The sequence below is a fragment of the Carettochelys insculpta genome, chromosome 21 (genome assembly GCF_033958435.1).
Source record: "Carettochelys insculpta isolate YL-2023 chromosome 21, ASM3395843v1, whole genome shotgun sequence".
NCBI classification, from domain to species: domain Eukaryota; kingdom Metazoa; phylum Chordata; order Testudines; family Carettochelyidae; genus Carettochelys; species Carettochelys insculpta.
The window spans coordinates 6,136,816-6,208,904 of record NC_134157.1 but is presented as its reverse complement, the minus strand read 5'-3'; positions in this window follow the sequence as shown (position 1 = coordinate 6,208,904).

Below are 72,089 nucleotides of genomic sequence, written 5' to 3'. Positions count from 1 at the left end.
AGAGAAGACCGGGTAGGAGTGTAAGGAGGGCAGTGGAAAAGGTAGCAAGGTAGGAGAGGGAGAAGGGAATGAATGGGGTTCAGAGGTTGGCGGCTGAAGTGTGGGTGTAGAAATGTGCAGCCAATCCAGGTCCTCCACAAGTGCAGTGCTGGGAATTAAGCCCAAGAACTTCGTGGATAAATCATGGGCTTCCCCCACTTGAGCTAAAGGAATGTCCCTTATTTGCTTGATGGTAGAATTAGGCCTCCATCTTCACACACACTAAGCCAGCATGTGATGTGCAAGAGGCCAAGTCAGAGGTAAGAGCAGCAACAAAGAGGAAGTGAATGGGCACAGCTGTGTGACCACACGTGTGAAACTGACTCATTATTCATGAATGCCACATCAATCTGGTATCACCACTATTGTGCTAGGGCTTCTTTTCAAACCCAGCCCAGTGCTGCTCTCTGTTGGGCTGATGTGCTTACTTCAGCCACCAGGCTCATCTGTATGGCACTGTGCTGAGATCCATTTGGAAGACACCTCTCCTCACTTTGTACAGACACAAGTTCAGATGCCTGCCAAAACCAGCTCAAGGGCCCGTGGATTGGGTGCTAGTCACATGGTCTTGTTTGTCTTTTGTGATTGGCTGAGTTAACCTTTACATTCTACTTCCACGCTCAACCTAAACATGTTTTACTGCTGCACAAAACATGTTTCTTTGTTAAAAGAATATTGGCTGCAGGCCCCTGATTAGCTGTTTGCTAATGATGATGAAAACAACACTCCTGTTGCTCCGAAGTTCACTCCAAACAGATAACCATGGTGTGCCCGAGTGGGAGGAGGGAAACAAACAGGCTGTATCAAAACCCAGTTTTTTATTGTCACACAGTTTGGCTATGTCTGCAGTAGAGAGTTGTGTTAACAAAACCCACGGTGTATCTAAACGCAAAATGAATTTTGTCGACGGTCTGTGACAAAACTTGGCACTTCCGCCCACAGTGTTCTGCCTTTCTGCAATGAGGAATAACACCTTGTCGACAGTTTTGGTTGCCGAAAAAACCATGTAGATGCTCCTGGGGGCCCTCAGTTGAGAGACAGGGCTTCCGGTTCACCAGGCAGCCCTGTCTGCTGTGCTTCTGGTTGGCTGTTCTGTCAAGAGAGTGGCTGGGCAGTCTGGCTGCTCTCTGTCGACAGAGCAAATTGCTCTTTCGATCTACTTGTATGTGTGGATGTGATCTGTCGACAGAGGTTCTGCAGGAAGGTCAATTCCAAAAGTAACTTCTCTTGACGGATTGCTGTAGTGGAGACGTAGCTTTCATGAACAGGCTTTTGCTCCATTCAAACATGGTTCTCTCTCACTCTCTGAATAGAACCATGTAGCTGCATTATATTTTCCTCAGTCCAAAAACAATCTGGCTGCGCAGAAGTGACTTAGAATCATTAATAACCTGGTATCGTTACACATCAGGGATGTAGGTATGTTTGTGTGTGTGTTTGCATATGTACCAGCTGGAGTGATGGTAATAAAGATAAGGGACTTACAACATGTCTCGGAACAGAATAAAGGGTTAACCCTTTGAGAGCAGGTCTTACTCAGTACATACTTGAGAACCACACAGTTTTCATCACCACAAGCTGCACCTGCAGTATCGACTGATTTTACTTAGCAGCCAGCCTGGTTTGTTTGACGCAGCCAACAGGGGTTTGAAAAATGTTCCATTCTGGTATAAAAATGCTATTTTTAAAACCGAACATGAAGTTAGCCCTTAAATTGACTTTCAATTTCCTTCCACTTATGTTTCCATGGCAACCCTGGCCATTTATTTCTGCGTTTAAGTTTTCCCTGTTGTATTGTTTCAAGTGGAAGTGAGTGGCATGAAAGGGTTAAGCCCGTCTCTAGAAATTAGAATTTTAAAGCTGTGGTTTGAATTTCTTTTTAAGGCTCAGGTGGATTGTGGTGTATTGAAAACTGTCTGCAGAGTATTTGCCCTGAAGGATTCTTCAGGGGAAAACAAGGCCAAGTCACCCCCTACTGCTAGTATGGCAGTTCTTGTAACTCTTGGATACCATCTAAACTGGCAGCTGTGGTGGCAATGCAACAAAATAGGCAGGTGGCAGGTGAGACTTTGCCTTGGTAACACTGGCGTTTAATGCACGTGTGGTCACCCCAATAAAAGTGATCACTCTTCACCTTCCACACATTTGCAGAAGGCAATCCCTGCAGCCTGGGCAGGGACCCAGGAGAGCACTAGGATCTCTCTGAGGTCATGTGGTGGGGGATGAGGCATCATCCATCAGGACGAAGTAGATATCTTCCCCCTTCTTCTGCTTCTCTCCACCCTGTGAACCGCCCCAAGGGTGTGAGGATTTATTCCCATGGTTAGGTTGAATGTGTTTCCTGATGCCCTGTAGCAGCACCAGCTTGGTGCCTCAGTTTCCCTAAGTTTTCCTAGGCACAGCAACAACACATAGTGGTCATGGGAGTTTCAGTGTGATGAGTTCTCACACATACAAAAGAAAAGCAGCAGAAATGTAGCACTTTAAAGACTAACAAAATGATTTGTTTGGTGATGAGCTTTCGTCATCTGAAAAAGCGAAGAAGTGGGTCTGTCCCACGAAGGCTCATCACCGAATAAATCATTTTGTTAGTCTTTAAAGTGCTACATTTCTGCTGCTTTGTTTTGCTGGAGTACAGACTAACACGACTACCTCTCTGTTACTGTTCTCACACATAGACAATGGACATCCTGACCTTTGCCACCAGGTGACACCTTTGTTCGCAGGGAAACAGGACAAGGCAGGGAAGAGTGGCCTGGCTGGTTTGAATTGGAACTGGGCAGCTGGGACACAGTCAGTCTTGTTTGGCTGGAGAGAGAGAGGAGGAAGAGCCAGGGCCCTGGCTCGGGAGCCCCAGTCTGGGCCCACTCTCCCCAAAATGGATTGTACTGAAGGCTCCTAGTTTCTGTGCTGGCAAGTCTGTGTGCCCATCAACTAATAAACCTCTGATACCTGCAGAATGAGAGGTATGTCTGCTTGCAGCTGGGGGGCAGGGTCTGGTGGGCCCCACACTCCATGACACCCTGACACCCTGACCCTGGCTGGGTACTCCGCGCCCTGCAGGGAGCACAGTCGAGCAGTTTCTGTTCACAGCCCTTCTCCTAACTTTAAAGTTGAGCTATCTCACACTGCTGCCCAGTTGCAGCACCGCTCTCTATAGCAGGGATGGCCAAGCAGTTAGGGACTAAGAACCATGGACAGCGTGCAAAGAGCACGTGTAATATATTCATTTTTATCTATTGATCTAGATTTATAGATATAGAAATATATGACATGGCTCAACACCCTACCATTTCCCCAGGGCCAGGCACCTCCAGCTTCCTGGTCTAACACGATCCCTCTCCCCTTCCCCGGAGACAGGCATGCCCAGTTCCATAACCTATTCCCCCATGCCTCCCCCAGAACCAGGCACCCTGGACCCAATGCCCTCCCTCAAAGCCAGGGACCCCCAAATTCCACGCTCAAACTTGATGCTGGCAACACACCAAAGTCGCCGCCACCACAGCCTGTGTGGCCACCATGTGCTTCTCCCACCAAGCGCTACCTCACATGCGCAGAGCAGGGAAGGGCACGCCCTGCGTGTGGTTCTGAGCAGGAGCCACATTTAATTGCTCAACAAGCCCCATGCACTTGGAGAACTGTGTGTTAGCCACCCCTGCCATATAGTTTCAATTCAGCTGATTGTTTTGCAAGAGCTAGCGACGTACCATGTACCCAGGGGGTGCCATAACCAGGGGTCAGCAACCAAAATAGCAAGAGGAGCCATTTTTTTCCCAATTCAGTAAGAAATTCAGTAATTCGTGAACTGCAGCACATGTGAATATGAGACAGGCCTTAAAAAAATAATGTCAAACCAGACTTTTTGTATCCCCTATTTTAAGAACAGCAGGCACACAATGTTTACTGCAGGATGGTCACAAACTTTTGACGTGTTCTGTTTCCTCACACTTTACATGAGTATATTTGTACCACTGTCTTCCTGACTTTCACTGTCTTTCTGGAAGACACTGGGGTTGGGGGGATTAGCCAACAATTCGAGATCACATATCGTTTCCTATTTTAGCTATGAGTTTTTCATTTTGGGCTTTTAGACACTCACTGTTTATTGAAAATAATCAGGAGTTTTTTTGTTTTTTTTTTAAGTTTGCAATTACAGGCTTTGGGAGCTACAAAGAAGTCCTTAAAGAGCTATACATGTATACCCCTGTGTATACCTCACTAGAGGTCCTGGAGAATCACAGTAATATGCTGATGACTTGCACTGGCTGGGAAACTGTTTTCCCATTCCATAAATATTTGCAGATTTAAAAAAAAAATACATGGAAACTCGTGGAACTCTCACGTTCAAGTCTAATTCAGTGGAGGGATTTGAATCGGATTTGGTCTTCTACCTGATTGCTTCCGACAACAAGACAGTTGTCCTTCACGATGGCTGCCTACAATGGGAAGAGCCTGGTGTCTCCAGCTGATCCTTAAAAGGGAGACACTCTAAACCAATGGACACACCTGACTGAGGGCTATTGTCTAGTATCTCTCGCTCTCTGGGTTGCACCAGAAGTGCCATCCCAGACCTTTCTGAAGGAGACTTTTCTGACAAACATTGCATTGACACGGATACCTTCCTGACAAAAGGTTTGGGTTTGGAGGCCTTGGCGTTTTCTGACAAATGGACATTTTTCAGTCATTTGCTGATCAACCCTCCTCATGCACCACTGGAATAACCTTGTGATCTTATTTCTAGACCTTTATACTCACTGCCTCCCCTCACTTGTTTTCCTTACTCATCCACTGTATCGCCTGCCCACACACAAGCTTTGGGGACGTTCAGGTCCAGTCCTAGCATATATTGTGTCAGAAACTAGACTCTGAGCTCCTCTGGGCAGGGACTGTCTCTCTCTGGACTTGAGAGCGAGGGACCATTACTCTCGTTCTGCTAGAGTGGCAGCAGGAGCGCTGGGGAGCGGCTGTGTCTACACGTGCCCCAAACTTCGAAATGGCCATGCAAATGGCCATTTCGAAGTTTACTAATGAAGTGCTGAAATGCATATTCAGCGCTTCATTAGCATGCGGGCGGCAGCGGCGCTTCGAAATTGACGAGCCTTGCCTCCGCGCGGCGCGTCCAGACTGGGCTCCTTTTCGAAAGGGCCCCGCCTACTTCGAAGTCCCCTTATTCCCATGAGCTCATGGGAATAAGGGGACTTCGAAGAAGGTGGCGTCCTTTCGAAAAAGGAGCCCCGTCTGGACGCGCGGCGCGGCTGCAAGGCTCGTCAATTTCGAAGCGCCGCTGCCGCCCACATGCTAATGAAGCGCTGAATATGCATTTCAGCGCTTCATTAGTAAACTTCGAAATGGCCATTTGCATGGCCATTTCGAAGTTTGGGGCACGTGTAGACACAGCCATAGACTGCCCGCCAGAGCAGAGGGTGGCGTGCAGTGTAGCCCCACTCTGCATGTTCTAGCCAGCTCTGAGAGCCAGTGACAGACCCTTCCAAACACTTTGCCTGGGGCCTGGTGATCCTGTTGTTCCCCCCTGCTGAGGGGTGAGAAAAGAGCATCTCTTTGAGCAACATTGTCTGAGAGAAACACCAGTGTGGACATGTGAAGTTAGCGGGACATGTTCTCCTGCCAGCGTAGCTACTGGTGTTCAGGGGGTGTGGTTTAATGTGAGCAGAAGAGCTCTCTCCCACCGATACAGAGCAGCTATCTGAGTGAGATTTACAGCGCACAGAGGCATTGGTACAGGTATAAGCTCACTAACATAGACTTGTCCTTTTAGACCCAATTTGCAGCGTGGACAGAGATTAACCACCCTAAAGCTGATAGTCCTCTAGCGCATTCCCTGAATCCCTCACCATCGGGCCAGAGGGACAGACAAATTCTCCCATAATCCACTGGGAAAGCATCACAGAGTGGCTCATCTTAATGCAGCCCAAAGAACTATGAGATATATCCCTGGAAATCTTGGGAAGACATATAGATGAGCGCAGCCCCAGGCAGTAGCTCTGCCCTGGCTTTGCACTGAGCGAGGCTAAACTCAGTGTTCAGAGCCAGGTGCTGATCACTCAATAAGCCCCATTTTAAGAAGTGATTTAGGCACTTAGGACTCTAACTCTCGTCTTTCAAATTGATGGCAAGAATGAATCTATTATTAATAATATCTGGACAAGGCAGGGTTGTTTCCTACAAGATGTTGCCAAGTGCATCAACCACTCTGCTTTTTAAATAACTCCAGTGTCCTGCTCCCTCCCTTGCAATCCAATTCAGAAACTTTTTCACACCTTACAGGAGATTTTAAAGAGTCCTATGGCCAGATTTTCAAAGTCACTTTGTGCAATGATGGCGACTGGTTGGGAACCACACTTCTAGTGAAATCTGGCACCCAATCTGCTCAGGCAGTGTTTTCAGCCTGTGGTCTGTAGACTCCTGAGGACTGTCTACAGGTATGTCAGCACAGCAGTGTTATTCCGAGCTATAGCTTATTTTGAAATAACACTGCTACACACAAAATGCATTTAGAAATAGCACTTTGCTGTTTCGAAATAGAGCATCTACGCACAATAGAGCCTATTTCAAAATGGAGCCATGGGGGACACTGGCTGTGTCTGCACCTACATGCCTCTTTTGAAAGAGGCATGCAAATGAGGGAAATGGAAAATGCAAATGCGGTGCAGATTTACATATTTGGCACCACATCTGCATATTTTTATTTCAAAAGACCGTCTTTCGAAAGAAGAAAAGCTGTGTAAATGTGGCTCTTTCGAAAATAATCCCCATCTTCAAAAGCCCCCTTCTTCCTAATTTTTTTTCCTGGAAAGAAGGGTTCTTCTGAGGGTGGGGTTTATTTTCAAAAGAGCCGCATCTAGACCACTTTTCTTCTTTCGAAAGAAGAATGTGCAACACGGCGCTCAAAGTGTAAAGCAATACCTCATTTGCATTTTTGATTTCCCTCATTTGCACTGGTCTTTCAAAAGAGGAATGCAAGTGTAGACATAGCCACTACAGCTTATTTCAAAACAGGCGCTATTCCTCATCCAATAGCATTTCCCTATTTCAAAATAAGCCAACTGCTGTTATTATTATTGTTGTTATTATTATTATTATTGTATTGTGTAGACCTGCAAAAGGTTGTCATTGTCATAGAAATAAGCCAACTGCAAAATAAGCCAACTGCTGTTATTATTGTTGTTATTATTATTATTATTGTATTGTGTAGACCTGCAAAAGGTTGTCATTGTCATAGAAAAGGGGGGTTTGTACCTATGATAACTCCGTCTTTTCCAATGAAATCAGTACCTCCATTTGAACTATTTTAGGGAGCTAAAAATGAAAAAAAACGTTGAAAACCACCATGCTAGCACATTTTTAGCAGCTCCTTCAGATACATGTCTGCACTGCTAGGTGCCTAAATACCTCTGTAAATCAGGCTGGAAGTGACTTATGATCATAAATCTTGTGGCATGTGAACTCTTTTGCAAAGTCCATCCCTTATTGTCAGGCCATTTTTGCCTAACACTGATTTGCTTTCCCATTTGCTCAGCTCCATCTCATCACCTCTCTTTAGTCATCATTGAACCACCCAAACATTTTCCCCACCCGCTTCCTTCATGTTGACACCCTCCCAATATTTGAAGACTTTTATTAAATCACCTCCATACTCATCCTTTATTGGAGCTGGACATAATTAGTTCCTTTAATCTTTCCTGGTAGGTCAATCTTCTGAACCTTTAATCATCTTTATCTCCTTTCCTTGGATCCCCTCCAATTTGCTGAGTTGTTTTTTTTTTAAGCACACAGGAATATAGTGTCATCTATAGTTCATTCCAGATCTGCCCATACTTGCCACCCATATTTCCTATAGGCAGAGTGCTTGGGCAGCTGCCCAGAAGAGCTTCAGGTGCTGCCCAGCTGATTAGCAGAGTGCCCACAGCTGGCAGCATGTCTTTCTATTGGTGGTGCACATCCCCAGATGCCTTGGTGCAAATAACAATATTTATTCCACTCATGGATAGGAAAAAAAAGAGAGAGAGTACTGAATGCTGCTGTTATTCATTTTGGGACTGCTGGAGCCAGAGAGAAGCTCTGAGATTCCACTGATGTATTTTGATTGCAGCAGAGCCATTCTGGGTTACATCCACAGCGAATTTGGCCCTCGGTCTGTGTCTGAGCAGCTGTGGATTCATTGCAGTGCTGTCCCACTTGTTCACTCTGTGAGAATGATGAAGACTGCCCTGCACATAGTACTCCAAAAGCATTTGCATTAAGCCGTTACCCTGCCCAGCTCTCTGACGCGAAAGCCTTTGCATACAGAGCCCAGACTACCACATGCTTTCCATAGTCCTGACGTTGCTCACAACCCTGGTATTGCTGTGCTCTCCTCTTGCCAGCTGAAGTTGAATCAGGCTATGGCAGAGCATGCAGAACCTGTAATGCTCCATAATGTCATGTGTGGAAGTGGGGTTGGAATTTTTCCTACTGGAAGGTGTCGTGTGCTGTAACTAACTAATTTGGCACCTAAGGCAAGAATATAAAATTGCACCCCTTCATGTTTATAAATTCATTGTAGTTCTTTCATAGAAAAAAGGGAAAATAATAAATCATCCATAAATAATAAACGTTAAATAATAAATGATAACAAAACACATTTATTTATTACAGCTATGAGGGCCTCGTGCCTGCCTGAAGACACCAGCTGTATTGAAAACTAAAATCTGTTGGGAGGTTAAAGAGTAAGTCCACAACATGCCAAGACAGACGCAGTTGAGGCGAGTCTTTGCCTGCCCAGGAGAAACGGGTTGGGCAGGAGGCACATTAAGCAACAAGGGTGTGTCTGCACTTGCATTCCTCTTTTGAAAAATGTATGCAAATGAGGTAAATCTAAAATGCAAATGAGATGCAATTTGAATGTGCAGCACCTCATTTGCATATTCTATTTTCTTTTGAAATAAAAAAGCCAGTGCAGATGCTGCTCTTTCGAAAGTAAACCCCTTCTTTGAAAGACTCGTTCTTCCCTTTATTTAGTGATTCTTTCGAAGATGGGTTACTTTCGAAAGCTCAGAGTCCACACTGGAGCTGGGGGCTACACGTGCCCCTTCTTTTCGAAAGGGGCATGTTAATGAGCAGCTTTGAAATATGCTAATGAGGCACTGCAGTAAATATGCAGCACCTTAGCAGCATAATGGCAGCCGTGGCGATTCGAAAGTACGGCTTTTCGAATAGCACGCCGCCCATGGAGACGGAACCTTCTGAAAATACCCCCACCAGTTCTCGAAAGCCCTTCTTCCGATCACCAGGTAGGCAGAAGGGCTTTCAAAAACTGGTGTGTGTGTGTGTGTGTGTTCCTTTCACAAGGTCCTGTCACCACGGGTGGTGCGTGATTCGAAAAGCCACACTTTCGAATCACTGCAGCCACCGTTATGCTAATGAGGCACTGCATATTCATTGCAGTGCCTCATTAGCATATTTCAAACCTTCTCATTAACATGCCCCTTTCGAAAGGAAGGGGCACGTGTAGACCCAGCCTGGCTATCTTTGGAAAGAAGTTATTTCACAATTAGAATATGCAAATTTGGTGCAGAATATGCAAATTTATACCTCATTTGCATTTTAAATTAACTTCATTTGCATATATCTTTCGAAAGAGGAATGCAAGTGTAGACACACCCCCGCAAGGGTGTGTCTACACAGGCACAAATCTTCAAAATAGCCATGGTAATGGCCATTTCGAAGATTACTAATGAGGCGCTGAATTGAATATTCAGCACCTCATTAGCATTAGGACGCTTCCGACTACAGCACTTTGAAAGCGCCACTTTTGAAAGCGTGTGGCTTGGTGCAGATATATGGGGCGGTCTTTTTCAAAAGGACCCCACACCTTTTGAAATCCCCTTATTCTGCTTGTTGAGCGGAATAAGGGGATTTTGAAAAGTGTGGGGTCCTTTCGAAAAGGACCCCGTGTAGCCATGCCGAGCTGCGCACTTTCAAAAGCGGTGGTTTCTAAGTGCTGCGGCCGAAAGCGTCCTAATGCTAATGAGGTGCTGAATATTCAATTCAGCACCTCATTAGTAATCTTCAAAATATGGCCATTTGAGCTGGCTGGCATGGATTACAATTGCAGAGAAAGTGCATTCCAGGTGGGGAGACAGCAAATTGGCCACCCGACCCATCAGAATGACCCTGCCATGATTAGTTACTGGGACAGATAATTGTTTGAGGGATTCAGGCAAGGAAGGGATTGAGCTCTATTTCCCAGTGGCTCTCTGGGAGGCGTGTAAGAATGTTATCCGCCTGTTGGCTCTAGTGAGGGGGGCTTATGGCAGGGGTCTGCAGCCAAAATAGCGAGAAGAGCCATTTTGCACAGTCACTTACAAAATCAATACTTCAAGAGCTGCAATGCATGGGAATACGAGACAGTCCCGAATAACTAACGTCAAACTGTACTTTTGTCAGTATCTCCTTTTTTAGGGGAGGATGTGCTGGTAGCTCAGCCATCCAGATCTTGCCACATCCTCCCTCACTCCCAAAGAAAAATCTGTCAAGGAGACACACACATCTCACAGACCTGGAAGGGACCATGAAAGATCATCAAGTCCAGTCCCTTGCACTCATAGCAGGACCTATCACCATCCTGACACACTTTTTTTAATCTAACCTTCCCCAGATCCTTGAAAGGCCTCTCCAGGATTGAATTCACACATCTGGGTTTACAAGGCCACTGCACTATGTTGTATGTGGAGAAGCAGAGAACAGGTATGACACCATGAGGCTTTTTCTCTTTGTAGCTCTCTGCAAACCACTTGCAAGACCCCAGGGAATAAGTATTCAGCCCTGGGGTGTAAACATTGGATCATCTCTCTCTCAATAGTACATCAGCATGCCAATGGTGCTCAGCAGTGTTTTTTTTCCTAAGAAAAAAAGTGCTAGAACCCAAATCTGATGCTTCCTCGTAGGCATTAGGGTGTTCAATTTTAATTGACTAATGGCAGGCAGGGGTAACAGAGGGGTAGCCGTGTTCATCTGTACTCGAACAAAACAAAGCAGCTGAAATGCAGCACTTTAACAAAATGATTTATTTGGTGATGAACTTTCGTGGGACAGACCCACTTCATCAGATAAATTTCATTTCCAATACAGACTGACATTTATATGTACAGAGGACCCCCCCAAAAAAATGCAATAAAAACTGACAAATAAAATAGGATTGAAGGAAAGGGGTGAGGGGTGGGGGGGATGTTAAATGTCCTGTCTGAGATAATTACAAGCATCAAAGGAAGGGAAGCAGTCCTTGTAATGCTCGAGGTAGTTGATGTTTCTGTTCATACCAGCTGTGTCTACACGTGCACGCTACTTCGAAGTAGCGGCACTAACTTCGAAATAGCGCCCGTCGCGGCTACGTGGCGTCGGGCGCTATTTCGAAGTTAACTTCGACGTTAGGCGGCGAGACGTCGAAGTCGCTAACCTCATGAGGGGATCGGAATAGCGCCCTACTTCGACGTTCAACGTTGAAGTAGGGACTGTGTAGACGATCTGCGTCCCGCAACGTCGAAATTGCCGGGTCCTCCATGGCGGCCATCAGCTGGGGGGTTGAGAGATGCTCTCTCTCCAGCCCCTGCGGGGCTCTATGGTCACCGTGGGCAGCAGCCCTTAGCCCAGGGCTTCTGGCTGCTGCTGTCTGCAACCAGTTGTCAGCTCTGTGTATCTTGTGTTGTTTAGTGCAACTGTGTCTGGGAGGGGCCCTTTAAGGGAGCGGCTTGCTGTTGAGTCCTCCCTGTGACCCTGTCTGCAGCTGTGCCTGGCACCCTTATTTCGATGTGTGCTACTTTGGCGTGTAGACGTACCCTCGCAGCACCTATTTCGATGTGGTGCCATGCAACGTCGAAGTTGAACATCGACGTTGCCAGCCCTGGAGGACGTGTAGATGTTATTCATCGAAATAGCCTATTTCGATGTTGGCTTCACGTGTAGACATAGGCTACGTCTACACGTGCAGCCAACATCGAAATAGACTATTTCGATGAATAACGTCTACACGTCCTCCAGGGCCGGCAACGTCGATGTTCAACTTCGACGTTGCTCAGCCCAACATCGAAATAGGCGCAGCGAGGGAACGTCTACACGTCAAAGTAGCACACATCGAAATAAGGGTGCCAGGCACAGCTGCAGACAGGGTCACAGGGCGGACTCAACAGCAACCCGCTCCCTTAAAGGGCCCCTCCCAGACACAGTTGCACTAAACAACACAAGATACACAGAGCTGACAACTGGTTGCAGACCCTGTGCCTGCAGCATAGATCCCCAGCTGCCGCAGAAGCAGCCAGAAGCCCTGGGCTAAGGGCTGCTGCCCACGGTGACCATAGAGCCCCGCAGGGGCTGGAGAGAGAGCATCTCTCAACCCCTCAGCTGATGGCCACCATGGCGGACCCAGCAATTTCGACGTTGCGGGACGCGGATCGTCTACACGGTCCCTACTTCGACGTTGAACGTCGAAGTAGGGCGCTATTCCTATCCACTCATGGGGTTAGCGACTTCGACGTCTCGCCGCCTAACATCGATTTCAACTTCGAAATAGCGCCCGACGCGTGTAGACGTGACGGGCGCTATTTCGAAGTTAGTGCAGCTACTTTGAAGTAGCGTGCACGTGTAGACGCAGCTTTAATGTGTCAAATTTGAATAGGAACTCTAACCCACAAATCTCTCACTCTAATCTGTTGTTAAATTCTTTTCTTTACAGGACACAGATTCTCAGGTCTTTAACAGAATAGCCCACTCCATTGAAGTGTTCACTGACTGGCTTATGTGTGTTGAGTTTCTTGATGTCTGCTCTGTGTGCATTTACTCTTTGGCGAAGGTTTTGCCCATTCTGTCTAATGCACATAGTGTCAGGGCATTGTTGGTACATAATAGCATATATAATGTTCCTGGAAGTGCACAAGAATGTGCCTTTGAACTAAAGCCACAGGTCCATTAAATAGAGGGTTTACTGCCCACCCACTCCTGCCAGGCGCTCCCAGCCTGTTTCCTCCCCCCAGAATGCCTGCGACTCACCAAAGGAGCCACCACTGCTGGATGAGCCGCCGGAGCCCATCGCTGCCCAGCTGGGTGACCCCTGCCATGGCGGGGACCACACCTCAGCTGGGGAGACCCCACCACGTGTGGCTGGAGCTGCCCTGTTCTGGTGCATTCCACCTGGAAAGAAGCCCTGCTGCTCTGTGTGTTCTCTGTTTACCAGCCAGCCGGAGCAGCAGGGTGTATATGTGCCTAGGCCTTACGTGTGAGACACAGCGAATAAACAGTTACTTGAACCCCCCTGTGCCGGTGTGTTTCCTTCACAGGCAGGAGTCCCGACTGATCTGTTGTACAGATAAGGAAATCGGCAGGGAGGTAAACTGAGTCACAGGAAGAGGCATCAGCCACTCCCAGCAGAAGGCAGCTCAGGCGACACTGGTGCCTGCTTCCTCCTCAAGCCTGCTACACAGACTGGCACCCAGGCAGCCGGGCTGTAGCCGGGAGGGCTGGCTGAGTAGGCTGCACCCTCCATGGACCAGGGTGGGAAGGAGCAGCCAGGGCAACAGGTAGCAGAGATAAAGGGGAGAGAGTGATGGGGCAGACTGACCTCTATGTGCACCCAGCCCCCCCAAACCCAGCTTCTCCCCAGAGCCCCATTCACCCACCACCCCCAATCTCAGCTTCTTTCCCAAGCCCCACTCACTCAGCAACCCCTGGCACCCCCACACCCAGCTCCTCCCCCAAGCCCCACTCACCTGGCAGCCCCCCAACACTCCTACGAACCCAGCTGGCAAGTTCCCAGGCCAGGAAAGTGGGATGTGGGGTGCTGTGAGCACCCACAGCAGCTGCCGCTGGGGCAGGGTCACCTCAGGGGTGCAGTTAGCCGGCTGGGCAGCTCTCTCTGAGTGGGATTTGCTTCTTTAAGAGCATTTGCGGCTTGTTATACTGTCTGTGGCTGCTGATGAGACAAAGGGAGCAGCAGTTGGAGGCCCCTGCTCAGACTGAACCCCTATGCCCTTCCCAGCTGGGAGCTGCAGCTGCCTTTGTCCCTGCAGCAGCAGCTGCCAGGGGCATGATAATGAGCTGCAAATGGCTCTTAAAGAGCCACATGCAGTTTGGAGGGAGCTGCCCAGCCAGCTAACTGTGCCCCTGAGGTGTGGCGCCTGAAGCGAGGGCCTCAGTTGCCTCACCCTTGTTACGGCCCTGTGTCTCGGGGTGCAATCTGCTGTCCAGGGGGTTGAGAAAACTGGACTAGCCACATATGTGTAACCCACACACCTATGTGTGGTTCACCATCCCATGAAGTGGCACCTAGACCATTCCACAGAGAAAGAATGAGTCCCTGCTACAGCCTTAAGCTGAGAGGAAGTTGATTTTTAGCTCAGTCAGTAGAGGCGCCTGCATTAAGCTCCAGAGGTCCCAGGTTTGAGTCTGTCTGTGGGCAGCTACATATGTGTCTGGTGAGTACATTAAAGAGTAGGAACAGGCCAGAGGAGTGACCTCATAGGAATCCAATGTCACACTAATTCCAGAGGCTGGCCAGTAGGACAGTTCCACATCCGCAGCAAGCTGGCCTAGTTTGCTTCCCTCTTTCTACAATTTCTGGCACTGAACATGTCTCAGTAACAAGCTGACACTGGTTCCTAATCTAACTCCCAGGCAGATTTGGAGAAGGCCTGGCCCAGATCTCTGATTTCTACATGACCCATAGATGCCCTGGCCCCTGGTCCTATAGGACCTATGAGTGGCTGCCAGGGAGGAGTGTCTCTCCTGGCCTTTCCCCTGGGATGTACGCCTGACAGACACCTTTAGGGTCAGTTTCATAGGTCCGGGGAAGCAAATCAGTATCAAAAGACATTACACTGGACTTGACCTGCTAGTAAAAGCTCATCTCTTGTGGGCATATGTGATTGAGCCTCATGCACTGCAGCAGCCAAGACCTGGAGGAGGACTATACATGAATGAGCGAATAGCAGCACTCCCTTGTTAGGGATGGAGAAACTGAGACACACAGAACTTGCCATGACAATGTTCCACAGTGGCCCCTGGGTGTCTCAGTTTTTGGCAGTCCAACTGGCGGTATTTGTGGGCTGCTGTCTCAGCACCAAGACTGAATAAAGTATTTTCTCCTATTGTGGCACCAGGGACAGCAAAGTATTTCACTCCACAGCTTACGCGAGGGGAATGTTCAGCGTACCCTGCTAGTGCCAGAGTGAACCATCCCTCTCTTCTGGAGACAGCAGCCTCCCTGTGACTGCGCTGTTGGCAGCAGCTACACCCAGTGACTAAGACAACAGGGGACACCTTGTGAGATGCATTGCAACTAGAGGCTGAAGAAGAAGGTTGGGGTTTTTAAATGGCCCTGCAACAAGAAAAGCTTTGGAACTTGGTCTGTGAAAGGATTTTTCTCTTTAGGAAGTGGTCTTTGGAGGGAAGGAATTCAGGAAAACAGCCACTGACTCCAGTAAACACTGATCCCTGAAGGGCATGGGGGGTACCAAGTCTTGTGCCAAGTAGGAGCCAGGGGTGGAGGGGGAGGATTTCTAGCTGGATGCATTGCTCTTGTGTTTTGTAAGCAGGCTCTTGTAAGGGGTTTGATGTTCTTTTAGGTGGAGCTACAATGGTCTCTTTTTGTCTTGCATAAATGGGTGCAGTTTGTGGGCTGGGAAGTACATTAAGCTCTCTCTGCTGGGCACACAAGGTAGGCTCTTCCTACCTTTCTTGTCTACCAGTAAAGGCAAAAAAAAAAAAAAAAGTCCCTCCAAACCATTAATCAGTTCTAGGCAGTGGACTGTCTGGCACAACTGCAGCATAAAATAAAAAACCAGATCTGGAAGAAGGATATTTTTCAGCATGAACCTGGCTGGCTGGTTCACCTGGAACCCATGAATATCTTTGCCCAGTCCATCACAACACAAAGACACAAATGAATGCAGCTAATGAGACTGCTGCTGGCAGCACAATGCTCTGTCTTCCCCAGGTAGTGCTGCTACTCTGTGTGAAGTGGATTGTTCCAGCTCTCAGAAGACGGGAATCTTGCCAAGAGCACCTGGGTCTCAACTTTTATTGTTCTCAACACACTGCATTTGGACTTGAATCTGCAGTCCCTGCAGAGATGACGAAATCCACACATGGGCCCAATTCTTTTTCAGGTCCTGTGATTTTTTTTCCTCCTCCAGCAGCTCTAGGAAATGGGCTGAAGCAGCCAGCTGACCATTCCTGGAAATGCTACCAAGAGGTTTCATATCAGTACCAGCAAATTGCAATAAATTGACCAGAGATTCTGTTGTGGAAGTAGCCTCCACTCCTTGGGAGAGGAATGCAAAATTGGAATGACTCTTTTGCACCTTTCCATCCACACACAATAAATTGTTAGAGATCGGCCTGAACTTGCATCCGGTTCTAAACACATTTGCACACTGGGGAAGTTCAGAGGACAATTTGGTGGTGATGTAGTAGGATGTGCCTGTAGGAAACCCAAAACCATACTCCAGCCAAAGGTCAATCGTCCTGGAAGAATGCAACATGAACCAGCTGGTTGCTACTTGCAAATAAGAGAGGGAGACACCAGTTGGGAATGTTAGCATCCTAACAAGAGTACTCTAGAGGGGAACACTAGGTACACAGGGAAGGTGACAGAGTTTGGCAGCTGAGCATGTTGCTACGCCAAAGAAGTAGACAGATACATCTGAAGATGTCTTAGAGGGGTCACCGTGTTAATCTGTAGCTTCACCAAAAACAAGCATTCCTGTAGCACCTTGAAGGCTGACAAATTTATGTATTAGATCACGACCTTTTGTGGGTAAAACCTACCTCTTCAGATTTGAGTAGAAAATAAGAATCAAAAGTTGGCAGGGGAGGGGGGGGTGAGATGGAGGAGGAGAATGAAAAAAAGGGCGGGGTTCTCTAGTAGAAGAAGCAAATTAAGTGGGATCGGTGTGATTCTTGCTTATATCAAAGGTGGGGAAATTGCCCTTGTAATGTGTAACATCTGTTAAGAGCTGAGTAAGAGGCAGCTCGAAAGCTTGTCTCTTTCGTTGACAGGACTGGCTCAAGAAAAAGATAATAGCTCAACCAACCTTTCTGTGTTGTATCCTGAGACCAACATGACTGCAAATGACCAGTTAGCTAGATCTGCAGCCCCTCTAAATTATGGGAAATCCAGATTTTAACTTTAATCCTAATAGAAACGCTACAAAAGATCTCCTTGGTAACTTGAGACATTGTTAATTATCACCAAGCAGTCAGGTGTTTGTGACCTTTGCACGGCATGTTGTGGTGTGCTCTTGTTCCAATGTGACTATGTGTGTATACATTCGTGTGTATGAGCATACACTGCTCAGTATTGGTGTGTGTACGCATTATGCAGTGTAAGTACACATCCTGGCTGTATGATTGTGTGTGTATTTCTGCATGTGATGTGTGAGTACCAGAGTGCAGAGAAGATTATGTAGGTGTCTGTACAGTTTCGTGAACGTAGGCTGGTGTAGTGTTTTGTGTCTGCATGCTTACAAGAGCAAGCTGGGGCCAGAGCCCAGCTGTTGCAAATCAACAGAATTCTGCTAATTTCAAATGGAACTATGCTGAGTCACACCAGCTGAGATGCTGGCCCTTTGTGTCTGCAAGTGCACACGCAATTCCATTCTGAATCGGTGATGGGGAAGGCTTCCTGTATGTGTTGCTAACCCTGGAGGTTAGGGGGCTGATTTTGAGAAGCTCTCCAATCTTAGAGAGACTTGAAATGCTTGATCAGCGAAGCAGACGAGATTTTGAGCATAAGAAAAAGCCAGCTGGAAGTAACTTGATATTAAAAAGGATCATGGAAAAAACCCCGCTACCATTATTTCTTACCAATTGGATGGGTCTGTCCCTGTAGCCAAAGGAATTGCTTTAAGTACTGATGATCCCAAACTGGGAACTTCTTAGCCACCCCTTTCCCTTGAACATAGGTGGCTTAGAGCTTGAGTTGGAATCTCTCCTGGAAAATCCAAACCAGTCCCACCTCCAGGTGCAATTGTAGTGGAGAGTTCTTGGATGTGAGTGCCCTCTCTCATGAGAATCCAAGGGTATGGGTAAGGAAATGAGGGTGGCCAAATAAGGCATATCCTCTAGCCCGCTTAGAACCTAGGAGCAGACAGATGAGCCCTTGGTTAGTGCGATGTGACCAGGGGGTAGAACATGAGATGACAGACCTCTGCCCCTGCTTGCTAGTGCTCTAATCCAGGAGCTGAGGAGCACAGAACAGCAGGAGGATTCTATCCCTCTCCTATCTCTGCCAAATGGAGTGTGGCAGCACAATTTTAACTGGTGCACGTGGCATGAAGTTCTAGGCTCTGCCCTACCCCTTCTCTCCCTAGAACCAGGGGTCACCAAGTGAAATTAATGGGTAGCAGGCTTAAAGCTAACAAAAGGAGGTTTTTCTTCACGCAGTGCATGGGCAGCCAGTGGAACTCCGTGCCAGGAGACATTGTGAAGACCCGGACTTTAGCAGGATTCAAAAAAGAGCTAGATAAATCCAGGGAGGTTAGAACCATCAGTGGCTATTATCCAGGGTGGGCAGGGATGGTGTCTTTTGCCTGTTTGTCAGAGGCTGGAAATAGATGACAGGAGAGTGATGACTTGATTACCTGTTCTGTTCACTCCCTCTGGGGCATCTGGAACTAACACCTGTTGGCAGACAAGACACTGGGCTAGATGGACCTTTGGTCTGACCCAGTGTGGCTGTTCTTATGTTCTCATTGCTGGTGCAAAGAAAATGGCATTTGCTGAGCCATTGCACAGATTTTTAATACATGCTCAGAATTTCCCCTTCCACTTCCAGTTCCCCATGGGTCTCCCCTGTTTCCAGATAAGCCTATTATACTCCGTGAGTGAAGGCAACTGTAAATACATCCACCAATGCTGCTGGAACATCACAGCAGGGCTCCTGACCTCTGTGCAACCTTCTTATGTGTGAGAGGTGCTGTGGTCCCATGAGGGAGCAGGACCAGGGTTCTGAATAAAAGTAGCTTTAGTGTAGTAAGTCATGTGCCCTGTGGCACACAAATAAGGAAAAACAAACCCTTCTGGTGGTCTAGTGAATAACATCCTAGAGCAGGTCTTAGAAGCTGTTGAGTTTAGTTTTGGCTCAGCCACTGATATGCCGTGTGCCCTTGGGCAAGTCATTTTCCATCTCTGTGCCTCTGTTTCCCCTGTCAATTACCCAGGCTCTTGTTTATTTATATTGTCAGCTCTTTGGAGGGGAGGGACTGTCTCTTGCTACATGTGCACGTGTGGTGTGGAGCCCCATGGAGGACAACCTGTAGGCCGTAAGGAGATATTTTATTTACCATTGTCCACACTCCAAGTGGCGAGACTCCGCTGGTTTCTGTCCACGTATATTCCTCCTACTGGCATTACCAAAGTGACATGCACGTAAAGCAAGAGCCCATGAAGTAAGGTGTGTGCTGATTGCACAGAGTATTGACTGTGAGAGCCGTGCTCTCCCTCCGCACCCAATCAAAGCGCTGCTACGGTTCAGTCTGCAAATTCTAGTCGCACCAGTGCAGTGAGCTGAGCTCCCCTCTCCCAGGAGACCACTTTAGATGCGATGATCTTGCAGCCTGCTGAGGTGAAGGAGGGGCACTCACTAGCCCAGATGGCCAATCGCTGGTCTAGCACAATGGGGCTTCATCCCCATCAGGTCTCGGACTGAAATACTAATTATTCTGAGCAGCAAATAGCAGGAGAAGAGTTATAACATCACCCCCGAGTGCTCATGGACTTGGCTTTGCCCTCGAGGGGACAGGATGTAGGACTGGAATCCCATGGACCCTGGCTGCAGTCCTTGGAAGGAAAAGGAATTGAAATGGAATTTTGCACCTCGCTGGAGAGGCTTCTGGATACAACCCTAGATGTTAAGGCCAGTAGAGGACTTACAGTACTGCCTTGGGGAGATAGCAGCAGAATTGCCAGTTAATCCCCATGACCAGCTGCTGTGGGCCCCGGGGCAAGGTGCCCAGAAGGGGTGGGGCAAAGAATGGAAGGAGCAGGGCCAGGGCAGTTAGCTCTCAGTGTTGCCTGGACCACAGCACTGGATCCCACTCCACCCCACAGCCACGCACAGCTGGAGTGGCGCTGCCCCGGCACTTCAAAGGGGTCTGGAGCTCTGGTCATTGCTGCTGCCAAAGCTCTGGGGCTCTTTGAAACTCCAGGCCTGGGGTAAACTGCCTCCTTTGCCCCCTACCGCATTGGTGGGCTTGTCATTAGGGCCCCACTGCTGTCACTTGCATCTGTGGGATGAAATCCTAGCCCACTAGATGTCAACTGGAAAATTCCATTGACGTCAGCGCAGGATAGGTTTCACCTAGAATATAATGTCACCAATGTTCTTTGGAAACTTAGCAGTCATACCTGAAGCAGATATCTCTCTTGGGGTAGTTTCTTTGGAAGCATTCAGACCACTTTGTTATGTTTCTGTGGCAATGCTCTTTCACAGGGATCTTTCCTCACAGCATACACGATACTCTTCTGAATGTGAGTCGCACTGTAAGTGTGGCTGAAGTACGCAACGTAGAGGTGGTAGGAAGCCAAGGAAGGATTCTCCCAGAGAAAGAATCAATGGCAACTCTGGCTTCTGAGCAAAGGAAATGATCACCTCTCATGTCCCTGCTAGCCAAAAGGGCTGTGCTTTAAATGATTCATTTTAGTCTTATTTCTGTCAGTCATGTCTGGTGACAGACTACTTGCCCTGTATATCAGGGTCACTGGGACACAGGAGTACCGGTTTAGGTGCCTCCCAATGGACCTGTGCAATAAAGTGGTTGGCTCCTTAGGTACCCAGTCCAGGTGAAGGCATGCTGGTGGGGCAGGCCAGAGAGCTCTTCTGAGTAGCATCCCCCATCCAACACCAGACCAAACCACGTCTGGCTCTGTGTCAGTACAGGCTATGGGGCAAACCTAGAGACGTGGGGCTAAAACCAGATGAATAGTCTGTCTAGAGACAGCCCTAGATTGAGCGCTCGGGGCCTAGGGTTGCTAACTGTCTAATCGCACGAACCCAAACACCCCTGCTCCAGGCCTCCCTCAAGGTTGTGCCCCTGCCCTGCTGTTGTCCACCCTGTCATTCACATGCTCTAGGGCAGGGGTGGGTGACAATTTTGATGTGGGGGGCACTCAAAGATTTTGGGAAGTGGTCAAGGGCTGCTCTTTTCTATGGAGGGTGAGCGGGGTCTGAGATGGAGGCTGGGTGCAGACGGGAGCTGGGGGTAGGAGAACAGGGTGAAGGGGAGAGTGTAGGGGACAGTATGGGAGGACATTTGGGTGAAGGATCCAGTGCAGGAGAGATTCTGGATGGGGCAAGGAGTGTAGGAGGGGCGCAGGGTCAGGGAGGGCGCTGGGATGTGGAGCCAGAGACAGGCTCTGGCCAGGAGGTATTTACCTAAGGAGATCTCAGCCAGCAGCCCTCTCAGGCTGGCTTCCCTGCCTGCCAGGAGCCCCAGCCCACAGGCTGGTCCATGTGGCTCTATGTGCTGGGTCGGGGGAGACTTCATGTGCGAGCTCTGCCCCCAGTAAAATCTCTCAGCTCCATTGGCCAGAAATCAGCTAATGGATGTCAAGAAATTGGCTACGCTCCCCCTGCAGAATCTCTCAGCTCCCACTGCCCCGTTTCCAGCCTACAGGAGCTGAGAAATTTTTCTGGGGGTCGGGGCTGCAGCCACAGGGACAACCAGCTACTTTGAAAGGCACTGCTCCCTGCCATAAGAGCAGACTGCAGGCCAGATTAAAAGATTTATCATGCTGGATCTGGCCCACGGGCCATATGTTGCCTGCCTTGATATAGACCTTCCTTGACAAGTGTTTGTCTAACCTGCTCTTAAAATCCTGCACTGATGGCGATTCCATAACCTCCCTAGGCAATTTATTCCAATGCTTAGCCACCCCGACAGTTTGGATGTTTTTTCCTAATGTCTAACCCAAACCTCCCTAGCTGCAATTTAAGCCCATTGCTTCTTGTCCTATCCTCAGCGGTTAACAAGAACCATTTTTCCCCTCCTCTTTGTAACCATCTTCTATGTACTTGAAAACTGTTATCATGTCCCCAACCCATGCACCACAAATAATCTTCTCATCTCTAGACAAAACAAACCCAATTCTTTCAATTATTTCCTACAAACCATGTTTTCTAGACTTTATTTTTTTTTGATTTTGCTCTCCTTTGGACTCTGCATTTTGTCCACATCTTTGTTGAAAATGTACTGCACAGAATGGGGCTCAATACTCTATTTGAGGTCATGTCAGTGTTAAGAGACTGGCACATCATTCAGCTTAGAAATTCCAGTTACCAGCTATCTCTGTTACTGTTATTTTATGAATTAGTATCTTCTTCATTCATCCTGTAGTTCCCAGGGCTGGGGCTGAAATGCACTGGTCCTTGGGTGTTAGTGCATTTCAGCCCCAGCCCTGGGAACTACAATCCCAAAACACCCTAAATCACTGACCTGTGAACCTTTTTGTCACAAATGAACGTCTGTAAAGGGTTAATCCCAGAGAGATTTCTTAACTAAGAAACTCCTGGCCAGCAGCACTCTCTTAACTCTTAATTTCTTAAATCCCATTGGCTGGTTTCTCATAGCAAGCAGCCAGATGAGCCAATGGGAAGAGACAGGGAAATTTTTTGAATTGAAGCATTTACCTACAGATAAGTCTTTTTCTTTTGTGGGGTCGGAGGGGAGAGACACAGAAATGCTTAAGCCTGAGCAGAGCTTAAGGAATTTGGTAAATGTCTGGGCCTCAGTGGAATCTGGGCATACAGCTATGTAAAAAGAAAGGAAATGTTTAATCAGAGGTGGTGGGGAGAGAGCGTGTAGGAGAGACTGAGAGGGTGCAGGATTATTTTTCGTATTTAGGTTTGGTGTGGCACTTGTCAAGCTGTCTGATGTACCTCCCTGAACACTTTAATTTTTAAGCTGAATGAACATCTTTTGTTTTGTTAAGAAGTCACCTTTTTAAGACAATGATTTGATTCCTGTGTCCCAGAGAAGGGTCTGCATGTGCCCATGCCTGAGGCTGAAAGGTCAGCCTTCAGATTGCAGCTTATTTTCTTCCTCTTTGTTTTCAAGCACTCTCCTAAGGGAGAGTTAAGGGTTGGCAGTACCCACAGGGAGATATCCCAACTGAGTCTCCCTGGGTTTTAAAGAGGGTGATGGAAGCTACCTCCCCGGGTCAGGGAATCTGTGGCCTTGGGAAGCTTTTAAGCACAATCTTATGCAGACAAAGTATTCTTAAGGTCTCGTGTAAGCACTTGGAGCGTCAGAGTGGGGGAAAACCTTGGCACCTTGCTCACATGGATAGCCAAGTGCATACACGTGCACACACTCATCTTTCACAGAAGCTTTTAAAACAAACTTTCGTAAGAGAAACTTAAAAATATAACAGTCCCCAAGGACCCTTCTGTGAAAACAGCCTCTGATTCCCCCCAGATCTCTGCTCGTTTTGGTGAAGGGGCAGCAGAAGATCCCAGCACCTGCTGGATCTCCCAAAGCAAAACTAAAAATCGTATAACAACAACAATAATAAAATATCTGCATTGTGGAAAGCTCAAAGTCTGGCAGATCTGATAAGCAAGAGCTAGTTCCCCCTTCCGGGCATTGATGTGCAAATAGTGTTTGAGATTTATAGGCTGTGCTGGGTTGCGCTGTGTCCCCCCAGAATCTCTCACCATCATAATAAGAAAATCTGAAAGGAACTCTGCAGGGAGCATAGCATTTACACAGCCCATTGTGTAGCTGCCCTGTATTAGCAAATTACATTTGAGACACGCTTTCAAGCCACCAACCCCTTTCAAAACAGGACTTTGAAAGCCCTGGCTCCCCTGACTCTCTGGACTGAAGTGAGAGACTTCGGGGCCTTTGAGAAAATGGTGTATAAAATACATATATATTTAAAAAGAGAGAGGAAATAAAAGGATAAAGACTATTCTATCATCTTTTTTCTGACTCTTTTTTTATTTACTAAAAGAACCTCCAGGGCTAATGGCATTTTTTGTGACCACTGGGAGCAGAGAAAGATTGAAGTCTGAAACATGAAAGGTTTTGGTTGGTTTTTTAACAACTTTGGATCACTCTAGTTAACTCTCAGTTTGAGTTCAAAGCAGACGTGGAAGCCGAAAAATAAAAACAGATTTGTGTTGGAACTGGGGAGAGGGAGAAATGTTTCTCTTATTTGGGTGAAATATTTGAGATTCAAAAAAGGTTTTCCACTCTGAGTTTGGATGAAAGTAAAAATTTCATCAACCAACAAAGCAAACCAGTCAACTGAACCACTTTAGGTCAATAATTTTGAAACATTTCTTTAGTTTGTCTTTTGTTTCATTTATATTCTTTGAAACCATCATGTCCAAGCAGTTCTGAAACAATAGCCATTATAGTGGCTACTGCTGTAGTAAACTAGCCACATTATTTGCATTTGCAAAACAAACTGACCCATCCAGCAGATCTGTCAAATTAACTGGAAATGACTTTAGAACTCAGAAAGAGCCTCTGAACCTTTTTATTCAGCTCTGAAAATTTTTGGTTTTGTCTTAAAATTTTTTTTGAATGCACTAATTTGAGTTTTATTGTTCAGGCCAACTTGCCAAACTTAACCAGCCAAATAGCCACATGTGGCTAGTATGTGAGACATCATGGATTTAAAAATATAATTTTTGCATTGTTTTGAACCAAAAATGGGACTTGGAATTTGAAGATATTAGTATGGTTTGTTTAGACACTTTCAAAATAAGAAATTTATCAGAATTTCCATTTTCACATAAAGTTATTTTTGTTTTTTGTTAATTGGCATTTTCTAGCCCCCTAGAAAGTTAAAAAAAAAAACTGTCAACCCCCTACCCCTTATCCACCCTTCCAGCCAGTGCATTTCCATAGCTCTTTCAGAAACACTTGGAATGCAGAGAAGTATGTAGTGATAAGAGATCTAGAAGAAAAGGTCTTAGGAAGGAGTTGGAATGTGAACTTTATCAATATATAGTCTGGAGTCTTCAGACCTGTTTGCAGCTTGTAAACCAAGATTTTGGCTAATGCCTGTGCTAAGCAACTATGGACCTGATCCTAAGCCCTGGGACTCATTATGATTTCAGTGGGCTTGGAATTGGGCCCAGTCTGAGACTCTTCTTGAAAGGGAGGAAGTTAAAAGACTCAGCTGAGGAGTTAAACCCAAGGAACAGTGGCTTTGATGCCTTCTGTAGTTCTTGAATTGTAGTAAGTGTCTAAAGCTGAGGAGCTATTGATTTTGCACCCTTCCTTTGGGGCTATCTCCAAACCAGACTCTCTCATGAGATTCCTCTCAGCTCAAAGCCATGCCAGAAATTTCTTGGGAACAACCTTTCTTGTTATTATTATTATTATTATCTATTTTGGTGCTTGCACTGAAAATGAAGAAGTGCAGCAGCATAAGGCAAACAGTGAACAAGAAAGTTAACTAAAGTTTTCCACCCTCAAAACAGATCTGGGGTTTGGTCTGAGCTTTGTGTGAAGTTCTGCATCTTCAATTACTTTGGCTTGATTGTTTTTGGTTTATTGGCAGCTCAAAGAGAGGCACTTACCTCTGGGGAAACAAGGAAGAAGAGTCTGTTAGACCTGGGTGCCTTGATGGCAAGTCACTCCAATATGGAAAAGGGGCCAGTGTTGTCCTACCATAGGCAAACTCCTAGTATATGCAGATTGGGAATACCCAGGCTGCAACATTGTCTCTCTCCCGTTTTTTTATGGAACTACATTTTTGAATCTGCATATCCCTAGCTCAAATGTACTTTATGCAAAATGTGGCATAAACCTGTCATTGGAAAGCTTGTAATCCGTTGAATATGCATATTCCATTTGTGAGCAGGTACCATTCCTGTATTGGAAGCTAAAAATATGAAGTGACCATATCAAATGGTGCTGGAATCTATCTTGCACTTTGTTCGTTTCCCCACACCCCTGTGGAAAAGTACAAAGACTTTCTTTCCTAGGGAAATTCTCTATAGAGAATGGGAAGTAAACAAGAATGGTCTTCAGCTGACTTCACACACTGCTCCCAGACCCAGGAGGATATATGCAAAATGACCCACAAACAAAAGTACTCTAACAATAGGAGTGAGTAGTAACAGAGAGGAAGCCGTGCTAGTCTATACACTATCAAAACAAAAAGCAGTCAAGTAGCACTTTAAAGACTAGCAAAATAGTTTATTAGGTGAGCTTTCATGGGACAGACCCACTTCTTCAGACCACAGCCAGACCAGAACAGACTCAATATTTAAGGCACAGAGAGCCAAAAACAGTAAGCAAGGAGGACAAATCAGAAAAAGATAGTCAAGGTGAGCAAATCAGAGAGTGGAGGGGTGTTGGGGGGAAGGTTAAGAATTAGATTGAGCCAAGTATGCAGCCAAGCCCCTATAGTGACTCAGAAAGTTCCCATCACAATTGTCTTACCCCCTCCCAGTCTTACCTTGTCACACTAGTATTAGTCTTAGCCGGCATATTTTGTTTTGTTTTTGTTTAGTAACTTACTTTGATCTGCCTTTTATTCCTTGCAGCCACTTAAATCCTACTTTGATACTTTTGATACTTCATTAGTAAATCCAGGGTAAATAATTGCTACCAGGGATGGGGGGAAACAGCTGTGCATATGTCTCTTTAATTGATAAAAAGAGTGAACAGCTCATGAGCTTATGCGGTATCAAACTTGTGTGTGTGATAAGATGGACTTATCTGGTGTTCTGCTCCTGTTGGGGCTCTGAACCTGGGGCCTCTGTCAAGTCCTTGTGACTGAGCCTTCCCAGAGCCAGGAGGCTCAGTGTCTGTGATTCTCTTCTGTGGGCTGGGACCCCCAACTCTGTGCCTTTGGTGGGGAAGACCAGAGTTTCTGGTTCAGCAGGAAGAGTGGTGGGGTGCCCTAGAGAGCAGACAGATGGGGTCGGTGGTATGATCAACCCAACAAATAAGAGACTCAAGGGGATCTCTGTGACTCAACTCATGTCGACTGCATTGCCAGATAATAGGGAAATAAATATTATACCCTATTTACTTATGGAAAAACTGAGGCACACAGTGACTTGTCTAGAAGCCATGGTGAGGATTTGGTATGGGACTGTGGAGGACTCTGCATTCTAAACCTGGTTCTTTTGACTCTAACTGCTTTTCTGATCATGGCCCTGGCACGTAATCGCTTGTAAAATGAGGATTGTGTGCTTCGCCTACTGCCGAGAGGAGCTGGGAGCCCAAACTAAAGAGATATTTAAGGCATGGAGAACCAAAAACGGTAATCAAGGTTGACAAATCAGAAAAATATTATCAAGGTGAGCAAACGGAGAGCAGAGGGGCAGAAGGGGGCGGGGAATCAAGAATTAGATAAAGCCAAGTATGCATAAAAGCCCCTATAATGACCTACAAAATTCCCATCCCAGTTCAAACCACGTTAATGCGTCGAATCTGAATATAAAGAGAGTTCTGCAGTTCTCTTAGACAAAGACTTAATGGGCATAAAACAGACATAAAAACACTCCTGATTCACAAACCTGTCAGTCAACACTTTAATGGAGTGGGCCATTCTGTTAATGACCTGAAAGTCTGCATCTTACTGAAGAGGAATTTTCACAACAGATTGGAAAGAGAGGCTGCTGAACTCTCTTTTATATTCAAATTCATCACATTAACACGTGGTTTGAACCCGGATGGGAATTTTCTAGGTCATTATAGGAGCTCATATGCATACTTGGCTTTATCTAATTCTTGACTCTCTCACCCCTTCTGCCCCTCTACTCTCTGATTTACTCATCTTGAAAATATTTTTCAGATTTGTCAACCTTGATTACTGTGTTTGGTTCTCTATGCCTTAAATATTGAGTCTGTTCTGGTCTGGCTATGGTCTGAAGAAGTGGGTCTGTCCCATGAAAGCTCATCACCTAATAAATTATTTTGTTAGTCTTTACTGGACTGCTTTTTTTGTTTTGATAGGCCTGAATGGCAACTTCATGGTTAACAGATATATTGGAGCAAAAGATGTCATGGATAAAGACCCACTTCATCATATGCATTTGAAAGCTTATGCTCCAATATATTGGTTAGCCTATAAGGTGCCACAGGACTTCTCATTGTTTTTACAGATGCGGACTAACACAGCTACCTTTCTGATACTCTAGATCAAGAGTTCTCAAACCTTTTCTTTCTGAGATCCCTCCAACACACTCCACAGCCCATCTCTGCCACAACAATTTTTTTTGTGTTTGTTTTGCATATAAAGGCAAGATTGGCATTAGATGGTAGCACGCAAGGCAATGACTTGGAGTCCCATGCCACAGAGGCCACCAGGAGGCCAAGTTGCTCAAGCTTTGGTTTAGCCCCCGGTGGCAAGACTCAAGATTTTGGGCTTCAGCCCCATGTTATAGGGCTTTGGCTTTCTTCCTAGGGCCCCAGAGTCTAACACTGCTCCTACTTGGAGGGCCCTCTGAAACTTGCTCATGGCCTCCAAGGAGGCCCCAGACGCCTGCTTGACATCCAGTGCTCCAGATGATGCCAGAATCCTAGGCTAGGCATCCTCTAGATGAGTCAGTGGGCACAATGGGAGGCAGCTTTCCACATTATTTGTCAGAATCCTGCACTACTCATCCTGAGTAGTGCTTCATTCACATCTTTCCAAAGAGTTACTTTTTAAATAGAATTTGTATTAAGCTTGGATCGCGGCAAAATGGATGCCAGTCTTTTCATCATGAATATTGTGTCCAGATGGTCTTCAGGGACTCTTGTCCACATCCAGGAGGTTGTCCCCTCAAAAAGCATCTGAAGGGTATGCTTGGGAGAAGAAATAGAGAATGGGTACCTTCTTCTCTAGGTGCAGAGGGATAGGCAATGGCTCCAGGTCAGGGAGCCCTAACTGGGTTGCCTGTTGGAAGGGAAGTCATGAAGGATGAGTGGCTAGAAAGAAGGGAAAAGGCTAGATTTAATGGAGAATTAGTCTTCAGTTTCAGAAAACTCAGTACTAAAAGAATATGTACAGGAAGCAGACAGGAGATTTATCTGGAGGGTATCAGAGCTTGCTCAGACCCTCCCCAACAGTGGGACAGAGGCCTTAAGGAGCAGGAGAAGGTCCTCTTGGAACGTTGCCTTCTGTCAGATGCTCCAGCCCTGGTGTTGGGACTGGTTTCACAGACCCTGGGGGCAGCAGGTTGAGAAAGGGGTGTGGGCTGGTTCTAGGGGTATTAGCCCTGACGGGCCAGCACCAGAGAAGACATCATGGCTCTTCACCCTCTCCAAGTCTAAGTGTAAAGTTTAACCATTAATTCCCATATCAAAATTTTTGTGCTAAGAACCCTTATCTGGATTTCACAGGCACTCTCTGGCACTGGGCCAAGCTTAGAGGGAAGCGTTTCATTCTTTCCCAGTTGCTAAATGAAGGCAATATTATAAGCCAACAATATTATTCTCATTAATGGGAAGAAATGTTAATGATGGGAACGTATGTGCTCAGCTTTCAAATGAGACTCGCTGTCTATCCCTTCTTCTGACCTGGCGCGGCTTAGCAGGGCTAAATTGCTTTTAAAAACCGATCGGAATGAACCTTAATTGAGGCATTAAAAACACACTCATTTGATCTTACCAGAGCCCACAATTCTGTCATTACTGACGTCCTCCTTCTGATTACCCAGCCAGGGAGACGAAGAGGGACCCACAGCAAAACTCACTGCCAGAGGGCTGCTAGGATTTTTTTTTTCCTCTCCCTTTCAAACATAATTTAAAGTTTTAACCATATTTATTTATCTGTTTGATACATTTGAAACTGTAGGCACTTTGATCTCTGCGTTCATTTCCCTGCCCTTTAATGTGGACCTGAATTGACTCCTCATCTCTTTCAAAGCTGTTTATTAGTTTCACAAGAAAACTCTGCCCCGCCTTCTTTTCTGAGGGAAATATATCATCTTTTACCAAGCAGCCAAGCTCAGCTTGGAGCTGGTCCCTAGCAGAAGGTGCCTGTGGAGTAGAGACCTAATACCTAATCCTGCATCTGTAGATCTTAAAGCACCTGAAAAGAGAGGTCACCATCATTTTATAAATGGAGAAACAAAGGTAAAGGGGATTTGATGAAGTGTACTCAGAAGGCTAATGGCAGAGCTGGAAAGTGACTCTAGGTCTGCCAAAGTGCACTCTACCAGCCCACATCATTTTTAATCTGAGAGGTTCTCTCTTGCCTTTCCACATGGACGCTCCTTGTCTGGGTGGGCCACACTGATGGGACATCAGAGGAGAAGCCTCTGCAAATGCTGCCTCCTTGTCCATAAATACAGGCTCCTTGCCACAGGGCACCTATCAGCCTCACTAAATCCACCATGTATCTTTATCTGTGCGTGGAGGGGGTGTATTTTCTGGGAAGTCTGGTTGCTTTTCTGCCTTGTCAGTGAGGTGTGGAGATAAGTGGATGAAACGTGGGGCTTGGGGCATGCTGAGGAAGCATGTCTGCTGTACAAGCTGTCACCTTGCACTGTCGGGCCAAGCCTGGTTGGGAAAGCTGTGATAAGGCAGCTACGTGCTGAGTAACAGTAACTCCTGTGGTGCTGGGTCCTTGTGCCTTGGGGCAGATGCAGAGAGGGGACCAGAGGGTTTTCATTGATGAAAATGGCTGCTCTTTCTCCTCCTCCTTCCCCACCTATCTTTTTATCCCCTTATCTTCTCTTGGCGTTGATAGATTAGTGCTCGTCCCTGGAAGATAAAAGCACTCACATCTTGAGGAGAGGCAGACTCTGAAAGTCAGCACTCTCAACTTCCCTTTGACTACTAACAAAGCAGGAGCTTGACATGACCTTCAACCAAGCTCGGCCTCCAAGATCACGACTGAGACTTGAGACTGGTGGATTTGTTAGTGGAGCTCCTGGTAATGCACTTTGAGACGTCAGCTGTGTGGCGTGTGTTTTAATTGCAGGCCCTGGCAGTGCGAATGCCCGGCAATCCAACTAGACTGGTTTATCAGGCAGAGAGGGAAAGAGCTAAGTAGAGGGATGGACAAATTGCCGGCTCCCATCACCCCACTGAAGGCAATAAAGTTACCCCAGCCAAGGAGTTGGCCCAGGATTTGTTCAGATGTGGAAGAGAGGGAAGGAGAGAGGAGAGAGGAGCTAGTAAGAGAGAGAGGGTCAGAAGGACTGGAAGCAAGGAGAGTGTGAGGGCAGGTTTACACTAGGCAGGTAAGTTGACTGTAGATACCCAATTCTAGCTTTGGCAGTTGCATAGCTAGAATTGACTTATCTGCAATTGACTGTCCCATTGACCTCCCTTTGTGAAGATGGCCAGGGAGTTTCTCCCATCAACCTCCTTGCAATATTGAGTATGGGGGTCGACTGCCAACCCCAAATAAGTCAATTTTGTGTGTGTCTACCAGGTGTGCTAAACTGAACTCCGGAAGATCAACTCTGACTGGGTCAAGCTTCCACATAGTCTAGAGTTACTCTTAGAGGAAGAAAAGAAGTGAGGCAAAAAGGTAGGGGAACACCTATCCATGAGGCTTTTCTCTCTAAGGCCTCCAACTGCATGCTCCATCTAGTGATAGCTCCAGGAACCTGGACCTGTAGTGGGCTCCCCATCGACTTGCATATGAACAATCTAACTCTCTCCCACTTCAATTTCTTTCTGAAGGCATCACGTTGAGCCACATTTTCTACCCTCCCTCCCAGCACAGGACTTTCAGCTTCAATTGCTTCCATCACCCTGGCTTGACAGAGTCCTGGCTGGGATGATTTACTTAGGGTTGATCTTGCTTTGGGCAGGGGGCTGGACTCGATGACCTCCTGAGCTCCCTTCCAACCCTAGGATTTTATGATTCATGAGCAACACAAAGACCTCATGCCTCTGCTCGAGGTGATTCTTGGCCAAACATTAGAAAAAAACTTTTAGCTGTCCAGCTGTCCTGAGAAGACAGCTCAGTGAACCAACCTGTGAACTAAGACTCCTAAAACCTCAGTTTTATTCCACCTCTGCCGGCGACTGAGAGCAAATCACTTCTTTACTCTGGGAACTCTGCAGGGCTGGGTTGCTTTGGAGGGCTTACCTGCACACAAAGTGTATGCCCTTAACTTTGCCAGCCTAATAAATTACTACAACCCACCCACTCCACAGTGTGGATGCGGTTTATACTGGTCTAGCTTATTTTCCTAACTTTGCTGGAATAAACAATTGGCATAATCAGCGTTTTACCTGTATAAGTGCATCCATGCTCGTGAGTGTACAGATTTAAGTATTTAAGGGAAATAAAGCAGACCCATAGTGGAAATAGCACCCCGGGTACAAAACAATTTCTTGGACAGACCTCACTGCCTTTGTTCAGGGACACTGAGTTTAGTTGGCGCAGCCAGGTGGTACCATTGTACAAATTATAATAGGGGAGCTTTCTTTTCAGCATCTCACCCTCTCTGCCTTCTGACCCTGCCTGTGCTGGGGCTGCCACATCACTACTCTAGAAAAGTCCCCTAGGAATCTGGTTTTGGTCTCTTTGGATAAGCAGCCTGGTTTTTGGAGATGTCTTGACTTCCGATGGCATTGCTTTACAGAATACACAGGATGGGCTGGGTTACACTCTGAGCTGGAAGGCCTTGGTTTGCGCTGTCTTTCCGTAATGGCATTTATTTGGAAAGAAATGTGCTGGGAGAACCCCACTTCGGGGAGCTACTTCCCACTAAGGTCTTCCCCAGTTTGGAGGCTACCAGAACATATGAGAGGGGCGTGAAGGGTGGAATTTATATCCCAGATCACCAGCGCTCCAAGCTGCGGGGCTCTCGGGATCCTGGGATTTGGTTGTTCATTCCACACATGAGCAGAATTGTTCCCTAAGGTGGGCTCGATAGCCAGCTGGTAGAAATTGTGTGGGGATGTTGGAGTCAATGGATTTAGATTCATTTAACAGCTGTGTAGACCTGGCTTTCAGCATGCTGGAATGGCTTGTTCTGTCCAGTTCTCCAGGTCCCAAGTGATCAAGCTTCCACTACGTTCCATGCATGACTTTCCCATGGGCTAAAGCTCATGATTTTCCAACCATGCCTAAGGGATGAGAACATCCAATTTCCATTTGAATTAATGGGAATCAGGTGTCCCTTTGAAAATCCCACCCTTAGATGATACTCCTGTGAAAGTCTCTCATTTAATGGCTCCCCTAGAGCCAGGAATCAGATCAGAACTCTTATTACCACTGCACATGAGGATGGGGAGGTCTTAGGGGTAATGATTACCTGGGGTCAGAAGAAGTGGAGGTCTCAATGCACGGAGCTTAAGTGATGGCTCTGGGGTGGTAGAAAGTGTAATTCTGTTTGAGCAGTTTGTAGATATTGTGCAGCTCGTGCCTGTGAATTAGGGGCTGAGTGAAGTCATTAAACCCTAATCAAAAGCAGCTAATCAGGAATCAGTGGGAGATCTTCCAATTAATCGCGGCTGGTGCTTCATGAAGCTGAAGCGCTGGAGGCTGGGAGAATAATATTAATGAAATTAATATGAGCATGGTGCTTTGTGGAAGCCCTCTTTGAAAGTGTTTGGCAGGGCTGACACACTTGTTCCTCCGATTGCTCACTGCCCTGCTATCCTTTAGGACGGGGATGGGCCTTTAAAAACAGACTGGGGCTCTGGCCAAAGCTGGGGGGATGTGATGTGGCTGCTTTTTGTTGCTGCTTGTGAAATGAGGAGGAGGGGTTTATGATGCATCTAAGCCAGTTCTGTCCACGGGAGGTCAGGACTGTACTATGAAGACGAAAGGGCTGAGATATATAATAGTAGCAATCCTCTGTTCTTCCATAGCATCTCTCATGTGAGGGAGGAGCTCTACAAACTTTAAAGACTAGTAAATAGCATTGCCCCTTTTTACAGGTGGGGAAACTGAGGCACAGGGAAGTGCCATGATTTGTTCAGTGTCAAAAAGGGTTTTTCTTCACTGGGGATTGAACTTGCATTGAATGGTGAGCTTCCTCCCCAAGCACACTCCACATCAACACTACTCAGCTGTTCCATAGTCCTCCTAACTGAAGGCAGACTACTTTCCGTCTATTCAGCGGTAGCCATGGCATTGGAGAAGCTGAGCTCCCCCTGCCCGGTATTAAAAACAGGACATTTAGTGCCATGGCTTGAGAGGATGGTAAGCAGGTGTCTGCAGTTATACTCTGCTCTGCCACAGAATGGGAACTAACCCTGTGGTGCAATGGTGCAATGAAAGGATAAGTACTGCTCAAGGAGAACCTATCAAGCAATCAACCAACAGTCCACAAAACCTTGATGGCGATCAGCGAGTGCCCAGGTTTTTGCTTTATTGGCTCATAAATTTCAGCATTTCTTTACTTCACTGACTATCTTGCCCTTTGGTGAATCCAGATCACTCAGTTGTCAGGGCTGGAAAATAATAAACTGCTGGAAATAGGTTATCCTAGCCAGGTGTGGTTCTGGGGTGAGGACCGAAGTCAGAATAGTTACAAACCAAGCAGTTGTTAGAGGGAGTTTGGTAGCCAGATGAAGAACAGGATCATGCGCAGGTGGGAAAGATGAGGTGATAATGAATCAAAATCTGAGGGCTGGAAGGGACCTCAGTAAGTCATTGAGTCCAGCCCCTGTCTAAAGTAGGATCAACCCTAACTAAATCATTCCAGTCAGGACTTTGTCAAGCCAGGAGTTAACCTGGAGGTTCCTCTACCTCTCTAGGTAATTCATTCCAGCACTTCACCACCCTCTTGGGGAAACAGTTTTTCCTAGCGTTCAACCTACAGCTCTCCCTCAAACTTCAGACCATTGCTTCTTGTTCTGCCTTCGGTCACTACTGAGAACAGTCTCTCTCCATCCTCTTTAGAGCACCCCTTCAGGAAGTTTAAGACTGCTATCAAATCACCTCTTACTCTTCTCTTCTGCAATCTAAATAAGCCCAGACCGCTCAGCCGCTCCTCATAGGTCATGTGCTCCAGCCCCCAAATAATTTTCATTGTCTGCTGCTGAATCCGCTCCAGTACATCTACATACTTTCTATTTGATGGGCCCAGAACTGGACTTAATACTCCAGATGCAGCCTCACCAGTGCCAACTAGAAGGGAATAACGACTTCTCTAGATCTGCTGGAAATGCTTCTCCTAATTGATTCCAATATGCTGTTCATCTTCTTGGCTACAAGGGCATCATATCCAGCCTCTCATCCACTGTAATCACCAGGTCCTTTTCTGCTGCACTGCTATTAAGACAGTCAGTCCTCAGTCTGCAACAATGTTTATGATTCTTCCATTCCAAGTGCATCACTCTGCACTTCTTGTTGAACCTCAGATTTCTTTTGGCACAATCCTCCAATTTATTTGGGTCACTCTAGACCCTATCCCTACCTGCCAGTGTAGCTACCTGTCCCCCTAGCTTGGTGTCATCTGCAAATTTGCTGAGGGTGCAATTCATCCCCTCATCCAAGTCATCAATAAAGATGTTGAAAAACAGCAGCCCCAGAACTCATCCCTGGGGCACTCCACTTGAAACCAACCATTAACCAGACATAGAGCCATTGATCACTACCCATTGGGCCCGACCATCTAACTAGTTTTCTATCCGCCTTACAGTCCATGTATCCAATCCATACTTCCTTAACTTATGGGCAAGAATGTTGTGGGAGACTGTATCAAAAGCTTTGCTAAAGTCAAAGTATATCACATTCATTGACTTTCCCATGTCCACAGAGCTAGTAGTTTCTATGATGAGGTAAATCAGATCGGTCAGGCACGACTTGCCCTTGGTGAATCCATGGTGACTACTCTTGATCACTTTCCCCTCTTTCAAGTGCTTTAAAATGAATTCCTCGAGGATCCCCTCCACGATTTTTCTGGGGACTGAGGTAAGGCTGACGAGTTTATAGGTCCCTGGATCGTCTTTCATTTTCTAAAGATGGGCACTCTATTTGCCTTTTTCCAGTCATCCAGGACCTCTCCTGAACTCCACGAGTGTTCAAAAATAGAGGCCAAAGGTTCTGCAATGATATTTGCCAATTCCCTCGGTACCCTTGGATACATTAAATCCAGACCCATGGATTTGTGTATGTTTAGCTTTTCTAAATAGCCTTAACCTGTTTTTCCCTCACTGAGGCTGCCCACCCCCTTCCCATGCTGCATTGCCTAACGCAGTAGGCTGGGTGCTGACCTTGTCCATGAAGACGAGGCAAAAAAACATTGTGTACTGCAGTGTTTCCCACATCATCTGTCACCAGGTTACCTGGTACAGAGTGAGCTAATAAGAACAAGCAGTCCTGTAGCACCTTGAAGACTAACAAATGTATTAAGTCATGAATTTTCATGGGTAAGACTCACTTTTTCAGATGAAAAACAGTAGAAAAATAAAAACCAGGATTTACATAGCGGGTGGGGGAAGATTACCTGTGACTAGTCAGTCCAGCTGATGAAGCTAATTAAGTAGGGTGAGTTCTATTCCTGCAAATATCAAAGTCAGGGAAATTGCCTGTGTAATGTATAAGATTGTTCAGACCTAGTTTAAATGTGTCACATTTAAATGAAGTCTGATTTGAATGTTGCCCTCTGTACACTTGTGGCAAAATTCTTTTGTAGAAGAATGGCTACTTTTAAATCCATTATTGAATGAGGTTAAAGTGTTTCCCTCTACGTTTGTGTTTTCCAAGTCCTGATGTTGGATTTATGTCCGTTGATCCCTTTGGCACAGGAAGTGTCCAGTTGGTCCAATGTACATGGCAGAGGGGCATTGCTGGCACATGATGGCATATATCACATTCATGAATGTGCAGATGCACGAGCCCTGGATTTTGTGCCTGATGGGTCCAGTGGTGGCGTCACTTGTATAGACATGTGGACAGAGTTGTAGTAATCATGGCAGGAATCAATGCTCCACCAGACTCCCATCACTGTAATGTCTGCCCATTTTTCAAGCTTTAACACATTTTCCCCTCAAACACCCGTGTAAGATAGGGAACTTTCATACATCCACCCTGTGTTCATCAGGAGCACGTGCCTGAGTTTTACTTCAGTGTGGGGCATTGTGGGATGGCTTCTGAAAGGTCAACTGCCTTTTGTCTATCTCTATAGGGCAGAGCTGGGCTGAGTGGGAGGTCAAATTTTCCTACAACTGCAGGACTGGACTTCTAAGTGCTTAGAACCCACAGAGAGAACCAGGTTTCCTCTATCACAACCCTAAATGAAAGGACCAGAATTGCTGAATGGCTCAGTTCCTACTGTGAACTCCGCCACCTAAATAAATGGCCAATTTTCACAAATGCTCAGCATGCTAAGTGAGACCTGAATATCAGGGCCATTATCCTGCAGCTCAGATTCATCCTGGGATTTTAGAGGCAGAACACTTTCCGACAGCCTCAGCTGCTGCTTGCAGCAATAGGGTGATCTTGCAACTCCAGTGTATCTCATTCTTGAGGTCCATAGCAGGGTTGGGACTCACTGCTGTGGCATCTCCTGCTGGTCAAGCTGGGAATTAGCTAGTTCAGCCCTGGAGCACCCTCTTCTGGCAGATGTCTTGCATGCTGTTTCCTATCTTTTCCCTGTTCTCCATCACATTGCATCAGGCCACATGTCCCTGACCCTGACCTCCCTATTACAAAATAAAAGTTCCCTGAATTGTTTGTTGGGGTGGTCTGTTTTGTTCAGCTATATTCTGTTCTGGCTCTGTTTCAAAGACCCAGGGATGGGTTCCTAGGCCTTATAGCAAGGCCAGGTTAATAGGTTAAATAACTAAAGCTGGTCAGAACTTAGAATTCCTGTTGCACAAGGTATTCTGACGTTTCAAAGTTTGTTTTCATTCCAAATCTGAATGAAAAGTGGATATTTTAAATTTTTGTCTGGAATGAAAATTCACATGGTTAAAAAAAAATCACTTTAAACATTTTGACCTCTACAAAAGAATACCTGAAGATAGCAGAGTGAAGAGTTTCAATTGTTCAATTTCTCTAAGGAAAATTTTCATTTTGATCATGCTCAACATATAAAATTTATTGGATATAAAATAAAATTAGCAATTAAATATATGAGGTGAAATGAATCAAAATGAGTCAAAATGAAACATGCTGAGTTGATTATTTTGACTTTTTCCATCAGAATAGGGAGTTTTCTTGACATTGAAACAGTTCACAGGAAGGTGTCAGTTTCAATAAAGATTTTGGTGAGAAGTCCAGTTCAAAATAAACTTTTGAGAAGCTCTAGAGGTAAGAAGGCCACAAGATGTAAAGGTCTCTATCTAGAAACAGGACATGATGTGCTGGAGCAGGTTCAGCAGAGGGCAACAAAAATGATTAGCGGGCTGGAGCACATGACTATGAGGAGAGGCTGAGGGATTTGGGGTTGTTTAGTTTACAGAAGAGAAGACTCAGGGGTGATTTAATAGCAGCCTTCAACTTCCTGGAGGGGAGCTCTAAAGAGGAGGGTGAGAAACTGTTCTCAGTGGTGTCAGATGGCAGAACAAGGAGCAGTAGTCTGAAGTTACAGAGGGGAAGGTGTAGGTTGAATATTAGGAAAAACTACTTCACTAGGCGGGTGGTGAAGCACTGAAATGTGCTGCCTGGAGAGGTGGTGGATTCTTAAAAAACATCCCTAGAGGTTTTTAAGTCCTGGCTTGACAAGGCCCTGGCTGGCATGACTTAGCTGGGGGTTGGTCCTGCTTGAAGCAGGGGGCTGGACTCGATGACCTCCTGAGGTCCCTTCCAGCCCAAGGATTCTACGAATGTTCTAAGGTTCGCACTCTACCACTTGAAACATTGCATCTCAGTACCCCATGGCCTAGTTGAACCAAAGCACTGACAAACATACTTGAGGTCAGAGCCCCAAAAGTGTTAGTTGAGCCATGGGCAATCTAGGCTAGTGAGTGAGCTGCGTAAGTGGTCCTTGTTCAGCTCAGTGGACCACAAGATAGTTGTAACCAAGATGCTCTCCCAGGATAGGGTAGTTTTTCTAACTGTGGTGGTGTACCTAGCATTTGTGGGTTGTGCTGATTGAAAGGTAGCAGTGCTTTGACTGGATGCAGAGGGAGAGCAGGGCTCTCACAGCTAATGTGTGTAGTCAACATGCACCTCACTTCACGTCCTTGCTTTGCATAGGGGCCACTTTGGTAATACCCGTAAGGGGGAATAAAAACAAACTATGCAGATTGAAGCCAGAGAACTCTGGCAAGCCTGCATGCTGGCAACAGTGAACAAACATGTCTTGCGGGCCACATGTAGAACCTCAGTGGGCTGCATGTGGCCCATGGGCCGCAGCTTGCCCAACTGTGAAAAGATTGCAAAGATACATAGGTAGTCCCTGCCCCAAAGAACATAGGGCTGATCCATACCAAAAGTCACATCGGCATAGGGGAAAAAATCCCCTCCACCACCCCCCGGGGCCAAGCAATGGACTTAAACTGACCTAACCTCGGGGGGTCGATATCATGAGGTAGATCAGAAGAATTCTTCTGATCATGTCGAAACCAAATAGCAACTATTATGTGTCATATCAGACATAAGAATTCTTCCATCAACGTAGCCACCAAGTCTTGGGGAAGGGGATTGAGTGCAGAACCTCTTCTGTCCACACTGCAGTGCTCCAATACAGACACTGCACTGTTTTAAGTGCAGACACAGCCTAATGCCCTCAAACCTGCATCTTGCATCAGTAACTTCTGCCAAGGTTTTCAGTGTAGGATTGGACCCTAAATATGTAGTCTGGGCTTCCTTGGATTCCTGGCTTAAATCTTTGCACATGTAACCCCCAGAGAAGGTGGAAACAGTCACCTGAAATGTTGGTGAGTGAATCCAGCCATTAGCAGAATCACAGTAATTGAGACCGAACTGTATTATTATTATTAGTTTTTCATTTTATTCTTTTCCTTCTGATTCCATGGCAATAAATCCTCCTTTGGTTTGCAGCCTGCCAATCTCCCCCTCCCTTTCAGTTTAATTCAATTTCTGTACCTCCTCTGCCTTGTACCACAGCGAAAAATAAACGCTGTCTCTCTCTCTCTCGGTTACGTTTCCCCAATCACAAACATCGTGTCTATTCTGCCACAGTCCTCAGGGGGAGACCTATAAAATTTGACTCCTGGAGGGGAAGAAAGAGAGGGTGGAAAAATGGCAAGAAGAAAAGAAAAACAAAACCCAAGCAGGGAAAGTAATGGGGTGGGGTGCAGTAATGGGGTGGGAGGAAATGAAAGGGATTTAAAGCAGCTGTCAACTGGCGCTTGTTCCAGCTTTAAGAGTCTGTAGCAACAACATAATAAAAGGCAATAAATGTAGGATTTATGACATACCTGGGAGGTACATCTTGCTGCATCTATTATGTGGGGTGAAGCCCGTTGTAGGAGTCCTGGGGGACTGGAGTACTAGCCAGCTCACTTCAATCACTGGGACATGCAAATGGCCCAGTTAAATACTGTAAAGGGCTGTGAACCAGTCCCTTGCTCCACTTCCCTGAAGGCCTCATGTTTATGGGCTTGGAATGTTGTGTTTGAAAGACTCCGTGCTGTTCAGTTTGCCTGGTAAATTCATGATGCATAGGAATTTTAAGGGCCAGGTATTTTATCACTGGGGTTGAGCCCTTGAGCTGAATCTGGAAGGAAGAGAAGGGGAGGGCATGCAAATGTAGGAAGGAGGTGGAGAGGGGTGTCTCGTAACCACAGGCACATGTTTAAATTGCAGTAAAATCAGTGGGGGCGTGGGATGGGGGGGAAGAAACCTGCAAAAAATAGAACACAACTGGAGAGAAAAGGTTTTACTGCTGCCTGCAGGGACAGAGTGACTCCTTCACAATGTGAGTGAGCATAACGGCTGCCACTAACGGTAAAGTGGGACCAGTTAGGGGTGTGAGAGCCTCTATGGCATAGCTTGTGGGCTGGTGTAGTTAGTGCTGGCTGGAGCCCAGGGAGCAGCCTGTTTTAGAGCAGGAAATTGGTGACAAAAATCCAGGCTTCACCGAAGTGAACACCACCACTCTCACTTTGAAAAGATCGGCACTTTCCCCTCTTCTGGAGTCTGTTCCTGACTCTGCCACAGGCTTCCTGGGTGACCTGGGGTAAGTCACTTGACTGCACTGTGCTTTAGTTTGTCATTCTGCATAATGGAGCTAGTGATGCTCACACACTTCTTCGTAAAGAGATGTTAGAACTAAGTGTGAAAAGCATTAGATGAATATTCAGGCTGAGTCTTGAAGAGGGAAGATTTAACAGGACCGGCCACTTGGAGATACCAGTGGCTCACGGTGGGGATCAGCCCCAGGGCCTGAAGCTTCTGGGCTTAGTTTGTATGGTTATCAGGAGAGATGCAAGCAAGCAGCAGGCTGTTATCCTTGACATGAATCAGGCACTAGAAGGGCTATTGACCACATGCACATGGACAACACAGAGTGCGCAGAAGCCAGCACTGTCAAGGCGCTCACCGATTTTAGGTGCTTCAGTGTCGGGGCTCACAACCAGAGACACCTTGGGTCGGATTCTCAGACAGCGTTGAGCAAACTGCAGCAGATGTTGACAGGAGGTGCATGCACTGGGCTATGCATTAGATCCCGAGGGGTCACAAGCTGGCCACCCAGAAGTATAGTTCCTGGAGGCTAGAAGTGGGTAGGGCACAAGTCTAGGACTTGGGAAATAAATATAGACCTCTATGCTCTGCCACGAGCCTTCCTGTGTGACCTTGGGCAAGTCACTGGATCTATCTGTAACAGGGTCCAGTAACAGGGCAGCTCTCACCTTTCTCAAGAGACCCCATCTGGACAAATTCACGTGTCAGTGCTGATTCAGGTTCAAAAGTCTCTCAGACAACTCTGTCCTCTGGCAAGTCATGTACGGCCGCGTCTACACATGCACGCTACTTCGAAATAGCGACGCCAACTTCGAAATAGCGCCCGTCATGGCTACACGTGTTGGGTGCTATTTCGAAGTTGAAATCGACGTTAGGCGGCGAGACGTCGAAGTCGCTAACCTCAGGAGGGGATGGGAATAGCGCCCTACTTCAAAGCTGAACATCGAAGTAGGGCACGTGTAGACAATCCGCGTCCCGCAACATTGAAATAGTGGGGTCCGCCATGGCGGCCATCAGCTGAGGGGTTGAGAGACGCTCTCTCTCCAGCCCCGGCGGGCCTCTATGGTCACTGTGTGCAGCAGCCCTTAGCCCAGGGCTTCTGGCTGCTGCTGCTGCAGCTGGGGATCCATGCTGCATGCACAGGGTCTGCAACCAGTTGTCGGCTCTGTGGATCTTGTGTTGTTCAGTGCAATGTGTCTGGGAGGGGCCCTTTAAGGGAGCGGCTTGCTGTTGAGTCTGCCCTGTGACCCTGTCTGCAGCTGTTCCTGGCACCCTTATTTCAATGTGTGCTACTTTGGTGTGTAGACGTTCCCTCGCAGCACCTATTTCGATGTGGTGCTGCCCAACATCGAAGTTGAACGTCGACATTGCCAGCCCTGGAGGACGTGTAGACGTTATTCATTGAAATAGACTATTTCGATGTTGCTACATCGAAATACACTATTTCGATGTAGCGTGCACATGTAGACATAGCCTATAGTGTGTAGCACAACAATCCCCATCCAGGGGTTTCATTTAACAGGGACCTATCACAGTGCCCTCACCAAAGCCCCACCACACTCTGTTGAACAGTTGAGGAGGGAGCAGTGCCTGCAGCGAGTCCCCATCTGGAGGCAAAGCTGTTGCCTCAGATTGGGCTCTGCCATCAGTTGATAGCATAAAAAGTGTCTCACCACTTCTCCATGATGTGCTCTCTAAGGGGCTGCCTCAACTCCAGCAGCCAGTTCTGTAGGTCCTCATCTCTTTAGAACTTCTACCACACTGAGCTGGCTCTGGTCCTTCAGCTCTTCTTATAGGGCTTTCCTGGCCCCTGATTGGCTGCCTTCTTCGGCTGCCTCACTAGCTTCCAGTGGAAGACTCCTCTATGGTTGCTTGGCTGGGGTGTGGCAGGACCTCAAGACTTCAACAGGAGGCATCAAGGCCCAGTCTGCCCTGTCACACTGTCCCTCAGTTCCCCCACTCATAAAATGGGGAGAATGGATGCATTACAGATTGTGAGGTGGTCAGCTGCTATGGGAAGAGGGGTGATATCAGCATCACTGGCGGAGGCCTCTTCGGAGAAGGTTGGTCTTAATTTCCACTGGCTGTCATGAGAGTTGTGAGTGCTCAGCATCTCCTAGCATCAGGCCCTGCATGCTTGTCCTGGCACAGAACCTTCTTTCTTCACCTACCTCCTCCCTTTCCTCCCTGGAAGGAGTTTTAACCTTCTTCCTGTCTCTCTGCTTCACAGCCACAAGTTACAGACTTATGTTTTGAGAAGTACAGTAAATCTGAACTCTGAGATGAAAAGCCCTGACAGAGCTGATGCTCTTTCTTTTTGCAGGCAGGGAAGAGGTTGGGGTGGGGGTGTGAGGGGAAAAAAAACAAACAAACAATCTACTATATAAAGAGAGCAGTTGCATGGCACAGCACCATAATCCACTGGAGCCAGGGAGACTGAGCGAGCGAGACAGACAGATTTGGGACAGAGGAAGGAGGGTGGTGAGGAGGCAGCATTCTGCAACCCTCTTAAAACCCCAGCGTGGAACAAAGCCCTCATTAGCGGCAAATAAGGCTGGGGGAGTGGCACTAATAGGCTAAATAAATTCCTGTAAAGTCAGGGATAATAACTGCAGCAAGGCAGTGCCAGAGTTGTACCATAAACACGCCAAGTCAAAATTGTTCTCATTGTAAAAGCCCAATCAGAGGGTCCAGCAGGCATGAAATGACAGATTAGTTCAGGGACATTAAGGCCAGCCGCTTGCAGGGAAGCGGCACGTGCCCCCAACCTCTTTCTGCCTTGGAAGGGTTTGATTGCTCTTTAATAGACCACCTTTCAGAAACTGGCACTTTGCCATTCCCCCACCAAGATCAAGGGCAGAAACCCCCAGGGTGCATTTACATGTGTCAGACCTACTGCTTAGCAGCAATGACATGCGTGTGGTGGGCCCCTCTGGGAGAGCGACAGCCATCCTCATTAAGGCAGATGCAGTTCAAGCCAAGGGGTGAATGTGGCCAGTCTGGGAATGTTCATGTGCATACAGGCTCGAAACCATCTTGGATGATGCACTAGGATTTGAACTGGGAAAACACCAGAACTAGAATCCCAGGATGCTACGGCTTGAGCTAAAGGTGTGTAACTGCATAAAGTCAGTGTTCCCTGTGAGCCGAGCACCTGGGCAGCTGCCCAAGAGAGACACAGGCACCAACCCTCTGATTAGCAGCGCAGTGGGTGTTTCTATGGGTGGTGCACATACTTGGGTGCAGATAATAAAAGTTATTCTGCCCATGGAAGGAAAAAAGTTAGAGGGACCACTGGACACAGTCCCAGAGGGTCATTCTTTGTGGACTAGCCCAGTGGGAGATCTGTACCAAGGACTCACAAGTGGGTCACCTGTGTACCTCTGTGTACATGTGCACACACCTTAGCGTCAGTGTGTGTGTGTCTGTTTGAGCATGTGATCACATGCTTATTATTACAGCAGCAGTACAGGTTGTACCTCTCTAATCCGTCACTCTCTACTCCAGCAACATGCAGGGTCCGTCATGACTTTAGTTAGCTGGATGACCACTTATCATGTGGCCAAGATTCATGTGATCCCATAATGTTTGTTGACAACCACCAGTCCTGGCACTCAGTGTTCTGTGCTACAATTCAGCTCTAATTTTCCCTCTAAATGTCTTCTAAGAACGCAGTGAGCAGTGGAAGTGCTAGTAATGCTCCTAGACAATATTGACCTCCAATGGTTTGGCAAATTCTCTCAGTTGGCACCAATCAGGGCCCAAGGATGCCTGGCTAGAGCAGTTCAACGTATAGCTCAGAAGAATATAGATGCACCAACCATGGGCCAGAAACTCACCATGCTACTTGCTGAACAGACAGAATCGAATAAACGCTGTTCCTTGCCCCAATGAGCATAAAGAAGGAATAAACTAAGTAGGCAGGAGTGCTGCAGCTCTTCAGTGTTAGCAGAGAGAAAAGCCATGCTAGTCTATGTACTATCAAAACAAAAAAGCAGTCAAGTAGCACTTTAAAGACTAACAAAATAATTTAATAGGTGAGCTTTTGTGGGACAGACTCACTTCTTCTGAAGAAGTGGGTCTGTCCCACGAAAGTGCACCTAATAAATTATTTTGTTAAAGTGCTATTTGACTGCTTTTTTCTTCAGTGGTATATGTGTGTGTTTCTTTGCATGGCTGAATAGATGTGTGCAGGGGCCTGTGAGTGTCTGCGTGTCTCTTAGTGCATCTGTGTGTGTACATCTGCGTGTGGTTCCCTCCTCTGTCATAAGCCAGAGTACGTATGTGCATGAATCATGCTTGCAAAGGCATCACACTTCTATTCCATTCAGCATCCTGGAGTGTGAAACCTTTATTCTGAACACAAAGTACAATGTTTTTTGGAGGCATGCTAGCTGCAGAAGGCAACAGGTATGCTGTCATCCCTTGTACAGGGAGCTGACTTGCTCCGGTTCAAAAGAAGGACACTGCACTCATTCTACTGCAGGGAGTAGAAGAGCTATTTGGGGAGAAGTTTACGTAAATGATTGCCCAGATATCAGAGCAGAGCCACCCATAGAATCAGAACTGAAAGGAACCTCGAGAGGTCATTAAGTCCAGTCCCCTGCCCCCACGGCAGGACCAAGCACCATCTAGGTCAAGCATGTTCGAGCAGAAAAATTTTCAGCCTCTCTAGAGAGAGTTTTCAGGGGTTCTGATTGTACCTTAGGAGTTGCTCAGAATCTACTTTTCAGGTCTCAGTGTAAGAGTTGAGTATTGAATAAAATTGTTCCTTAAACATTTGTTGGAATTCCAAAGGCTGCCTGGACCAGCTACCATGGCAGTGTTTACCATTTGCTGCTTGTGAATACTTGGGGGATAATGAGTTTTGTTTTGGATGATAAGAAGGAGCTTCTGAGCAATAGCAGCAGGGTGAGGGTTAATGCTGGAACCTTAATTAAATCATTCCACACCATTTGGCATTTGTGGTTTTTGAAAAGCTGGCTGAAATTCACTGATTTGCCAACTTACATTGTAAGGCCTGCTTTGGAGTAACCAGAGTTTCAAATAATACAGCTTTTGTTTGTTTTTTAAAATAACTACAGTGTTCTAATTATGTTGCTGGAAATGAATGATCTATTTACCACCTAGTTACCAACTTAACCTATTTTAACAAAGATTTTGCATGGAAATAGATTACTAATGGAAATATCTTTATACTCACATGGGTAGATCGTTAAAATAGATTCCAAATGCAATTAAAGGACTTTGAAAAAACCCTACTGTATTAGCAGGTACATAGGTGTGTCCTTCCTTTTAAATAATCATTTACAACTTCACAGAAATTTCATTAGTTCTGTGCTGCTTGCTGTAAATGTGCCTGATACAGCTGGTAATCACCGAGTTGGGCGTGCATGCGTGTGGGTGAGAAAAGGACAGGAGCAGCTGATGGAGGGAGTTTGGTTTATTCTGCTGAGGAATGGAGAAAGAAGGAATCCTCCAGAGGTTGCAACAGCAGCACAGAGGGAGGGGAAGGTCTGCAGGGAGGAAGATTGATCCGGGACATGAAAGTCAAGCAGATTGCTGGAGGCAATTCCACAGCTGGCGCGAGCAGCATTCTGGGAGTCGAGGGGAAGATGATGTTTGGGGGATGCTCATTTGCAATACACCTTGCCGGCTTTGAGTCACAGCTGCATGAGTGACTGTGGTGATAGTTGCTTTGCTGGCAAATCAAGGGACTTGTATACTTACAGTTGAGCAAGGTGGGTTAACCAAGACTCATTATTAGGCTTGTGGGGGGGAGTGGGGGAGGCAGATATTCTTCCCTTCTCCCCTTCCCCTCTGGGGAGAACCCTCAGTGCCCCCCCAGGAGTGGTGCTCCAACCATTCCCAGGGGCCACGAGTGAAGAACACAATAAGCCTAGTGTACCGAGTGTGAATTCCACGCAGGGCCCCACTGGCAGATTCGAAGGTCACCTGGTCCTTATCCAATCCAGTCAGATTTCTGTTCTGACCCGTAAAACTCAGGACTGTGCTGCTCTCTTGCCCTGTGTCTATCTCTGTCCTTGAGACACAAGCACTTGTACAAGAGACGTGATTCAATGGGTGAGAGATGAAGCTTTCAAGGAGTAAGGCAAATGAGCAGCTTCTGAGTCCACTGAACAATAGAAAGCAGAGGGGAAGGATGGGATGGCTGGTCCATGACACTGACACGTTGTAGCTCCCAGCCTTTTGAGAGAGGTTCATTAAAGTTGCACAAAGCATGGGGGGGGGGGGGTTTGAAACCCATTTTTGCTCCCCACTTGCTGTGGCACCAATTCTTTTGCATTTCCCCACTCTGGGCTTCCTAGAGATATGCACCATAATGGAGCTGCCTGGAAATCTGGAAGTGGCTGGCAGTCTTCAGATCCTAGAGAGACCTGGAGGGAGGGGTGTTTGCAACTGGCCCCAAGTACCTGAGTAGCTGAGCTGCAATTTCAGAGGTTTCAGCTGGGGCTGTTTGCAGTATTGCCAACTCCTGTGATTTTTATGACTCTTACTGTTTGGGGGATTTTCTTAAAGCCTCCAACTGCTGGAGTCACATTATGACCGAAAAATTTCAGCATTTATGTACGTAAATAACCATCTAGCTCTCATAGCAGCAGCAAAAAAGCTAACATTTGAACCCTATGGTCTCCAACACAAGAAGACAAATCAAATGAGCCTTAACACTTTGAATTTTAAAAATCTCATTATTTTTCAGCTCATCTCATCTTTATTTGGAGTGTAACTCATGATTTTTGAAATACTTGCAGTTGGCAATAAAACTGTTCTGTCTGGACCCTGCCCTTAGCTCTGGAAAGTTGCTTTGGAGCACTGTACACTTCTAGGTGTTATTTAACCTGACTCCAGCCTTCAATAGCGAAAGGTTCATAACCTGGACCCTCTGTTCTCCTGGCTCCTCGGAAAGACATTATTGCCGACACAGATGCATCTTGCATTTGTTTCCTTGGCACAGCTTTCAGAACCAACAGCAGCACAGGGGCAGAAAGGCAGTTGTCCTCCTCAGAGAACTCCATTTTTCAAGGCACATTTCACCCTACTCTTGCCATTGGGCCCATGCAATCTTTCTAAGGTGAGACGTGAACACACCCTCCATCAATTTGCCCCCATGGATTCTGCAACCCAGGGGCATATGCAGCCAAGCTGGTTACAGCCAGTTATCATTGGGTCCTGCCCCTTCCTGTGTGCAGACTGACAATCTCTCTCACCAATCTCAGGCTGACATGGTGCTGTGTGTGGCAGGGGTGCCTGGAATAGCACCGAGTGTTATCGCCTTCCAAGTGCTTCACGCACATTTACTCCTCCATGCCCCTGATGCAGGAGGCATCTTTTAACCCTTTTTCATGGACAGGAAAACTGAGGCACGGCACGTGGGATTTGCTCAAGGTGACCAGACCAATCAGGTGTCAGAACTTAGAAGTTCCCATTCACAATCCCCCACCAGTGCAAAGATGCAGCTCCTCTGCCATGTCAGATTCTATCCACTCCCCCAGCTGGCTGGAGAACAATCAATAAAACCTCAGAATGCTCCTAACTGATGGAGGCGTTTGGATCCAACTCAGACTGTGTGGCTTCATGTCTTGTGTTAGCCCAGGCACACTGACAGCTGGACAGGGTTCTGCTGGGCCACTGATGCAGTTTGACCCTGGAGAAGCTAAGGGTCTTGGCAAGTCTCTGAGCTCTGCTGCAGGGTGGGGAATTTTAATAAAGAGAGAAAAAAGGGGACACATTGCAAGTAGACTGACCTTATTTCCTGACAAAATTGTATGGCTAAAAATAGGTGAGGGATTTGCTTTGATGCAGGACGGTTTTGCTGATACGACTTGTGTTACACACATAAATACAGAGCTTTAATGTAATATTTCCCCAGTTGCTTTGCTTGCTGTCAAGATATTGCTGAATTCTCAAGAGTGGCAGCTTGTCTACCATTGGAAGCTGGCAACAACAAAGATAAGTTCTGTGGGGCTCTGTTCCTAGCTTGCTATTGGCTTTCCAAGGGGCTTTGGAACAAAAGTTCAGGCCAATGTTTGCGAGCATGGCCCCTGATTTTTGACAGCCTTCATTTTCTGTGTGCCTGGCTTGAACACCTTGATAGCTGAGGTATCCAAAACCAGTTACTACTTTGAAAATGTTGGATCTTAATCTGCTGTGCCTCAGTTTCCCCATCTGTAAATTGGGGATAATCCAATGTACCCGCCTCACTGGGGTCTTGTGGAGCTTAATTAACAGGTGTTTCTAAATGGCTGAATGACCCAACGGGACAATGCTGGGAAACAGTGAACTACGAACTTCTGTGGGCAGCACGGTGACTGTTTGGGAGAGGATAGACCCAGGATCATGTAATTTTCTCCATCCTCATGCAGGGAGTGCGAAGCTGGGGAAGTGAGCATTAGGAGTCTGAGGTTACCTTATCTCAGCTGGAAAACTCTGGTTTAAAAAGATGTGTGGAGGTGACTGAGGACAGAGTTCTGGAGAAGCCACTGAAGGAGTGGCCTGATCATGAAAGGTGCCTTCCATTTAGCTGGGTTTTCAGAACAGCTGGTTTTGTCCCTCTCTGTGACTAAATGGAGAGCATCTGGGGTTTGAAATAGACAATCTGAGATAATTATTTAGTGCTAAACAATTGCTCTGTTGCATAAAGCACTTACATTTGTTTACTGAGGCTCCTATACAGAATTCAAGGCCTCAGACATAACTGTCAGGAAATGGGAGAGCAGGGGCTGGAGTTTATGTAAATTGAACACCTCATGTTTCACTGGTGATTATGTCACTCTTAGGTCTCTGTTTCCTTCTGTTGTTTTCTCCTGTCCTTTATTTCAGTAAGGTGCAGTGCTCCTAACCTGGGTGTCCAACTCCCAGCCTGCTTAGTGAGTTCTCAGCCATACTTCCCCTCTCCCAGCCCTTTTAAGTCTATTGCTTTTGGCTAGATTCCCCTCAGTTCCACCTCTGACCGCCTCATTCCACCACTGGACCTCTTTTGTGGACAGAGCTTAACCTTGCAATGCCCCTGACAACTCAGGGCATTTTAGTTGTTCCCATATGACCTGGGGAAACTGAGGCAGGCAAGGAGGCTGTGACTAGTCAAAGCTCACACACTGACCCTAGAGCAGAAGAGCAAACCTAGGTCGGGCTCCTAGACTCATCAGTAAGGCATGGGAAATCTGACATAGAGACAGCAGGGTAGAATTGATTCTCAAGTGTCCTTTCTTTCACAAAAACAAACCAAACCATATGCCACCAGCACTCCCAGCTATCTCTGAGATACCACTGACTTCCTGAGGAAATTACAAAACATTGGAAACCTTCCTGACAATTTCATCCTCGCTACCATGGATGTAGAGGCTCTCTACACCAATATTCCACATGAAGATGGGCTACAAGCTATAGTGAATACCATGCCTGATGTTACCACAGCAAAATCTGCCGGCTGACCTATGTAACTTTGTTCTCACCCACAATTATTTCCAATTTGGGGACAATTTATACCTCCAGATTAGGGGCACTGCTACGGGCACTCACATGGTCCCACGGTATGCTAACATTTTTATGGCTGACTTGGAACAATGATTCTGTAGCTCTCGTCCCCTCTTACCCTTCTTTACTTACGCTACATTGATGATATCTTTATCTTTTAGACCCATGGTAAAGAGACTCTGGAAGAATTCCACAGAGATTTTAACAACCTGCACCCTACCATCAATCTCAGCCTTTACTATTTCACAAGAGAAATACATTTCCTGGATACCACAGTACAAACCACTGATGGCCACATTGATTCCACTCTCTACCAGAAATCCACAGACTGGTACACTTTTCTACATGTCTCCAGCTTCCATCCAGTCCACACTACATGATCCATTGTTTATAGTCAAGCCCTTAGATAGATACAATCGCATCTGCTCTGATCCTACTGACAGAAACCAAAAACTACAAGACCCGTGCCAAGCAGTCATAAAACTTAATTACCCACCAGGAGAAATAAAAAAAAAAAAAAAAAATGACAGGGCCAGATGAACAGCCAGAAATAAGCTACTTCAAGACAGGCCCCGGAAGATCAATAACAGAACACTAATTGTCATCACCTATAGCCCCCAACTCAAACCAATGCAACACATCATTAAAAACCTGCAACCTATTCTAGATCATGATGCTATACTCCAGATGGCTCTTGGTGACAGGCCTGTCCTTTCCTATAGACAACCTCGTAATTTAAGAAAGATTCTCAACAACAATCATAGGCTACACCACAGTAATACTAAACGCAGAACTTTTCCTTGCACTAAACCCCGCTGTCAAATTTGTCCACATATTTATTTTGGGGATACCGTTGCTGGACCTAACCATGTTAGTTACAAGATCAAAGGCACATTCTCATGTACTTCCAGCAACATTATATATGCCATTATGCACAAACAATGCCCTGCCGCTATGTACATTGGACAGACTGGGCAAAACCTTTGCCAAAGAATTAATGGACACAGAGCAGACATCAAGAAACACAATACACATAAGCCGGTCAGTGAACACGTCAGTGGACTGGGCCATTCTGTTAAAGACCTGAGAATTTGTGTCCTGGACCAAAGAGAATTTAAAAAAAAAAACATTACAGTGAGAAATTTGTGAATTGGAATTCATGTTGAAATTCGAAACATTAACACGTGGTATGAACAGAAACATCAATTACCTCATGCATTACAAGGACCGCCTCCCTTCCTTTGATGCTCATAATTATTTCAGGCAGGACAATTAACATCCCTCATCCTCCACTTATGTATTTGATTTGTCATTTTTATTGCAATTTAGGTTTTGGTCCTCCCTACTTATAAATGTCAGTCTGTATTGGAAACGAGATCGATCTCATGAAGTGAGTCTGTCCCACGAAAGCTCATCACTGAATAAATCATTTTATTAGTCTTTAAAGTGTTACATTTCTGCTGTTTTGTTTTGTTGGAGTACAGACTAACAGGGCTACCTCTCTGTTTCTTTCACAGGCATTCTCTGAACACTGACTCAGCCCAGCAATGGAGAACAACGCGCTGTCTCTCCAGCAGACAGATTATTTGGCTCAAGGGGCCTCTTCGCTACCACACAATGTGCAATTAAAAACCCCGCCTACTTCAAACGGTCTCATCAGGCTCCCAAGCCATGCAAACATTAGAGCCACCAAGAGAAGATGCTGCTGGCTGAAAGCAGCACAATCAGCTCAGCTCACCAACCCAAATCAGCACTGACAAATCAGACAGACCCCGCTAAATAAGTCCCTACCTTCTCCTTTCTGCCCTTGCTCGAGGACAATTCATTTAGTGCTTCCACAGCCTCTCCGGCAAGTTGCTCGAAGCCCATTGCAGACATTTAACTGAGCCTCACAACTAATGAAGACTTACCAACAGGCCTGCAAGTTGAGGTGTGTCTTCATTGCACACACATTTTAAAAAGGGCAAGGGTTCTTAACCTGGATTACTGTAAAGTCCTGTCATTTGCGAGTTCAATTTTGCGAATTCAATTATTCACTGGTGGCTGCCGCTTCCCTGAGGCTTGGGGGCAGTGAGACCCGGCAGCTGATGCTTCTCCAGGGCTTGGAGCACCTGCAGCCACCGCCTCACTGGGGCTCCAGGGCTGGGAAAGCCAACAGCCACTGCCTCCCTAGGGCCCCAGGCAGAAGCGCCAGCAGCCGCTGCCTCCCCAGTGCTCTGGGGCAGGGAGCCGCCAGCGGCCACCGCCTCCCTGGGGCCCCAGCCGAATGATATCCATCATTTGCAAAATTGAACATTTGTGAAGGTGCTCAGACTGAACCCTCACGAATGTTGTGACCCTACGGTACTTTCCAGGGGTTAAAATAAGAGTGAAGATACAGGAATTCAGTCTTTAACTTGTTTTATCAGCTCAGGATAAAGTCTATAGGAGATCTTGGGCTGATATACCTGAGTTAAAAACTACGTCCCTTGTCTTCACTGTCATTTCCATTTTACAAAGGTCATATGCAGAGCCAGTTGAAGTTTTTCATTCAAAACTACATATATTTAATCAGATATAGAAATGTTTGTGGGAACTGTTCTGATTGGGGTGGCTTTTTTTTTCATATTTTTTATGAAACCAGGACATTTTTGTTCCTGTGAACGTTTCTGGTTAAAGAAAAAGTCAACAAACTCCCCCACTTCCCCGTACAAGTCTAGAGATATGGGGGGCAAATGTAGGAAACAGGTCTTTGGAGAAAGGACAAAGAGCTAGTTCCTAGGAGATCCATATAAAAGCGAGTTGGGAATTTGTCATTGAAAAATGCTGATTTGTTAGAACTCAGTTTTTTAACTATTTATTTATTTGATTGTTCACTTGTTTTGCAAAAAATATTGATTTTGATGTCTTTTAGGAAAGCTTTTTAGGGCAGGGTGGAATTTCTAGTCAAACCGCAGAAAAACAGGACAAGCAGGGATTTGAACTTGGGGCATCCACATGCATGATTGTTAGCTTTTCTAGCCCTGTTCCTTTGCATGTCTTTGTGAAAAATTTTCAAAGGGTCTTTTTGTTATGAGGTGGAATGAGAACAAATTTTGACACCTTAAAATGTTGTGTAACCAGACTTCTTGCGTCCTGACCAGCCCTAGTGCGCTAGTCGGTACCCTCCAATGAAGATGTCTATATAAGAATAAAGTGACTTTCCAACAGTCACAGAATGATTGGGTGACACAGTCAGGATGAGAAGCCAGTAGCTCTTTGTGTCCCTCTCTAGTCATGGGGCGTAGTCCCTCATGCTCAGCGTGGGATAGCTGGGGCCAGAAATCTCCATGAACTCCTCTCCTGAGCTCCTACCAAAGTCCTGAAGTGGACAGATTTTCAAAAGGCCTCAGTACCAAGGCAGCAGCTCTTGAGCTGAGGTCTGTTGGTAATACCAACTTGAATGGTTAGATGCAAAACAAAGATAGGCGATTGCCGCCACACCTGTTGGTCTGTCACAGGTAGGATATACATATCTCATGGAATGGGAAGGTACCTCGACAGGTTGTCAAGTCTGGTCCCCTGCCCTCTTTGCTGGACCAAACACCATCTCTTCTAGATTTTCTTTGCCCAACATCATACAGTTAGCCTGTGGCAAAGCTACCACTTAAACCTAGTCCTTAATAAGTAGGCCAGCCTTCCTCTTTTGGCCACTTGAGCTTCCTTTCTACTCCATTTCCTGTGGGCACTGACTTTGCTTCTTGTTTTAGCTAACCCAGTTCTCAGTGCATCCAACAGTAGGATTCCCCGGTGGCAGGACCACGCTAGACCAGTCCTCTCCCATCTTTGCAAGCACAAGATCACTTTTTGAATTTAAGTGCACCCAGGATCTACCTCAAACCCCAGTACCCTCATCCCATCTCCTTCTCTGCCCCTTCTCAGCAGCCCTGTCCCTATCCCAGCCCTTGTCCGAGGCCCTGCCCGGCCGTGGGTTGAGGTAGTCTGGTCTTGGGCCAAGGGGTTTGGACTATGGAAGGGTTCTGGCCAGAGCCTTGGGCAGAGGAGCGGGGTTCAGGATGCAGACTCTGGGAGGGAGAGAATGGGGGCCTCCAGGCTGGGGCAGGGGTTGGGAGCAGGAGGTGGCTCAGCACTAGGACAGAGGTTGCAGGCTCTGGCTGGGCACTCTTACTTCAGGGAGCTCCTGAGTGGTGTTGCGGTGAGGCTAAGACAGGCTCATCCCCAACCTGGCCCTGTGCTGCTCCTGAAACTAGCCAGCTAACTCCCTCCATCCCAAGCCCTCTCTTGCCCCCCGCTCCCCACTCTGTGGAGATAGGTACAGGTGAGGGTAGAAGAAGGGCACCCTGACTTCAGTGCTCCACTTTCCTTCCTCCCCACCTTGCACAGCATGCAGGAGCTTCTAGCGGGGCAGCTCCAAAGTAAAGGGCATGAGCAGCCTGGTGTGCGTGCACGCGCACATGTGTGTGTGTGTTAGGGGCAACTGAAGTGCCAGCACTTGATGGCCTCCTGGCCAAGCCAGTCAGGATCACACCTCAGATGCTCCAGGATCCATTACAGGTTGAACCTCTCTACTCTGGCACTCTGTGGTCTAGCAACATCCGTAATCCGGCATGATGTTAGTTAGCTGCATGACCAGTTATCATGGGTGTGGCCAAGTTTCCTGGGGCCTCATAAATTTTGTTTACAAATGCTGGTTCTGGCTCTCAGTGCTGTGTAGTTGTTTATCTGTAATTTACCCCAAATGTCTTCTAAGGCTGTGTCTACACGTGCACGCTACTTCGAAGTAGTGGCGCCGACTTCGAAATAGCACCCATCCCGGCTACACATGTTGGGCGCTATTGCGAAGTTGAAATCGACGTTAGGTGGTGAGACGTCGAAGTCGCTAACCCCACGAGGGGATGGGAATAGCGCCCTACTTCGAAGTTGAAAGTCGAAGTAGGGCACGTGTAGCCGATCCGCGTCCCGCAACATCGAAATAGTGGGGTCTGCCATGGCGGCCATCAGCTGAGGGGTTGAGAGACGCTCTCTCTCCAGTCCCTGTGGGGCTCTATGGTCACCATGTGCAGCAGCCCTTAGCCCAGGGCTTCTGGCTGCTGCTGCTGCAGCTGGGGATCCATGCTGCATGCACAGGGTCTGCAACCAGTTGTTGGCTCTGTGGATCTTGTGTTGTTTAGTGCAACTGTGTCTGGGAGGGGCCCTTTAAGGGAGCGGCTTGCTGTTGAGTACGCCCTGTGACCCTGTCTGCAGCTGTTCCTGGCACCCTTATTTCGATGTGTGCTACTTTGGTGTGTAGACGTTCCCTCGCAGCGCCTATTTCGATGTGGTGCTGCTCAACGTCGAAGTTGAACATCGACGTTGCCATCCCTGGAGGATGTGTAGACCTTATTCATCGAAATAGCCTATTTCGATGTCACTAAGCTATTTCGATGTAGCGTGCACATGTAGACATAGGTTAAAAGTCCAGTGAGCAGCAGAAGTGTTAGTAATGCTGCTTGACGATATTGACTTCCTGTGGTCTGGCAAATTCTCGTTTGGTGCCAGTCAGGTCTCACGGGGGCTGGACGAGAGAGTTCCTGATCTACTGCTTGGTGACCACTTCTGTAGACCTCCCAGTGATGGTGCTCCTGAGGATGAATGTAATTGTCCCACTCTATCAGGTTTCCTTTGGTGCCCAGCAAATGGTGCAGGTGCCATTTATCTTCCACCATAGCACTGGTGACGCAGAGCCCAGTGATCTCACCAGCAGCCATACGCTCCACAGGGCTCAGCCGGCCAGAAGGCAGATCCAATGCACCCCCACAGAATCTGAGCACTCACTCCCCTGCCTCCACTGCCCCTACCTCTTTCTGGAGGAGAAGTTAATGATTGCACCTGGATCTTTGAAGAGGGCTCAGAAGAAAAAAAAAACAAAAAAACACATCAACAAAGTTCAAACACAATCACTTCCTCTCATGGTCACAGTCAGCCTCCTTATCAAAAAGGACTGTCTGCCATGTGGAAACTCAGATAACCCACAAGGCTCCTCCCACCCCATCCTCCTGTGTGAGAGCCCGAGAGAACTCCAGCTGTCCTTGCTAATCCCATCCCCAGCAGTGGTGCACCCCCAAGACAGAACAGTCACAGGACTGTTCCCCTGTGGGGACAATCTACCTGCTATTTGGGCAGGGCTCTGAGGATCTGGCCCTCCCTGCAGCCCAGAGGTGCTGGCACCCAGCAGCGTGAAAGGATATTTAATTGACCAAACTTTTCCAGACCTTAATAAAAATTTGATTTGACCATCGAGGGTCGGTCGAGCTTTGGGGACAGGTGTCTTCATTGCTGTAGAAACAGTGTGATCATTTCTCTGAAATCTACTCAGCTTCCTCACTGCCACCTCTCGGAGTGGATCTCAGAGGAGCTGATGGCTAACAGTTCGGAGCAGTGAACACCTTTAGAGGGAAAGGGTCTGTAAACTCCTGCTTGCTCTGTGCCTATCTGGCAGCACCAAGGAGTGGCCTGGAGGGCCAGCCCAGTTAGGATAAGCCCTCTCTGCTGAAGAAGGGGTTGTCTAAGCCTGGGTCTGGGATGTTTTTTCAGTTCAGGGTAGTATGAATCCTGCTCTTCCCCTGCTTTGGAAGATCTCTGCAGTACTGCCTGGTGTCAAACAGCGGGAAAAGGTCTCGGTTTCAGAGAGTTGCTCACAGCAGGGGGCATCAGAGCTCCATGGCAGAGTCCTAAGAACAGAGCACAGCTGCGGAAGGGCTGAAGCCTGGGAAAGCAGCCTGGCACCCAGCCCTAGGCCCAGCACCCACAGTTCTTCTTGCCTGATTCTCCTACCTGCTAGCACTACTACTGGCCCTCATGGGCAGTGAGTGATCCAAGTCCTGCCACGTGTGCCAAGGGTCTGGGGAGTCAAGTCCGCCACCAACCCCTGCTGCAGAGGCAGGCCACCCACTGGAGATGTGCGTGCCCAGTCTTCCCCAGTACCAGGGCAGGTGTCACGCAGCCCCAGACCTCCCTGCCCTGGGAACTCTGGGGCACCAGTCTCCCAGGCTCTGAGAGGGCTGGCAGCACCACCCCAGCCTCAGTGGGGCTGAAGCCTAAGCAGCCCCAGGTGACTGGAGGAGCCACACTGAGGGGAATCTAGGGGCAGTGTATGGGCAGAGCCAGGCAAGCAGTTTGGGAGGCAATGCTTGTCCTGGAACTTTCGATATTGCCTTCCGTGCAAAGATCTCAAAACACCGTACAACTTCATGAGAGGGTGATTCATCACAGCCCCTTGCAGCCGGCCAGTGCATTTTGCAGTGGTCTGGCCAACACCTGTACAAAGACCAAACACTTAACTGCAGATGGCCTACAGCTTCCACAGCACACTGGACATCTGAATATCTAGAAACAAACAGTTCCCTTTGGCTACAAATCCTCATGCTGCACATATAACCTTAACTCTGCCCTGTTTTCTGGCCTGTGTATGTACAGCACCTACCACAGTGAAGTCCTGGTCCAGGCAGGGGAGGGTCCACCCTTCACAGTACTAATATCACAAAAAGAATGAGAAGAAATCATTCCATTGTGAAATGCTGTTGGAAGTGCACCAGTGATCTTGCAGATCGTTATTAAGGATTATCATAGGTGCCTGCAGGAGGTAGGGAGCTGACTATGGTATAAGGTGGAGGCTGGGATAAAAGACCAAAGATCGCCAGCTGGGCCTGTGAAGGCGGCAAGCCCTTGACCATTGGGAGGACACCTTGCTGCTGAATGGCAGTGCAGCCCTGCAATCATGGGATGAGTGGGGCTGCAAAGGTGTCCCTACCCTGCTGCCCAGATGGTGAGGCTGACAGGGGTGGGGTGCCTCTGCTTTGCACCTTGAGCCTGCAGGAATCAGATGTCACTGAGCACACGGAATTCAGGGAGTCCTGCGCAGGCTTGGGCAGAGCTGAGACCCCTGGCTGTGAGTAGGAGGAGGATGGGACAAAAGGGAGACTACCCCACTGCTGAACAGCTCCTGTCTGCTCAATTAGCTGACTAAAATCCCTGTCCCTCCTGCTGTTTGGATAATCAGGAGTGTGCTGTATTTTAACAATGCTCAGCCTTCGAAACGTGAAGCAAAGCTTTGAGAAGGAATATAGTCTATCTGCATTAATGCAGAGTGCTCTCAGAACAGGGTGTGGGTGGAGCAGAAGCATAATCCTATATATAGAACTAGCTGATTGTTCTGTCCAGTGTTATGAAACATACAGATCAGCTGGTGGGCTGGGTTTGGGTTGGTTCAGGGAGAGCTTGCAAGTGGAGCTGAGTGAAAACCCACAGGAGAGCCCCAGATTCCCAGCTGTGGTTTTGTTCCAAATCAGAAGGCAAAACAGTGAAATTCAGAAGGTCTGGCCAAATGGAATCACGCAAACAATTTTATTTTGACCTCAGCAGAACGCTTCCAGACAGTTGACTGATGTGCCTATGGATATCATAATTTTTGTTTTGACTTAATTGTTCTGACTTTTGATAGGCCATTCTGAAAGATGATAAAAGTTCTTACATGAGAGTCCAATCAAAACAGAAAAGTTAACTAGTGTTGCATTTTTTCTAAGTGCCAATTTCATCAAAACTTCATGTTGCCATAGAGTGTTTTCATTTAACCAGCTCAGCAAATTTCACATGGGAAATGGTTCCAGTGGAATATCTTAACTAGCTTTCCTGGCTGGCTTGTGTTGGTGACAACTAATTTGTGGGCCAGCTGGCATATGTAATTTTCACATCGTGCATAACCCAGCAGTAATTGTTTGTAGCTTGTAGCACTTCACCCTACAAAACTGACAGGTCTGGCCTGGATCCAGCAAAGCTCAAGTACATGCTTCACTTAAAGAGTGTGAGTAGTTGCACTGAAATCACTTGGTCTCAAGTTGCAGAGGGAGAGGTGTGGGCTGGATGTCAGAAAAAAATCTATTTCACTGGGATGGTGGCGAAGCATTGGCATGCATTACCTAGAGAGGTGGTGGAATCTCCAGCACTAGAGGTTTAAGTCCCAGTATGACAAAGCCCTGGCCGGGATGATTTAGTTGGGGTTGACCCTGCTTTGAGCAGGGGGCTGGACTAGATGACCTCCTGAGTTCTCTTCCAGCCCTAGGAGTCTATGATTCTATGATATCTTGCAGGATTGTACATTGGGAATAGATCCCTTGAGTAAGAAATGGCATGTCAGCATCTCCTATAGTCAGGTTCTTCTAGCCTAGCACCATGTGTAGCCCCACTAGCAGTCATCGTGGAAGTAGGTATGTGCAGTATGAAGAAGGGCAGGAGAATCTGGCCTTTTGCCCTTTGTTGTTTTGAACTTGCCACATTTCTGGATGTGCAAATTTTGAGGACCAAATTTCCGCTTAGGTGGTATAAAACAGAGCAGAAAGGAGGAAGAAAGTGAGTGACAGAGGGTTATGTGCCAGAAGAGATACAGGCTGCATCCCCTGGAGGCCTGATCTACACTAAAAGGTTAACTCTACCCAGCCATGTCACTCAGGTGCAATGTTACCCCTAATTTTTCCATCCACAGATGGAATACATTTTGTTCTGTGCACCAAGGCATGTGCAGATGTGTAGCACCAATAGAAGTGTGATGCCCACTGTGGGCAGCTCTGAAAGTCTCCTGGGTGGCTGCCAAAGTGTTCAGTTTATAGGAACACTGCTTAGATGTACGTAAAATCTACAGGTCCAAGCGACATGGGTAAGTTGATGCAACCCTGGTGTAGACAGTGCTAGGTTGGTGAAAGAATTCTTCTATGTCCTAGCTGCCACCTCATTGGGAGGTGGATTACCTATGCCCATGGGAGAACCCCTCTTGGCAGCATAGTAAGGTCTACATGGAGGCACTGTAGCTGTGCTGTTGCCGTATTGCAGTCATAGGCAAGTGCCTGGATAATCGTGTCTGCCTTTTTAGCCTCTCGTCTTTAAACCCTGGTACTCCAGGTGGAGCATAGAACATCTACAGGTCTCCTCCACTTCACTCTGTCTCAGGACAAAACTGCTAGCTGATCCCATGAGCATCCCAATTGTTGTCCTTCAGTTTCCATAGATTTTCTCCATGTTGTCCAAGGCCTTCCCCTTTTGCGTTTTCCTTGTGGGTTCCATTGGAGAACTTGATGGACTGTGCTGGATGATGGTTTTCTGAGAGTGTGGCTGAGCCATCCCCACTTCCTTCTCTTGATTTGAATGTCAAGTGATTCTTGTCCTCCTCTGTTCCTTTGGACTTTATTTATTTCTATCAGACCAAATACACACAGAAGAAAGGCCCCACCCAGGTCTCCACTGGACTTGAAACTAAACACATCATGAGACACTACGTTATGGTTTTGGTTTTGTAAAACAATCATTACAGTCGGGTCTAAGGGCTCCAATCAAGGAGCCAGGGGTTGTTCAAAGCCTTGTTAAAGAGAGGGCTTGCCTAGAGAATTCAGTCTAGGTTAGTGGAATATAAAAGGGGATTAAACAGATGGGGTTTGGGGAGGAAGAGGAGACGGGAAGGACACGTTGGCAAAAGAAGCTTACCTTAGCCCAGGGAACAGCTGCCAGGGATCACCACATGCCTAACGATCATCAGCTGGCATAGCAGGTGTTGTTTTAACTGGACTACAATTAGCTACCCCAGGAATGCCCATTCTCCCATGCCTGACTGCACTATTGCCCACTATCTAGCATAGAGCAATGCTGTGTCCCCCTGCGGGATACTGGGAATGAAATGACAGAGGAGGCTCTTCCAAGCACCGGGAGCTGCGAGGAGAAGGCTCTCATGCAATACTGGAAGGAAAGGGAGACCAGCAGAGGAGCAAACACCAGCTGTGCCTTCTTTCCCCACACGCCTCTTCCCCTCATCTTCTCTCTCTTTCTAGTCTCTCCACTTCTGTCTCTGCTCTTCCTCTTCCCCAGAGTCTCCTCTCACTTCGCCTCCCTTTCCCCATCACTGGTGACTGTGCCACAAGGAGCTGCCCCAGCTCCTCCATCCAGCACTGGGTCTCTGTGATGGTCCTGGCCCCCTCTGCAATCAGTTCCCCACCAGCATGAGGCAAGTGGGCAGAACAGTGGCTGTGGTGTTACCTCAGAAGAGATACACCCCGTTTAACCTCCCGCCTCCTCCCTGCAAACACAAATACATCAACAGAGGGAGGTTCTGGTGAGGACCAGTGAGCCCAGTGTCTGTGGTCTAGGGGACGGGGGTCCCAACCCTGTCTCAGGGTGCTGTGAGAGAGGGAGAGCGGAGAATGGACTCCATTTTATGCAGTGAAAGGCATTGTGGGAACTGTAGAACTGCAGGCCTGAGGCAGGTTGGGAAAGAGCCACTCTTCATCTGCAGTGGGGTTAGCACTGAGCTGTTGAGCCTTTGGACACCTGGGGGGGCTGGTTCTGACCAACCCACCTCAGCACAGAACCAAAGCTGTTACCAGGATCTTGGTGGCACAGCAGGGAAGAAATGTTTGGGCCAGGGAGGGAGAGGCATCAGAAGGCTGGGACACCAGAGTGTTTCAGTCCCCAAGAGGCATTTGATGGTCCATGGTGAACCAAAGAGGGATGGGAAACATTGCAGGGATTACGTAGGCAGAGAGAGTCATATGAGTGTGGCTTTGTACGCCGGACAGAGGCTTACTCGAGGATTCATTTCCAGTGGGTGGGGCAGCAAGGGGGGTTGGGAGTTTCTGTAGGTGGGACACCCAGGGCAGGGAAGCATGCCAGGGCCTGAACTGGGCAAAACCCAGAAGAAGTTGATTCTGCAGGTCAGTGACCATGAGAGCATAGCAAATAAATCTGCAGACTCAGCCCTATGGCTGGGTCTCTCTGTAGTCCCCTTTCACTCAGCCCCGAAAGCCACTGAGGCTGATGGATCAACCCGAAAAGACAATTATTCAGGGTGGGGGCAATGGGTGTGTGTTATGGCTCTCCATCTACAGCCAAAGGATGAGCACATGAGGGGGGCAAAGAGGTGTGATAGGGTTGGAGGGATCTGGTACTGTGGGAAACAAGGAGCTGGAGAAAGGCAGCTCTGAGAGGTTACCTGATGGCCTTTTCCTTCAGGTGTATGGCGTGTCTTGTGGCTGATACAGAACTGCCATTAGGCAAATGAGGCAGGCTGAGGGAGGCTGATAAGACTCAGGAAGGCCAGCCTGAGCCTTCCTGGAGAGCAGCTCTTTGAAGGAGTTGTGAGGCACTGGAATTGCTGGCAGGAGATATGAAGGACCTTGAAAATTAACCAAGTGAAGGTCTGTTCCCTAATACCCTGGAGCTTAACTTTATCAGGGAGGCTGTTTGTACCAGCAGAAAGCAATAATCATTCACAGCAGAATGCAAATGTGCTAGGAGAAGGCAGCTCCCTCGAGATAAACTAACTTTCCTGCATTGCCTCAGTGACCGACTTTCTAACTATAGGGTCATCATACCCTCTTCCTTCCCCAGCAAGCAGTCTGTGCCAGAGCACCATTGCCATTGCGGCCTTCCTGGGGGAAGTGCCAACATGAAAAACCTGGATGCATCTAAGTGCGTGACCTGGCAGAATGCACACATGCAGCAATATGGTTGCATGATGCATGTATATATGCACCAATCTGTAAGTGTGCCTTCGGGTTGCTTTTTCGGGGGGTGTGGGTGTGCAAGTGCATTTGTTTGTGTCTCTCTGTGTTAAGGGAGAATGCACAAACATTTGTGTGGAGTTGGTCTGTATGTATTGTGTGTGAGTTGAGTCTGCCTGTCTATGTTCTGCATGTGGCTGTTTCTGTGTATCGCAGTAAATTTGTTTCCTATCTGTTAGGCACAATCTGACCCTCAACCCCACCCAAACGGTGAGATCATTGGGTGTGATTGTGCACGTCTACTTGTGGTCCCCTGCAGGTGTGTGTGTGTTGTGAAGGAAGATCTGTGTGTTGTGAGGGAACTTTTTTTTAATTTTTTTTTTGGTTAACTAGTTTGATTTTTACCTTGTGATGCAATTTATTTATCACTAGATTTACCCGGAATTGCTCGGGTCCTAAACTCAATTCTTTTTTGTTTTCTGGAAAATAAAATGAAAATGCACATGCTTCATTTTAAATCATTGCTCTGGGATGGAACTGGAGGTGAGGGGTTCACTGCAGGCTGCCCTGGGGAGAGAGGACTACTCAGCCCTCCCTCACCACAGCAGCTTGGAGCCAGGTGAGAAGCCTGTCTCCATGGCTACTGCAGCTCCAGCAGGCACAGCCAGGGGAGGGGCACATGTCCCCACCAGCTGGAGCAGGTCCAGGTCCATCTGTCCCTTGTGCTTCCCAGCCAAAGTGAGGAAAGCAGCAAAAGGGCACTTTCCCCTTGCTCCCTGACATAGGGGAACAATCAGCAATGTATGAATCGTGGGGGAAGGGGTGCTTCAGCCCCCCTGCCCTCCTTAAAATGTGTCAGGGGTGGAGAGCTTGTGGCTGAGAGTCCTAGACTGCGGGTAGCATGTCACCAGGCAGCCCCTTTCGCCTGCCTGCTGTCTTTCCTTTTGGTCTGATGAGAAGCAATCCCATTCCAGGCACATCCCATCATCCTGGCCTGACCAAACCCTGACCTTGCTTTAAGTTATAAGAGGAAGCTGTGTACCAAATGTGGTGGCCCTAGCTCTTACCGCTTTGGAGGAGCTCTGGAATGGACAGACAGACTAATTCTCTAAAGTATATAGTGGCTCAAATCCTGGCTGTCAGATGATGCAGCATCCCAGCAGGATGCTGGAAGGGACAAGTCATCCCAGCGACCAAAATGGCAGCTACCAGCTACATGGGACGGCAAGCTCCTTTCTTGTTGTCTATTTTGTTGCTCACACTCATTCACGCTCCTTTCTGTGCTTGGAACTAACCTGACTTGGAAAGTTCCCATGGAAGGAGCCTGGAATCTGGGACTCCCTTCCAGGCCTGAGTTTCCTGGGAGTGGTGGAAAAGGCATCCAGGGTCAGGTGCCACGCAGTTGATGGGCAAAGCGCCCGCAGCCACCAGCGTGTGTTTCTATTGGTGGTGCACGTGCAAGCCTGACAGACCCAGGTCACCGGCTGGAGGGATGGAACCTGTGACCTTAGAAATTAAAGCTCTGGTCCCTACTACGTGAGCTAAAAGCTGGTGGGCTCTTAGCTCAGGCTGTAGAACAGAGACTTCCTTCTTCCTTGACAGTGGTTTCAGGTGTTACACACAAAACAAAACTTATTCTGCCCAAAAATTTATGGGCAGAATAAATTTTGTGATGTGCACCAAGGCATGTGTGGATGCACACCAATAGAAACACATGCTGCCAAGCTGTGGGCACTTTGCTTATCATGTGAGTGGCATCTGAATCGCCCATGGATGGCCACCCAAGTGCTCAGCCTAGGGGGAACACTGACCAGGGCCCAATTGTGCTAGATGCCTCAGCAGAACGAAAGGACAGTCCAATAACAAAAATCTAGAAAAATCTCTCCTTGTCAAGCACCTGTGAGTTCTAGCTCCAGTTCTCCTCCTGATAATCACCTCCACCCCAGTAAATGGGGCTTTGCTCTTTTTATTGGGTTTCCCATCATACTATCTCAATTTATTTTGCAGACCAGCCCTCCCCTTCCACTGCTGGGTGAGCATTAACCCTGCATCACGGGTAAGGATGCCTACATAGCACAAGGCAAAGTGACACCCAAGGTCATCCAGCAGGTCAAGAGGCAGAGCTAGGCTAGACCCAAGGCCTCCTCGTTTTATCTGATGCTGCAAGCACAAGATTGTGTCTTGGATTCCTTCCCTGCTCCCCTCCTTCCCCAGGCACAATGTGAGTCTGGTTCCAATCACAGTCACCCTGACGTCTGCTATAAATCAAAGACTTCTTGCTTCTAGAGTGACTGTCACACCAGGCTCCCTCATTTTGTTGAGCCAGGTGCTGAGCCAGGTGCTGAGTCAGCACCCTTTGCAAAGCCTCAAACTGTGTTTTACGCTCCCTCCCTGCTTTGCCTGCCTGCTGGGAGTGCTGGAAATCCACCCTCTCCCCCCACCCCCAACACCCATTTGGGAGCATTGGTTTCCAAGGGGGCAGAGGAGGATGCTTTCCCTGGAGCTCACCCTGTTCATATATCACCGCCTAAACGCTGCCGACAAACAGCGAGATTCATTTCAGTGCCAGCTGACCATAAATTTATTTGCTTGTTAATGCGGCTTCCCCAGTTCATGTTTTCCCTAAATAGGAGCATCAAAATGTCAATCTGTCCTCAGGGGTGTATCAACCTCTTGAACTGAACTCGGTAACAAGATTAGAATCTGTGCCGTTCAAAAATGCTGCCTGCCTTGTTCTCTCTCACACATTTGTTTTCCTTTTCTATCTTCCTTCCGCCTCATCTTTTCATTTCTCTCTTCCTTGGTTCCCAAGAATAAGGAGAGTTGAAGGTCTCAGGACTCAGAAAGTTCCTTCCTTCCCTTCTTCCGCCTCCCCGACTTAGGAAAGCTAGTCAGTCAGGAATCCAGAAAGAGATGATACAGGGACATTCTGCCACAGTTTCCTCTGCGACAAGAAGCCACAGCTTGCTGCCGATTCCAGGAAACACCCACCCATATGATAGAAGGGGGGCACGTGGAACAAACTTGGACCATCAGGAACCAGCACATCCATCCGTACCAGGTGTCGGTAACTGTGGGCACAAGGGTGGGGAAAAATGCCAGGTCTATGCTGCAGAGAGAACTGGAGAGAAGGCATAAAGAACAGGAGAGAGATAACTGGGGTGGGAGTGGGGATTAGAATCACAGAGACAGGTCTCCTCCAGCGTGGGAGAGAGAGGGCAATAGATATGGAGGTGGGGTTAAAAGAGAAGGGGCCTATATTTTTACGCTTCCATGTGGACTCAGCACTTCCTCCCCCATCTTGTTGCGTTCCTGTGGTGGTCTGCAGAGAGTTCAGGGGTAGGGTGGGATGGAGGGGTGAGCGGTGGCCCAAAATCCAGAAATTCAAATACACCTCCTGATGATCCTTTCTGATTTAAGGCCTATGAAAGTGAGCCTACAGGGCCCCCACTAGCATGGAATGAGGGGGCCATGCCTCACAGCTGGCCTTAGCCCAGTGGCCCCAGATCTCTTCACACTGAGAGAAGAGGGAACACTTTATTTTTAAGTTTCATTTCCAGCCCCTTCTTTATTAACTCGTGGTCACCTGCTGTGGCAGTGAGCCACGTGTATGATTAATGGCCCCTGAAATATTATCAAGTCTGCAAGGCTGCCTGTTTGAAATGTATACTGAATGTGGTTAGATAGGGTTCTTCCAGCCTGGCATTCATTTTCCGGCATAATTGCGAGGAGCAGATAATAAGGGCTCAGGCGTGAGGTGAGCACAATGAAAGCGGTACGCCTATGCAGCAAGCAATAACTAAGACCAATCAATACCTTGATCAGAGCAATATCCCCTCCTAAGCAGCTCCCTACAGAATGGCAAATCCTGCTTAGAACAATGTCCTGCACCCATTCACAGTAATACCACTCCCTCCGAATGCTGCTGCAAACCCTGCTTGAAGTGACTGCTCCGTGTTGGCAGACTCTGCCGCTACAGGAAATTCTGTTCTGAGCAGTAGCATCTATAAAGAGATGCCCCTTGATTAATATAAACCCCGTCGGGGGGGAGAGGGGAAGAGCACCCTTCCCTGCTGCGAAAAGGAGAACAGAGATGGCGTAAGTGAAGTGGTCAGGGAGAGATGGCTGACTCGCAGACAAGGATGGTGAATCTTCATCTTCATCTATGCTGCCTCACTCTGCCTGGTAGAAACCCATTAAAGAGTAACTGTTTATTTATTAGGGGTGACATTTTGTGGGTAAGACCCACTTGAAGTGGGTTTTACCCATGAAAGCTCATTCCCTAATAACTAAAATTGTTAGTCTCAGGGGGGTAGCTGTGTTTGTCTGCAGCTTCACAGAATGAAAACAACCACCACCACCACCAACAAAACAAACAGTCCTGTAGCACTTTACAGGCTACTTCTGGCTGGTAGAGTCCCTCCCTCCTACCAAGCCAGGACCGCCTTTTTAGAACAAAGCAAAGTCCAGTAGCACTAGCATCCATCTATGAAATGCTATTGAAGAGCTGACATTGCTGCCCGGTCACAAACAAGGCATAAAGCCTTGTGCACTGCCCCACAGGCTCCCTCGCATGATAGATTTTTGCACCAGTGTAACTACGTCCTGAACTGGTTTAAAAGTGGGCTGGCGGCAGCGTGATTTATCTGGGTGTGAATGCACATAGGCCTGGCTGAGATGTTTTGGCTGAAAGATATTCTGGATAAGACAGAAGATTTTGACAACACTAAAAGCTTCCTCTGAATTTTTTGGAGGAAATTTCCCCTGGGAAAAATAAAAACCAAGCTATTTTTGCTTGGGCGGAAAATGGGGAATGTGCGCATTTTGACATTTCTGAATCTGCATTTTAGGGTTTTGAGTTTTGTGAATTTTTTATATTTTGATGCTACCTCCTGTTTCAGGACAAAAGACAATTCTGACATTCTTTTTCTTTGCTTTTCATAGTAGAACAACACCTAGGAGCCCCGTTCAGAGATCAGGTTTGCAGTGTGCTAGGCACTGTACAAATGCCAAACAGAAAACTGATCCCTGCTCCAAACCAATAACATTTGACGGAGGAGGAAAAGTCAATTTTCTCATTATATACTGGCACAGCATGTCCAGCCAGGGGCTTGCACCGACGTAGCTGTAGCATTGCAAAAATCCCCTGGCCATGTTCTGAGTCACAGGATTACCCATTATAGAAATAACAAATGTAATAGACAACCACAAGAGGCGCATGGTAACAAATGATTGCACATCATAATAAGTTAAAATCAATAATATACCAAGCTATAGGAAAAAACACACTTCAGCATTAATCAGAAGAAAAAAAACCATCCCCTGCTAAATATGCATCAGACATAACAATGTCAGCGTAGAGTATTATAGAAGTGTTATCCCAGCCTGGGGTGGTAAAAAAAGACACAGTCCTTGGAAGCTGCCAAAATACTAGCCACCGTTAACCATGAGGAAAGTAATAAGCGCTTTTTTTGTGCCGGTACTTGACAGCCCCCACTGTGGGATTGGCTTATTGGCTCCCTACCCACAGCCAATGAAAGGAATGGTGAAAGTGGAATGGAAATGTAGATGTACATTACCTATCTATCTTATAAAGTGTGTGTGTAAGTGTCGGGGGGAGGGGGGCTTGTAACTATGCTAAATGGATTAATAAACTATATTTGTAAATTTACAAAATGTCCTATAATGTGAAGGTGGCAACTGTGCACATCAGGATCTCCAACCATAGAATAATTAAAACCTGGGCTTAATCTGGGCACAAAGGACTAGTTGGCTCCAAAGGAGATAATTAAACATTTATAAGTTTTCTCTCTCTCTCTCTCTCGCCCTCTCTCTCTCTCTCTCTCTCTCTCTCTCTCCCTCTCTCTCCATCTTCGCCTTCTGGCACTTGTACACTTTGTTAGTGCTTAACAAAATAGCAACATGATCATCATTAAGGAGAACACCAGCTGGGTGTCCCCACAACACAGAAACTGCTGGTGCTAATGGGCAGGGAACCCAAGGGCTAACTGGGTTCTGATTTGGTTTCAGACCCAGATGTGATCAATGTTCCCTCTAATTTTTTCCATCCACTGGTGGACCACATTTTGATATGTGCACCAAGGCATGTGCAGATGCTGCCAGCTGTGGGTGCTCTGCTAATCAGCTAGGCTGCACCTGAATGTCTCCTGGGCATCAGCCCAAGCGCTCAGCTTTCAGGGAACACTGGAGCTGGTCCATTGTAGTAGACCCTGGCTTATCAGCATGGGCAAGCTGCCCTGGCTGGAGATAGAAAAGGCCACAGTCCCTTGATCTGGAAAGCCAGCATGACTGGATTCAGGGCAGGAGGGAGGCATAGTGAGACTTCAGGGACAGAAGCTAGGAAGTTTGCCTGTCGCCCCTTCCTTTGGGTGATGAGGCATCTTTCTTCTATTCCTCACACCAGGAGGTCTCATCTTTTTTGGTTTGCTTGTTTTGTTTTTGTTCTTTGGGCTGCCAGCCCACCAGCCAGACCTGGAGCTAAAAATCCCGAGTCCCTGTGAGGTGTCTGCTGGTAAGAACCAGGGAAGCTTTGAAAGTGTGAATTTAGCTCTTCCTGGTGGGAACGTAAGTCTCTGCCTTTTACAGATTGGCCCATTGTCAAGGCAAAGTACATGAAGCCGAGCTTTTGGAAATCTCCCTCCAACTGCAGAAAAGGATTTGCTGCGTGTGTAGCAGGGAGCTATACCCAGGGTGCAAACCAGACAGGGTTTAACAGCTGTGAAAGGGGGGCAGTGACCAGAAAGCAGGCACTAAGTTCCCAGCAGTGTTAGTTCCAACAGATCAGGCTGGTGCACAGAGATGATTCTCCTTCGTGTCCTATGATCATGGAAACCAAGTCAGTAGGGATTTCTCTGCACTGCAGGACATCCTACAGGCCGAAGAGTACAGTTGGACAAGGCCAGCCAAGAGCATGAGGGATATACCTTGTCCTAGCAGGAGCTGGGATGTCCCCACGTGAGTAAGAGTTCTATTGAGCTTGACAGTACAGATGGGCACATCATCCATGAAGCAAGAACCCCTGTGGCCAGGGACAATCCGAGGGGTATGGCCAGTCCTATTCAACTAATTCATAAATGATCTGGAGAAAGGGGTAAACCGTGAGGTGGCAAAGTCGGCAGATGATACTAAACTGCTCAAGAAAGTTAAGACCAAAGCAGACTGGGAAAACTTTTAAAAGACCCCACAGAACTGAGTGATTGGCCAACAAAGTGGCAAATGAAATGTAATGTGGACAAATGTAAAGTAATAGACATTGGAAAAAATAACCTCAGCTATACATTGTGACAAAGTCAGTCTTATTCCTGGGTCTCCGGCCTCTATTCAGTCCACTAGATCCACTTAAGGGCTCAGTCGCCCTCACTAGGGTGAGGGGTGGTCTGGGGGAATCCCACCTCCTGCCCACTCATGCCAGGCTCTGGCTCAGGGACCCTATGCAGCTGCAAGTGGGAAGGGCTGACTCCCTTAGCCCTTGGTGCAGCAGCTCTTCTCCCTGGGCCACTTCCTCAGACAATTCCCCCAGGTACCTTCTGCAGGCTGCAGCTGTAACGAGTCTCTCTCTCAATCTGCTGCAGCTCCTCACTCTCCCTCTGAGGTTTCTGGTGTTCCTGTTCCTTTCTTCTGCTCCTCTCCAACCTGCGTGCGCGCTCGCGCGCGCTCTCGCTCTCTCTCTCTCTCTCTCGCTCTCTCTCTCTCTCTCTCGCACCGCACCGCACCGCACCGCACCGCACCGCACTGCACTCACACTCTGTCCCTGCCCTTCCCACTGTGAAAAGCTTTTAAAGCCTCTTATTAGACCAGTCAGCTGGCCCCATTTAGGCTGAGCCATCTCCTGCCCAGCTGCCTGCGATTGCCCTGCTGGTGCTCCACAGGCACTTATGCTTCTTTGGACTCCCTCTAAGGGGGCCCTCCACCCTGGCCCTTCCACAACATACAATATAATGGGTGCTGATTTAGCTACAATTAATCAGGTCAAAAACTTGGAGTCATCCTGGATAGTTCTCTGAAACTATCCACGCAGTGTGCAGCGAAGTCAAAAAAAGCAAACAGGATATTAGGACTCATTAAAAAGGGTAGAGAATAAGATGGAGAATGTCTTATTGCCCTTCTATAAAACCATGGTACGCTCACATCTTGAATATGCTGTACCAATGTGGTCTCCTCATCTCGAAAAAGAGATATTGGCATTAGAAAAGGTTCAGAAAAGGGCAACTAAAATGATGAGTTTGGAACAGGTCCCATGTGAAGAGAGATTAAAGAGACCTGGCCTTTTCATTTTAGAAAAGATGAGACTAAGGAGGGATATGGCAGAGGTCTATAAAATCATGAGCGATGTGGAGAAAGTGAACAAGGAAAAAATATTTACTTGTTCCCATAATATCAGAACTAGGGGACACCAAGTGAAATTAATAGGCAGCAGGTTTAATACACATAAAAGGAAGTTCTTCACACAACACAGAGTCAACCTGTGGAACTCCTTGCCAGAGGAGGCCATGAAGACTAGGTCTGTAACAGGGTTTAAGAAAGAGCTAGGTAGATTCATGAAGGTTAAGTCCATTAATAGCTATTAGCCAGGATGGGTAAGGAATGGTGTCCCTGGCCTCTGTTTGTCAGAGGCTGGAGATGGATGCCAGTTGAGAGATGCCTGTTCAGTTCACTCCTATTGGGGCATTTGGCATTGGCCATTGTCTGCAGCCCATACTGGGCTGGATGGACCTTTGGTCTGACCCAGTATGGCTGTTCTTATGCTTTCTGCCGAGAGCCAGCACCAGAGACCTGGCTCCAGCCTCTTATCCCTGGAGTGCCGAGTTCTAGTATTGCTGAAGGTCAGCAGTGAAGATAAGTTGGGGACCTCGGCCTAGTTCTTGCTCACAGACTCTTGCTTACATGGCAGAAGCACAGCGGGCAGTATGGAGGGGTCTTTTCATTGCCTGAGCAGTCAGCAAGGGCTCAGGACTACAGCAGGAGGATGCTCTGGCTCATGGATGTGGTGTAGTGCCAGAGCTGGGGAGCCATATACAG